The 63482-nt window shown below is 43.6% G+C and overlaps 1 protein-coding gene across 2 annotated transcripts; it reads right to left on the bottom strand.

Moving 5' to 3' along the window:
• Positions 1-8924: 8924 nt before the first annotated feature.
• Positions 8925-51008, bottom strand: crk (v-crk avian sarcoma virus CT10 oncogene homolog). Of its 2 annotated transcripts, none has more exons than XM_052035486.1 (2): positions 50097-51008; positions 8925-16734 (listed from the first exon to the last, which is right to left on the bottom strand). In XM_052035486.1, the coding sequence occupies exons 1-2, from the start codon at positions 50865-50867 to the stop codon at positions 16597-16599; spliced, it is 909 nt and encodes a 302-aa protein (XP_051891446.1). In that variant the 5' UTR covers positions 50868-51008; the 3' UTR covers positions 8925-16596. The 2 variants fall into 2 exon arrangements, with proteins under 2 accessions (XP_051891446.1, XP_051891447.1); XM_052035487.1 differs by lacking the exon at positions 8925-16734 and adding an exon at positions 18485-18682.
• Positions 51009-63482: the final 12474 nt, after the last annotated feature.

Genomic DNA, 63482 nt, shown 5'->3' with positions numbered 1-63482 from the left:
GGAAGTTGTGGGCATGCTGTGTTGGCGCAGGAAGTGTGGCGACACTTGTGGGCTGCCCCCAGAACACTCTATGCAAGAGATGCATCTCACTGTGTGTTTCCATGTACATGTGACTAATGAAGATCTTATCTAGGTACAGAGACTAGACTTGCACACACTATTCCAGATGCAGTCTTCTATAATCAGAGAAAGCATCTCTACTCTTGGACTCTTGTTTTAATGGCCAATGTACCGTTTTCCTTCCCAATCACTTGCTGGATCTGCATGTTAACATTCTGTGGGTTGTGTACAGGGACACCCTGGTCCCTCTGAACACCAACACCCTCCAGTCTCTCACTATGTAAAGGATATCCTGTCTGAATTTTTCTCTACCAAAGCAGATGACCCCTCTTTTTTCATGTTCTATTCCATCTTCATGTCCTCACCTGTTCACTCAGCCTGTCTGTATCCCTGAAGGCTCCCCGCAGCCTTCTCACAACCCACACTGCCACCAGTTTTGTTTCATCAACAAACTTGGATATATCACCCTCAATCCTTCATCTAAATCATTGATGTAGATTGTGAGCAGCTGGGGTCCTGGACCTGATACCTGAGGCACCCACAGGTCACAGCCCCCAACCTGAAGATGGCTGGTCTGTTCATTAACCAATCCTCAATTCACAACGGTTTATCAACCCTAACACTGTGCACTCCAATTTAAAAGTATCTGGTGTGGCATTTTATCAAAGGCCTTCTGAAAATCCAAATGCACCACATCAACTAATTTGTCCATATCTGTTCTGCTAGTTAAACTTCAGAAAGCTGAGATTTGTCAGACGTGATTTCCCATCCCTATTGTTAGTTCCCAGTCCCCTGTCACCCCTTCATTAATGGATTCCTTTTCCCCACTACCGATGTCAAGTTGACTGATCTGTTCTTCCCTGTTTACTCTCTCCCTTTCTTATACAGTGGCATTACATTTGCTACTTCCCAATCCGTGGAACCGTTCTAGAATCAAAGGAATTTTGGAAGATGACTACCACTGCATCTCCTTCAGACCCTGGGATGCAGGTATCTGGTCCTGGGGATTTATCACCTCTCAGTTTTTTTAACTAACCCTGATTTCTTTTGAGCTGCTCATTCACTCTAACCTTGTGATACTCCAACACCTCTGGGCCTTCCTCCAAGAATACACAAAAAAAATTCCCACCATTACCTCACTCCTCAATATAACTTCAGCAAGCATCAAACTTTAATTTTATAATATTGTACCTCTCAGCTGAGAACAGAGTTGGTAAGCAATGGACAGTCTGCACCAAGGCACCAAACTCATTAGAATCCTAGAGTGATTACAGCACAGAAGGTCATTCAGCCCATGTGTTCACGCCGCTGTTCCACAGCAACTCTCTGGTTCCACTCAGCAGCCCTTCTCCATGGCCTTGCAAATTGTTCTCCGCCATATATTTATCCAGTTCCCTCTTGAAGGCCACAGTGGAAGCTGCCTCCACCACATGTGCAGACAGTGCACTCCAGGATCTGACCACACACTACGTCAAAGAGTTTTTCCACATGTCACTCCTAATTCTCTTCCCCTTTATTGTATTCCCATGGTCTCTCGTCCGTGACCCCCCCACCAATGGGAACAACCTCCCACTACACACTCCCCATCTTTATTCAGAATTCTATCAAATCTCCCCTCAGCCTTCTCTAAAAGAAAACAGTCCCAAGAACATTCTTGTGAATCTCCTCTGGACTCTCTCCAATGCCTCAACATTTTTCCTATAATGGTGACCAGAATTGAACACAGTACACCGGCTGTGGCTGCAACCGTGCTTTGTGAAGGTCTAGCATAATTTCCCTGTTTTTATTCTCAATGCTTCTATTGATAAAGCCCTGTTGTGGTTGCCTTATTAAACATTAAACGTGATGATTTTGCTAATCCAATCGAGGGTAATACAACCCTCCCTGCTATTGCAGTCACCTCAGCTGGATAGGGAAGGTGGTCAAGTCTATGGACAGGCAAGAGACATGGACCACCGGAACAATTCAGTATCCCGTCAACAGTGCCCTGGAAAAGACTTGCACTTCTATGACGCCTTTCCCCACCTCAGGTCTTTCCAGAGCACTCCACAGCCCGAGATGCACGTCTGCAGTGTGGTCACTGTTAAGTAGGGAACAGAGCAGCCAATTTGTGCGTATCAACCCCCACAAACAGCTCTGTGATAACCACCAGATAGTGCTTTGGTGAGGATTATTGAGGAACCAGGAAAAATGGCTGCTTCTCGGTTGGTTACCCAAGAGGAACTTGATAATTTTTGTTGGGTAATGCCATTAGCTCCCAGACCATTTTCCTGATAAATGTAAATTCTTTATGGAAAACCCCAAATAGTTTCCTAGTGGTCTTCAGAGGAGGAATCCTGGCATGCTCAGCTTGCCTGAGCTCACGTGACTCCAATCCACACCAACGCAGATCTAACATCCCTCTGGAGTTACCTCAGACTACAACGAACCCACTGATATCTTCACAAAACAACAGGTGATGGGCCATAGTGTCAGCCATATCCACATGGAGAACAGGATAGTCACCGTGAAATGAGAACTGGTTCAAGGAAGGTCCATGGTATATTTTTATACCCAGCTGATGAAGAAAACGGCCTCATCTTTGCTTCTCTCCTTCCACAACCAACACCCCATATCGGAAACCCACAGAGCTCCACATGCAGCAATTCTGTCTCACTGACCCTCTCCCCCGGTGGGCATGTAATCCATTTAGTCTTCATGTCCTCTTCACACTTAAACCTATCCTCATGCCATCAGCAAATTTAGCAGCCTCTGCGTCTTATTCAAATCATCCATATAAATGGCACTGATCTCTGTGTCAAACTACTGGTTGTCCTGCTCTCTCGCTTCCTTTTTGAATTAAGGAATTACATTTACTGCTTTTCCAAATCCGCAGTGATCTGCAAAATTAAAACCAATTCATCAACTATTGCACAGGCCCATTTATTTTAAGACCCCAGAATGACATCCATCAGGACACAGAGACTTACCGGCCTACAGCTCCAAAAATTTCAGTCAAAGCCGAGTTTATTGTCACATGCACAAGTACAGGTGCAATGAAAAACTTGCAGCAGCATCACAGGCACATAGCATCAGATAAGCAGCACTCACAAGAAAAGCATAAATTAAACATAAATACTAAACAATTTTTACAAGAAAGACAAAATTAGAACAAAAAAAAAGTCAATTTCAGTGCAAAGTGATCAAAGTGGTCACAGTGTTGCCAAACTGTAGTGATTCAGGTTGTGCCGGTTGGTTCAAGAACTGTATGGTTGAAGGGAAGTAGCTGTTCCTGAACCTGGTGGTGTGGGGACTTCAGGCTTCTGTACCTCCTGCCTGATGGGAGCTGCGAGAAGATGGCATGGCCCGGATGGTGGGGATCTTTGATGGGTGTTGCCTTCTTGAGGCAGATACTCCCGATGGTGGGGAGGGATGTGCCCGTGATGTATTGAGAAGAGTCCACTGCTCTCTGCAGCTTCTTGCATCACTGAGCATTCGAATTGCCGTCCCGGGCCGTGATGCAACCAGTCAGGACACTTTCAACAGCACATCTGTAGAAGTTTGTTAGAGTGTTCAGTTTCAAGCCGAACTCACTCAACATCCTAAGATAGTAAAAATGCTGGTACGCCTTCCTTTGTTTTGTTCAACACCACTTCCCACTGACTGCAATGTCCCAGATTTCCTCCCTCCCCCCCCCTTCCAATTTCTAACTTAGTTATTAGAATGTTATTTGCTGCTCTATGGTGAGAATTGATACAATATACTTGTTTAATTCATCAGCCATCTCCTTATTAATTCCCCACACTTGTGTCTTAGAGGACTAATGCTCATCATTAACTTTAAGAAGTATATAAATACTTTCTTTTACTATGTAGCTTTATTTAACACAATTTTTAATATTCTGTCCATTCCCCTGTCGCATGTATCTGGATAACTATACGCTTTCTGTTTAAATTTAATAATATCATAAACTTTTTCAACAAACCACAGATGATGGGTACGCCACTTGGAATTTTCCTTTCTCATTGCCATCTACAGTATTTAGTGCTTTCTGAAGAGTTCCTTAAACATTTGCAACTGTGCCTTGGTTGACCAAACTCTTAACCCTGTTGGACACAAGGTGCTGGAATCTGGAGCTGCATTGGTTCTCGAGATGAAGCTTTTCACCCCAGGACATCTGAAATGTCCTACTTTTTCAGGAAACGTGGTTTCCTCTCTACTGTGGTTGATGGAGCCCTCACCCGCATCTCCTCCATTTCCCACACTTCTACTCACACCCTACCTCCCCCAGGCAGAACAGAGATAGTCCATGGTACTTACTATTCACCTACCAGTCTCCAGATCTAGCACATCATAATGTGTCAATTCTGCCAGCTGTTACGTGATCCCACCAGCCCTCTCTGCTTTCCACAGGGACCACTCTCTCCGTGACTGCCTGCCCCCTGGCATTTTCCCCTGCAACTGTAGGAGGTCCCTACACCTGCTCCCTCACCACCATCCAGGGACCTCAACAGCCCTTGCAGCTGAGGCAGAGATTCACCTGCACTTTCTCCATCCTTGTCTATTGCACTTGCCGCTCTCGACTTGGCCTCCTCTGCATCGGTGAGGCCAAGTGCGGTCTGGGCGACCGCTTTGCAGAGCACCTGCGTTCTGTCTACCACGGCCTTCTGGAGCTCCCAGGCGGCAGCCACTTTAATTCCCCTCCCCATTCCCACACTGAACCGTCTGTCCTCAGACTCCTCCACTGCCAGGGTGAGGCTAAATGCAAACTAGAGGAACAGCTCCTCATATTCTCTCTGGGTAGTCCATATGGCACGAATGTTGAATTCTCCAATTTCAGGTAACTTGATCCCGCTGTCCCTTTCTCTCGCCACCTGATCTACCCAGGTCCTCCCACACACCCCTTTCCCCTCTCCCTCCTGGTCCGTCTGCCATCACCCACACATTCAACCCATTGGGTCCCTTATCCCATCCCCTTCCCATCTGCCCACCATCTCTCCCTCATCAGCACCCAGCCTCTGTCACTATCTGCACCCTTCCCTCCCCACCTGGCTCCATTGACCCCTTCTCACCTGGATCCTCCTATCACTTGCCACCTCCTATTTCACTCCTCACCCTCACTCTATACTGGCCATCTGCCCTCTGCACTCCCAGTCCCGACGCGGACCCAAGACATTGACCAGCTCTCTGCCTGACCCGCTGAGTTGCTACAGGGACTTGTTTTTTGTCCTTGGCCTGATCTGCCAGTTCACTTTAGCTACCTTGACTTTTATGCCTTTCACTCCCTTTACTTAAGTTTAAAATATTAATCTTGGAACATCCTTCTCTTCTTCAAACTGAATAGAAAATTCAATCGTATTATGATTCCCACTACCTAGGGGTGCCTTCGCTACAGGATTAATTTGTGATCTTATCTCATTGCTTACCTTACCTTCTTTCTAATGTTGATGTAATCCCAGTCCTGGAACTGGATCAACTCATTCTTGAAGATGGAATATCAAGCTTGAGCACATTCCATACTACATACAAAGACCCTATCAGTTTCTCTCCACTAACACTCTCATCCACCTAGCAGAACATGTTCTTGCCCTCAACAACCTCTCTTTCAATTTCTCCCACTTTCTACAAGGTACAACCTTGGGCATTCACATGGGTCCCAGCTCGACCCATCTTTTCGTTGGCTACATGGAAGAAACCGACTCTGGCACCCCTCCCCAGCGTCAACGCCTACATTGGTCCTGCTTCCTGCACTTGCGTGGAACCCGCCAATTTTATCACCTTGTCCTCAGGTTCACTTGGACCATTTCTGACACTTTTCTAGATCTCTGTGTCTCCATCTCAGGACACAAACTATCCACCAATACCTGCTATAAACCCACTGACTGCCACAATGACTGACTACACCTCCTCCCACTCTTTCTCTCAGTTTCTCCACCTCTGCTGCATCTGTTTTCAAGATGAGGCTTTCCATTCCAGGATTCCTTTTGTCCTTTTTCAGTGACCTCCCCTCTACTGTAATTGATGGAGACCTCACTTGCATTTCCTCCATTTGCTGGACATCTGCTCTCACATTTCATCCCCCACCTTACTGTGGTTCCACTTATCAGCCCGTCTCACCTCTTTATACTGGCCATCTTCCCTCTACACCCTCAAACACTTGAATGTCCCTCTGCCTCCACAGATGCTGCTTTGACCCCAGAATTCCTTCAGCTGTGTTTTTTTCACCCCAGATTCCAGCATCTGCAGTCTCCCATTTATACATTTCATAACTCCTACTGTTTGGGAAAAGAACATTCATCCAACTTCCAGTCTATCCCTCCTCTCACTGGGAATTGCAATAGTCACATGCCATCTCGTTGCACCATTCAAACATGTCGGAATAGAGTTAGTTAGCTCTCTGGCTCCACTAATATCCTACAAATGGCAAAAGATAAGGTGTAAACTATGAATTCAGCTTGCATAAACTCCACTCATGCCCTTATTTCCTTGACTCTGAAGACTCAGTTGCAATCTAACGGATGTTTAAAACGATAGAAGGATTTATTAGCTGGATGGAAAGAAACCATTTCCCCTGGTGGAAGAATCCAAAGCAATTTTAACATTAGAGCCATGTTATTTTCAAGAGCAAAATTGTAAAGCACTTCTTTGCACCTTCCCCAAGACAACGCATGCTGGGGTTTGATTGGCACCCATCTCAAGATTTATCAAGGGACATGAGTCCAAGGAGACTAAATAGGGTTTGGGTAAATAAAGATTCTGTCACAAATTGGTGGAAGTGGCTTGAGGAGCAGATCTTTTATTTCATTTATGGCTTGTAGGTGTCACAGACAACTCATCCCCAATTGGCCTCAAGGTGGTAGTGGTAAGCTGCAGTCTGTATGAAGGTACAGGCTGCTGTTAGGAAGGGAGTTCCAGGATTTTAACCCAACAAAGGAGTATTTCTATTCATCGAGAGTGCAGCCTGGAGGGGAATTTGCAGGTTATGGTGCTCCAATAAGATGGCCCTGCTTAAGTTGTAGAGGTCACTGTTTTGGGAAGTGCTGCTGAAGAAGCCTTGATAAGTAACTGCAGTGTTTTATTAATATCACTCATGGTGCATCAGCAGAAGAGGGAGCTAATGGTTAGCATGGCAAATGGGGTGTCATCAGTTTGTCCTGGACAACGTCAAGCTTGTTGTTGTTGAAACCATTCTTCCAGACTAGTGCTCTTATGTTCTGGGTAATTGTTAAAACAAACAAGCTTTATTTAAATGGTCGTGAGTGGAACCAAAGTGCTTCCTAGCCAAATAAATGTATTTAATTGTGGTTTTACCCAACACATAGCAAGATCCCACAAGATGATTGAAGTAACAGGATATTAGATGAGAGATCAGCAGCAATTCAAGGATTTATTCAGAAAAGGCTATAAAGATAAGCAAGGAAACTACAGGTCAATGAGCCTTGCATCATTAGAAATTATTGGAAAAAACTATGGGACAGGATTTATTTTCACTTGGATAAACAGGGATTGATTAGGAGTCACAGTTTTGTGTAGGGCAAATTGTCTCACAAATCTGAATTTTTTTTATTAGAGGAGGTAGCTATGAAAATTGATGAAGACAGCACAGTAGATGTGGTTCACATGGACTTAAACAAGGCTTTTGACGTAGTCCAGCACAGTAGGCTGGTCTGGGTTAGGGCACATGGGATCCAAAATTAGCTTGGTGATGGGAGGCAGAAGATAGCGGTCAAGGGGTGTTTTTCCTGAGTAAAAGCCTGTAACCAGCGATGTACCACAGGGATCAATGCTGGGACCATTGTTCTTTGTCATATGACTTGGTTGAGAATGTCAGTTGACAGATTAGATAGTTTGCCAACAAAGTAGTAAATTGTGAAGGTGGTTGTGAAAGGATACAGAGGGATATAGATCAGTTGGAAAGTTGGGCAGAGCAGTGAAAGATGGCATTTAATCCAGACAGGTCTGAAGTAACACATTTTGGGTTAATGGCAACACAGATGGATAACCTGTTTGCCTTCATAGGCCAAGACATTGAATATGGGGGTTGGGATGTCATGTTGCAGCTGTACAAAACATTGGTCAGGCTGCACACATGTACAGTTATGATTACCACACTACACAAAGGGTATGGCAGCATTAGAAAGATTCCCCAGGAAGTTGCTGGAATGGAGGGCCGTAGTTACAAGGAGAGATTGGATAGGCTGGGTTTATTCTCACTGGGACATAGGAGGCTGAAGACTAACCTTATGGAGATTTATAAAATTATGAGGGGCATAGAATGAATAGTCACAGTCTTTTCCCCAGGGTTAGGGAATCTAATTTTAGAGGGAATAGATTTATGGTGAGGGGAGAGATTTAAATGAAATCAAGGGGCAAGTTTTTCCAGAGAAGCTGGTACTCATATGGAACGAGCTACCAGAGGAAGTGGTAGAGGCAGGTACAATTACAACTTTTAAAAGGCATTTGGACAGGTACATGGATAGGAAAAAAGGGATACGGGACTAATGAGTGCAGGTAGGCACCACAGTTGGTATGGAGGAATTGGGCTGAAGGGCACATTTGTTCCGTACAACTTTGACATTATAACTTATTTTTGTTCAAAAATGGAATCTTTATGTCTACCTGAGAGCAGACAGGACCTCAAAAAAGAGGAACACCAGAATGGATTTGGGAGTTGTCAAATGGGATGTTCTACAATTCCCTTGAAATGGCAGGTAGCAACTGTGGTTTAGGACAGTACCTCAGACAACGTAAAAGTTTCATACTTACAATGAAAGGTGAGCCGAGATGATGGGTTCAAATGTGGAGATTCAGAAGTGTGAGATCACACCATGCAAAGGATGGTGTTTTGTGGAGAGTTTCAACCCAGACTAAAGCAGACATCAAAGTCATTTCCAAAGTGATTTATTTGCTAGGTATAATAAACATACATTACAGTACATGCTACAGAAAATAAAGGTGTATTTTAATTGTCATGGAGAATATAGTGTTGTAGATGGTACATCTCTTCATATTAACAATGCAATAAGATTTCCACAGTATTAACCCAGAATTCCCCATCCCAACAGCTTGACAAGGTACAGTACAATTACAAAAATAAGAGCATCTGAAACATTGATTGACATTTACTGAGGGAAAACAGTGTTATAGTCCATATGGATAGTTCTTGTAGGAAAACAATGATGTAAAACCAGCCAGAACTCAAACCCTTTCACCATGGCAAGTAACCAGGGTCCCTCAATTTTGTTCTCTGTCAGTGGGTAGAAACATTAATTGGAAGATGGAAATGTGTTATTTTAAATAAAAAAAATTATGTCCTGTAATAACTGCAGGTCATGTTTGGAATGATGCAGGCTTGGTCCTCAACAGAACCCCAGAATAGGAGGTCTGAATGGAAAAACACATCAACGTTTAATGCTTGGACAATTCTCAAGTTAGTCCCATAGACAATGATCAAATTAGCAGCAGTGTGGTTACAGTGGTGCCCAACCCATCCTAACTCACCGGCTGCATCAAGTTAGTCTTACCCACTGGAAGTCTGTAAACAAATTACTGTGTCTAAGCCACCCTGAGTTTCTTCCCATAATAGCACCAGCTGGTGGACAGGGTACAATTGCACTTACACCAGCAGCTTTCTGCACTTTAGCCAAAATGCCAGCCAGCTGTTTTAACACAGGTTCCGGGTGGGGCAGCATAGACCCACAGTGAAGCCCCATCCAATTCCAACTAATGTCCAGCTCAACCTCCTGTTCATTTCCCAAACCAGTGACACTGAACAAGAATGTGGCACTAACCCCATCTCACCAAGATGTGCTGAAATCAGCTGATGCAGCAGCAATGCAAGGACTGGGAAGGGGATAGGAATCTGAGATTCCCACCTTGGTTCAAATGCCCAGGTAATGCAAGAAACAATTAACCTACACCCTTGGGCAGGCAGGCTTCACACCGAACATCCTGCCTATGGCACAGACAAGATAGAAAATTAATATGGCTGCAATTACAGATCATTAAAAATTGATGAATGGCAGGGAACAGAAGCCCCCATGCAACTCTGCACTCAGTGTTTTCACATGGGAGCCTGGGAAGTCTGGTGGAACGGGGATGGGGTGGAACAGCTAGTCTTGCCCTTTAAGGTGGTTTCTTCAGTGGTCCCTGCTGGGTAGGGCAGGAAGATGCACCTCCTTTCACCCCTTTTTCTCCATCTCAAGACTTGCACCGCAACCTGCATGTTTCTCAATACCTTAACAGGAAATGCTCTCACCCACTGAGCTCCAGGGAAATGCAGAGTTTATTTCTTAATTGGCAGGATGGGTGGGGTGAGGGCTAGTTTGCTCATCTCCCAGTCAAGGAAATGGGCTCATCAGGGAACATTAATCCAATAGGTCAGAGACAAAGCAGCGCTTGGATTAGTATGTCCATGTTTTACTTCTCTACATAAAGAGCTAAGTACATTCAAACTGTATAACTATTGGAGGGCCAGAAGTATTTGTGGTGCAAGTCATTGTGCCATTGGTCACTGCAGAGAGGTGTCAGGTATCAAAACATTTGGTCAGGAATCACATTCCCCTGAAAACTCAGGAGAATGGTCACTACCATATAAAGTGGAGGGGAATATATAAAATATTAGAAATACATAGTCCTACGCAGCACCACAATGCCATGATAACCCAAAAACAATAACCAAGATCTTTCCGCTGTGCAACCTCTCCATCAGCTGGAAAGCTCTCGTTCCAAAACTGCCTCCCCCGCCATACTGCTCGATTTGCTGCATAACTTTGGGGTGAAGGAAAATGCATACTGAGCACATTCAAATGCTTTGTGGGTTGTCCCTGCACTTGCCCTCTCTGTAGCAACTTCACATTTCCATTGTACAGCTCATGTTACGTCGATTTGGGTAGATCAAGCCTGTGTAGTGACAACTGATGCTGCTCAATGATTTTCTCAGCAAGTCCAGCATTAATGACAAAAAGTTACCAACCCTGCAGTCAAACAGTATCCTGCAAGTCAGACAATTTTTGTACTTTGTAATAGGGTGGAATATCAAGTGTTCAGGGACTGATTATTCACCATTTTATTTTTTTGACTGCCAGTCACAGTTATGCAGGACATACAACGCCCAGCAGGGAAGTGGTTAATGCTGTACTCAAACTCAAAGGAATCCTGAGAACTGCAGCTAAGACAGTCCAGAGTGTGGGTCTTTATTACCATTTGCCTCTGCCAGCAGCAAAACTATTTGTAAGTTACATTCAGTACCTCTCCACCTCAGATCAGTGGCAGGCCACACTGTAGAAATAGTAACTACTGGGCAGGACTTTGGTCCTCCTTACCAGTTAATAACACTAAACATTTGATTTCAATTCAATTATTAAACTATTAGAAAATAAAGTGTTAAAAAAATCTTTCAAAATAAGAGCGTTTTAGTTGTGTAATCAGCGGCCAAAAGAAAGTTAACAAAAAGATTTATCCGTGCATGTGGCTGTGAGCTCATTATCTTAGTCACTTTAATATTTAGTGATGGGCCCATGAGGCAAGACAAGCCCAGGCTGTTTGAGTATTTCTGAGTATTTGATGACCACAAAGAAATTCTTAAATACCACAATCAGAATGAGAATAAACTGAATTTATAGATTCATGGATGGCATAGACGGTTTAGCGAAGCAATGCATTAGGTGTAGGAAGTGTGGAGAAACACTACTTGGACAGCGACTGTAGAACTTCAAATGGAATTGTATTAAATACTTGAGAATTTTTTTTTAAAGGGATGGAGGAAGAAAATTATTTGAAGGCTATTATATCTGAGATACATGCCATCTGGACCAAATGGCTTCTTGCAATCCTGTAACATCTGGGACATCACATTGCTTTGATATCAAACTCTGCACATAAGCTGTACCTGTACCAGTTTAATTTGGGATAATTATCTTACAAAATAACAGACTTAAACTCCAATTCCATTAACTTTCATGCATCAAATACACAAGGGCAAGTAGGGAAAGGAAATCAAGTCCTCCCCCACCACCCCAAAACTTGAGACAACACACAATACTGTAAGTAAAAAAAAGGCCTGCAGCACTCTCAAATAATTTTTCTTCAGGTGCAGTAAATTAAAGGATCAATGGAGCAAAATACGATAGCAGTGGCTTTCCACTTTATCAGTACTTTTCTATGTTTGAAGCAGTTTAATCATCTTTTACCACAGGAACTGTAAGAGGGAGTTTAAGGTGTGAAGGTACTGGTTACCAGACCAAGAGCATTTGCACCATGAGGGTTCAAATACATTAATAAACAGATTACAATCATGGGTTTGAGTAACACTGGAATATCAGTAACACCTTAAATTCAACCACAAAGGTAAAACACACTGCAAATTTCCACTAGTCTCTAACCCAGGCAACCGGCTCACTTGCACAAGCAGATTTATTCTTGCCTGCCGAGAAAAAAATAAATTAAATCTGCAGTTGAAGATGCCACCACCAGGAGAGATTCGGGAAGTATTGGTTCCACAGGCTGCACATCAGTGCTGGTCAACTGACTGTGACAATGAAATTGTGCCCAGGTTTACTCCACCTTTTATCAGTAAAGACTATTGCCTCATTGTTCATCTAGCCTGCCTCAAAGCAAGAATGGTGAATCAATTCCACAGGCTCTTCATGTGAAGATTGGCAGGCTAATCACCTGCAGATGCTCTCACTACGTTCCAGTGACTAACAATTGGGTACGGTAACCCTGCCAAAGAGATCATGGGTGGAATGTGCATTTAACTGAGCTACCAGCAGTGCAATTGAAGGCAGTCCATGGAGAAAATGCACACAGCTACAAAATTGTAATAACAAGGACTTAGTATGAGCCGGATGTGAAATAAACCACATTTAAAACACTTAACCAATGAATCACTGCATTATTCAACCCATTCTAGAATGTGACCAAGAACACACCCATTTCTCTTAAGTGACATACTTTTTACAAGGGCTTACTACTAAGGTATTGGGAAAGCTCTATTAACTTGCTGACACAGTTGTGTCAGGAAGAATCAAATAGATCAATCACAGACTTGTGGTAATCTTTAGACTGGCTGGTAAATGGAAAGGTGAGCATCAGCCTGGGGGCTTTGAGTTCCAAGATGATCTACAGTGGAGCAATGCAAAAATGATCATGGGACAATAAAAATAAACAGAAGTCATGAGCCATGCCCAACAATGGCTTTACTCAAACATTGGCAGGGACGCACAGGAAGGGGAAGTTACCATTCTTTTGTGAAGAATGGATTATTGCAGATCATCCAATGGTTGGACAACTTCATTCAGTAAGCTTAGCTATAGAGAAGATTCCCAGAATTATAAAAACTTCAATATCTACAGGGTCCTCTTTGAATTATCAAACTTCATACTATTCATACAATTTCCATCAGTAATAGTGTTTACTGAAGGCAAGATGACTTGAAGATTCAAATACTGATAAGCACTGATGCATTACAAACCCAGGTTGTGCATTTTGCAGTTAGGGTGAGCAGAGTGACCAACAGGGAAACAAAGCCCACATCATTAATACTTACAAGTGACATTTTCCACCTTTGGCATATCTGTTTCAGTCTTTTACAAGGTGTAGTTAAGAAAAATAGAGACAACAAGCACTAGTGTATACAGCCTCCTGTCTCCAAGAGCTTATACCGACTATTCCTATTTTCCCCCAATCACCCCAACCCCCTGCCTTATCACCTCCTCGTTTCCTCCTGCCTTTATCAGATCGTTGCTGGCTGGTAGCAGCTATCTCCATAACTTATGCCAATTTTTTTTGGACAGGAAATATGTATCCTACTTTAGATGCTCTTTATAAATGAACAATTTAAGCATTGGAAGTCAATGCATACACTGAACATCTCAAGAAAGTCAAAGGCACCTACATTCACATTATTTCCACCCTAACCTGACAACACAGAGAAAGCGGTATCTGAAGATAAATATATGCCATCCACTCACTTCTCTCCACCCAATTTAATATCAGTCTGTCAAAGCAAAGTGTGTATGCAGACAATTCAAAAATTCCTCAAGCACATTTTCACACCATGATTATACACTACTCAGGTGAAACCCAAACTATCCTCATCATAATTCCTTAACTTGGGGAGAGGGGGGTGGAATTGGTGCAGGGGACGTTTAAAAACTCACTTATGCATCTGAGATATATTTGAAAAAATGGAGCCATGTCCTTACGTGACGTCTGCTGAATATCAATGGCAGTTGAGATACATGTTCAATCTCCATTTTCTAATGTCTCTCAAGAAAAGGGTTATCACAAATCCCAGTGTTGAATGAAAGCTCATTCTAATATCACATTGTTTGGGGGTGGAGAGGCCACAGGGGGTGGGTGAGCAGAGAAGAAATCCACTTACTGAAAGACTACCAGAAATCATAGGCCTATGACAATAAATTGCATAGAATCTTTGGCCACTAAATATTTAGATTTGATGCTCATTATCCTACTGAACCAAATTCTCCCTCCCATCCCCCTCATTTGGCATTTCCAGCCTTTACCAAGAATCAGTATACAAGCACTTCAGGAGCAGGTCCTGGTGCCATCAGATATCTGCTCAGCACACCATTTCCATGGTGTATACTGCAGCCTTTATAAACACTCATAGCCATTGGCTCTAAGGAAAAGTGGTCACAGCAACCCTAAAACAATAAATACATGTCTGGATTTTGTTACAGTTCTTAAACACAGCAATTTTTTTTACTTTTTACAGAATTTCAATACAATCTGAAATCAGAACAGAAATTGAAATAAGGTTATAAAAGTAAAATCATTTCAGAGAAAACATTTGTAAAATGTTAGTACAGCTGCTATGTTTAACTGCGCTATATGTCAAACGTAACATAAGAGATTAAGACACTCAGGTCAGTTCAGAAGATGAAGGACTTGTTCTTCCTTTACATCTTCCAGTACAATTCTTTAGATTTTTATTGTGCCATGCAACTTGCATTTGCTTCAGGTGAGCAATGGGGCTTCATGAAAAGTAACAACTGGAAGACTCGATATCCTGGGGTCCAGTAAGCAGTCTGCAAGGAGGAATAGTCTAAGGAATGTGCCAGGATATAGGTACTGTATGATAACAAGAGAGCATTTTCATTGACACCATTGAGAAACATGAATCTTTGGAATGCCAAAGTATAGATTAATAATTGGACATTAGGCACAAGTTCATCAGAAGACAAAACAAATGATTAATTCATTGCCCTTGTCCCCCACCACAAACTGGCTGCACATCATTAGCAAACAGAATCAAAACTTGCTTAAACCCTCCCAACCCTCCCATTGTTTAGCATTAGTTTTTGTAGTGTTTCCTATTTTATGTGGCAGCAAGTTAGAACACAAACTACACTTGCATTTCTTTTAAAATCTGAGAATTATTTAGGGTTTTTAATTGGCAAAACTATCTTGGAAGAGGGCTGCAAGAAGATTAAGTGGCATTTGATGTTTTTACATTTAGACAGCCAAATGTTCAAACTGTAGAACAACCATTATTAAGAGTTCACCAAAAAAAAAAGGTGATAGTGAGATGTTCACATGTTCAAACAGCCATTAAGTTCCACCTAGGTGGACATTATCAGTTGCCCAGACAAAAGTAGTGTCTCTTTAATGGTTACTCCAAAATAAAATCATTTACCATGATTGAAGTGATTCACATAAGTGATTTTGTACAATTATTTGCATATTACTTAGCTAAAAGTAGCGTGATACATCCCTATCCAGTAGTGTTTATTATTTGTAGCCATGAACTGTGAAGTTGTGTGAGATCATGTAAGAGAGGCTGTTGTCATTTTACCTGCTCTACTACTGATACTTCATACAAACAAGCACTCTTGTGCAGTTGAGCAGCCAGCTGCCAGTTTGATACAAGGCATAATTGCAGACCTTGATCACACCTTTATCCAAAGACCACAAATAGGGTGTTTCAGCAGGGGCACTGGATGACAACAGAAGCTGGGGATGGTTCTCTCTTTACTCCCTTTTCTGATTCAGGGGCACCAAAGATAATCGTGGTTCCTCTGCTAACTCAGCACAGAGCAGAACTGAGAGCAGATGCTCTGCATAGTTTAGTGTTGCACTAGAGCCATTATTGCTCACTTGACCATAAAGGGGAGTTCCATTTGCCTTTTTTTTAAAACAAATCTCACACATACATCCAGGTTAACAGCCACAATACTTGCAGGGATATCAATTAGTTAGGGAAGAAGCTCTGATTGTTCTTAACTCCAACAAAGCTGCTCATTATGTGCACGTTACACACCAATGAACAACATAACCCTCAAATCAAAAAGGTGAAGTGACAAAAGCATAGACCAGCACTGTCACTGCAAACTGCAACCTGCAAACAGTTTCATAGACAGGGTGTTCCATAGCCAAGTTAACTGCAATCTTACTGGGCTAATGTAAACATTAGAGGAACAAAGTCTTGGGGTGTGGATCTGGGTGGGGAGGAGTTTGTCGGAAAATGGAACCGTAGAAAGTCTGTTCCCAACTGCAATTCAAATCATTGTTTTTTTCCTAAAACAAATCCACTCAGCTTAGGTCCTCCTCAGGGTTCTGTTGGTCCAGAAGCCGGACATGGGTGAAAGGGAAGTGACCATGTTTGCCATTACATTCTCCTTCCCACTGGCCACTCACGTTGATCTTGGTTACCTTCACTAGGTCCCCAACCTACAAGAAAAATACAAATTCACAATCAGTTATAATAATCAAAATAAAACATTCAAAAGCTTTTAAAAGAGGAAAACATCAAAAGAATGCAATAGAGTGCTGGCACATGATTCACAGCATATTTCTCGCATTACGTTTCCTTATGACACAACAGGTGGTCATTTGGACCTCAGTCTATACCAGCTCTCAGTTTAATCCTATTCCCTCACTTATTTCCTTGTAACCTATTCTTTCTCACATGCCTATCAATTCCCCAGCCACACGAGGAGTAATTTACTTTTGTCCTAAGGAGTTCCAAGAATCCTGTCTATCGGTAATTAGTGAGAAGACATTACACAATGAAATTGGCTATTAATTTGGCAATCACATCTTCCACTGCTGAGCTGCTTACAACCACACATGGGTTAAAAAAAAAGCTGGTTGGGCATAAGCCCACATTCAAATGCTATTTGTACATTAAGTACATTCACAATTCTAAATTAGTGGGGGGGAATTCATTGACCAAAATTTGTACTTGACTCTTACGTCACAGGCTGCAAAATCCCAAGCAGCTGCACTTACCCACATTACTGAAACAATACTGGCCAAAAACCAACAGCAGGTTGAGGTTTACATCATACTGGAGAACACTACATGTTGATGAAAATTATTTTGCTTTGAGTATCTTGATTTAGTATGAAGTCCAAGATATTTCATTAGAATATTAGCAAATATGAGAAATGATTAAAAAAACTTAACCAGGAAGGTTAGGGGTGTGTCTTAAGGGGGAACTAAACATAACAGGACAGATTTATGAAGGGAATTCCAAAGCTTCAGATCTTTGTAAGAGAATGCATGAAAAGTAAATCATTCAACCCCTTGTTCTTTTTCTGCCATTCAACTGGAGCAAGGCTATTTTCTATGTCAGTGCCATGTTCCTGCACTAACATCTCTCAGTTCACTTAATATCTAAATAAAACCCATGATTTGAATATAACTGACCTTCCACAGCCCTACTGGATAGAAAATGCCAAAAGATTCACTACCCCCTGGGTGGAGAAATCTCTATCTGTGCTTCAAACGACCTACCTTTTATATTGCGACAGCAACCCCAGTTCTAGAACTCCAGCCAGAGGAAACATCAACTGTCAATTTCCTGTTTTAACACAATCAGCTCTCATTCTTTTAATTCCAAGAGTATTAGGTCCAGTCCACATGGTCTCTCCTCTTATGACATATCCCATGAATCTTCACTGCATGCCTTCCATTGCAAGTATATCCATTCCTGGGTAAGGAAACCAGGGGTGGTCCCATAATGTTTCAAATCTCATCTTGAAATTCTCTTTCAATAAATAAAGGACAAAGTACCATATACTTTTTGAATTGCTTGCTGTACCTTGCATGTTAACTTCCAGTGTTTATTGCACAAGGACACCCTGGTCCCTCCAAATAAAACCTTTCAATCTCTCACCATTTAAAAATATTTCCTTTCTATTTGTTCCTAATGAAGTTGGACTTTTTTTTAAAACATTATATTCCATCTGCCACATCCATGCCCATTTTCTTAGCCTGCCTATATCCTGCCGGAAGCTTCTCCAAAGGGCCTGTTTTGTGCTGTATAGTTCTATCCTTCCCAAGGTCCACACTACCACCTAGCTTTGCATCATGCAGCAATAGTTGGAGCTGTTAAAATCAGGAAGGCCAGAACTGGAAGAACTCACATCTTGAAGAGTTGTAGGAATGGGAAACAGATAAATGCAGTGTGAATAAGACTCCTACTATACTTTGGAACTATATGTTTAGGCAGGTAAACTTATACCATTTCATTGTGCTGACACCAAGTCTTGGTGAACCAGCACCCAACTTCACAGAGACCAAAAGCCCTTTGTTAAAGAAACACAGGACCACAGATGCTGGAATCCAGATGAAAATACAAGATGCTGGAGGAACTCAGCAGGCCAGGCAGCATCTGTGGAGAAAAGCAGACGGTCAATGTTTCGGATCAAGACCCTTCTTCTGGGCTGAAGATAGGAAAAGGGGAAGCCCAATATATAGGGGGGATAAAAAACAAGAGCAGTGATAGGTGGACAAAAGGGGGGAGGTGGGAGTGGGCACAGGGTGGTGATAGGTAGATATGGGGGAGGAGGGGAGAGCAGATCCACCAGGAGATGGGTCAAAGGTATGGAGGCAGGCACCCCATGGAAGGAAAGGATATGGTTTGGGGGGGGGGGGGGGCGGAGGGAGAGAGTTGGTTTACTTTAAAGTGGGAGAATTCAATGTTCAGGCCATTGGACTCTAAGGTCTGAAGACAGAACATGAGGTGCTGTTCCTCCAGTTTGCACTTGGACTTCTTGCAGTGGAGGAAGCGGGGACTGTCAAATCAGGGGGAGTTGAAGTGACTGGCAATGGGGAAATGCAGATCGCAGTTACAGATGGAGCGCAGGTGTTCTGCGAAACGGTCACCTAGTTGTGCCAATGTACAGCAGGCCACACTTGAAGCACCAAATGCAGTATATGATATTAGGGGAGGTGCAGGTAAATCTCTGCCTCATCTGAAAGGTAGTCTGTTTGGGTCCCTGAATGAAGGTGTAGGGGCAGGTGTTACATTTATGGTGGGGGCACTGGAAAGTCCCCAGGGTGGGAGCAGGATGAGTGTGAAGAACTAGGGAGTTGTGGAGAGCAGTCCCTTCAAAAGGCTGAAAGGGGTGAAGGAGGGAAGATATGCTTGGTGGTAGAGTATCGTTGGAGATGCAGAAGTGGCGGAGACCTGTGTGTTGGATACGTGGGCTGGTGGGATGAAATGTGAGGACAAGGGGAACCCTATCCCTTGATAAGCCGTGTAGGCAATCTGCTGATCTTGTCTTTACCTTCAAAGAAATTACAGCACAGGAGGTCAGGGCATTAGATCTGCCTGATTTACCTCTCCATACAAGACAGCTTTAAAGTAGTGTCTGTGAAAATTTTATAAGAGAGTGCAATTTATGCCTCAACTGACCTGGGACAAATTTGCAACTTGTCCACTGAACCCAATGAGGTACTGTTGGCCTTGATAAATGCTGGTCCATGTTAGATTGTGTCAACAGAATGACAGTCCACAAATTACCCCCTCCTCATTGCACCATACCTTCCTGAACAAACCCCAAACAATGGTGAGAGCCTTCTGTATTCTATTTACTTCTATAACCTCCTCCAGCCTCAACTCTCAAGATACGAGTCCTCCAGTTCTGGCCACCCATGATTCTAACTACTCCATAACTAACATAACAAAGGCCCAAAGCTCTGGAATTCCCTTCTGCAACTCCTTCCTGCTTTAAGGTTCTCCATAAAATCTTCCTCTTCAACCAGGCTTTTGATCATATGCCCTAATATCTCCTGCAAAAACCACAAAGAATGACCACTCAGGGGAAAAAAAACTACTGGAGGGCTCTTTATATACTAAGAAACATTAATGGTTTTCTGAGGAGAGAAAAAAAGTAGTCAAACCACAGGAAGTTACATTAGTTTAATTATCATGTTCAGCATCAAGACCAGGCTAGGGACAGCATGGGTTAGATGCAGAGTGCTGCTCCCTCTGCATTGCCCTAACATACACTTCCAGGGCAGGGACATCATGGGTTAGCTGCAGGGTAAAGCTCCTTCTATAAAAAAATCATGGCAATCTTAACATCTAACAGCCACATGAGTAAGCAAAGCCATCAATGATCTTAGCAAACAAATACTTATCTAACTACATTCTTTCAGGCAAAGGAGTCAGACGTTGGAAATTCAGCAGGCCCAGACTGATAGTAACAGCCAAGTGACTTATGTCCTTGCACAGAGTCGAATGAGGGCTGGCAGCCACAGCCGCATAGAGTGAGTCATTCCACAAACTGGGCAACACCCTGCCACTCTGAGGAAAACACAGAATGTAGCTAAAACGTTCTTTTATTCCAAATAAATTCTCCAATTGGCTTCGCTCTTGAACAGAATAAACAGATAGGTTGATTTATTCCTGGGGCAGGCAGAGAATATCATCCCTGCATTGTTCATCACAATTCTTTTCCACACTCTTATGTTGAGTTTAGAGTCAGTGACTTCTATAACTGAGCTTCCAATCTCTACTTCCCCCAAATGCCTCCACATTTCCAAAAATACTGGAGGTAACTCAATAGCTTGCTCAGGATTCAAAAGGTCAAACAATTTGTTCTGTGTCTAGCTTTAACCATTTATCTCCCTCATCATCAAATGGTGGCAGGAAAAATATTACATCAAAACATGACTGGGGTTTTACCTACCAAACAAATTTGAGCACAACTGTAATAACACAGAAATCCTTAATGAGCCAAACAGCCACAATGGTTTAATGTAAGCAGAGAAGTTAGCCATCAGGTTCTTTTTAAAAAGAGTGTTGAATCAAATCAGCTAAGCTGTGAAATACTGTTCTGAGAAACATCCAGAATCAAAAGTCCTCAATTCAAACTAGGGCTGTAAGATGCTTGCTCCTTAATCAAATAACCCAACCCCTCTTTTGGGCAGCCAGCCATGATAAAACACTGACGAATTAAAAGCAACCCAGGTGCGCCAAACATAGCCAACTGATTTTAACCAATTATGTACACCACAGGAATGAATAAAACAGTGCTAATTCATTTGTTTCCATTTCATGTGAAAAGTCTCACTGCACCCAAAAGTATAATAATTAAACTTGGAAGGTATTTACAGTAACACCTCATTGAGGGATTCCCCTTCCCCCTTGCCTCAATGAAGCCACAGAACAAGCTTCAAAACCTGGGCCTCTGTACCTCCCTCTGCAACTGGATCCTTGACTTCCTTATCAGGAGACCACAAAGGATCAGTAGTAACATCTCCTCACTGACAATCAACACAGGTGGTCCTCAAGGATGGGTACTTAAGACCGCTGCTCTACTGTCTCATGACTGTGTGGCTAGGCACAGCTCAAACGCCATTGACAAATTCGCCGATGACACCACTGTTGCTGGCAGAATATCAGATAGAAATGAGGAGGCATAAAGGAGTGAGATAGATCAGCTGGTTGAATGGTGTCACAACAACCTTGCACTCAATGGCAGCAAGACTAAGGAACTGATTGTGGACTTCAGGAAGGGGAAGTCAGGAGAACACACACCAGTCTTCATTGTGGGGTCAGCAGTGGAAAGGGTGAGCAGTTTCAAGGTCCTGGGCTTCAACATCTCAGATCTGTCTTGGGCCCAACACATTGATGCAATTGCGAAGAAGGCACACCAGCAGCTCTACTTCATTAGGCATCTGAGGAGATTTAGTACATCACCAAAGAGTATTGCAAATTTCTACAGATGCACAGTGGAGAGCATTCTGACTGGCTGCATCACCACCTGGTATGGAGTCTCCAATGTGCAGGATTGAAAGAGGCCGCAGAGGGTTGTAGACTCGGCCAGCTCCATCAAAGGCACAACCCTCTCCGCCATCAAGGACATCTTCAAGAGGTGGCGGCATCCATCATTAAGGACCCTCAACACCCGGGACATGCCCTCTTCACGTTACTACCATTGGGGTGGTGGTACAGGAGCCTGAAGACCCACACTCAATGATTCAGCAACAGCTTCTTCCCCTCCATCAGATTTCTGAACAGTCCATGAATCCATGGACACTACCTCGTCATTCCTCTTTTGCACTATTTTTGTAACTTATAGTAATTTTTATGTCTTTGTGTCTTGCACTGTACTGCTGCCACAAAACAACAAATTTCACGACATGTGTCAGCGATAATAAACCTGATTCTGAAGGTTTGGAGGGAAGAGGCAGAATAAAGTCAGAAAAATTCAAGCTAAAATTCTCCAACATCACTTGGTTTCTAAAAATAGAGTCCAGAGGGTAAAACATCTTCATTAAGTATAGATCTGCCATATCAAAATATTCTTTCTCCAAGGCAAGAACAGAAACAGCATGAAAATTTGAGTCTCTGGAATTCTTACAAGTGTATCTATTTATATTATTTTAAAATTCTGGCCCAGTAGTGTTTTTGGTACAGGTTAGAGATTTTACAATCATGAAAAAGATTACATCAGATGAGTTGGCCTTTGAACTTCCTCCATTATTCAATAAGATCATATCTTTGCTTTTCTAATACATCTGGATTCCTTTAGTATCCAAAAATCCAACTCCTACCCTGAATATACTCGATGACTTAGCATCAGTGAGAATCAACTGACTTAATCATAGACCTCAGAAGGGAATCTCTTCTGACACTTCTCAATTTTGCAATGAGGGAAACTGGCCTCTCCCCATCTCACCCTACGAAGCCTCTAAAAACATTATATGCATCAATAAGATCACCTCATTCTTCGAAATGCCTGAAAATAAACTTCATCTATTCTTTCTCTCATTGGGAATCAGGCTAACAAGTCTTTGTTGTACTCCTTGCCCAAGGTAAGTCTACGCTTCTTCAGGTAAGCAGACCTAAACTGTATACACACTGATGCAGTCTCCATTGGTCTCTGAAATTGTAAGAGAAAATGCTGGAAATACTCAAGCCAATCAGCGACTGAGAGGAAATCAGTTCTAACAATAGGTCATCAACAGGGTACAGAAGAGAGGCAGCAGTTAAATTACAGGTGACCCGTGTTATGCAGGGAGGAGGGGTTATGTTCCTGTAAAAGAGCCTGTATCACAAATTTCCATAATGCAAGGCTGTGTCATCTGCACATGCATCAAAAAACATGGAGTTTAAAAAAATTCTGTATTTACTTTTTTTCCCACCCATGTAAATTGTTAGAAATGAACTTTATTTCATATTGCAATTTCCAGGGTAGTGATTTGTGAATTCTAAGGCCATAACACAGGGGTCACCTGCACTGAACTAGCAATCTAGAAGCACAAGACTAAACAGAGCTAAGTTTAAATCCCACCAGGTTGGCTGCGGAATGAATTGAATTTAACAGTTAATAATCTGGAATTTTAAGAAGTCAGCAATAATGATTACCACAAAATTACGGGATTGTCACGGAAACTCATCTGGTTCACAAAAGGGGAGAGAATCTGCCATGCTAGCACAGTCTGGCCAATGTCCAATTCCAGGCCCATCTATTTGGTTAGCCCTTAAATTACCTCTGAAATGGCCTGGTGAATGATGCCCAAATACTCAAAATAAATGAAACTTGAAATAGTTGTTCTTCTCTCCATAGATGATGCCTACCTCCAGAATTTTCAGTCTTTTTTTTCAGATTTACAGCATCTGATGTTTTTGTTTTTGGCATATTGAAATTCAGTTGTTCTCTACTTATTTCAATCTGTTTGCAAAAAAGGTCAACATAAAGTTCACTGTACCTGTACACTACCTTTTTGAGACATTTACAAAGATAGCCAGGTCCCTATGACTACTTGTATTTCCTGCTTTCTGTTTAAAGAACAATGTTTTAATATTTTTCTTGCGAATTAGACACGCCACATTTCCCCAGTTAAATTCTATCTGCATCATACTCCAATTTAACTTGTCTACATTCAACATCTCACTCAAGCTTCCTTGACCCACTTTCACAATGCTCACAGCTCAAGGTCCTTGGGTCTGATCCTGACCTTGGGAGCTGTGTGTGGAGTTTGTAGTGTTCCAGTTTCCTCCCACACCCTAAAGATGTGCTGGTAGGTTAATTGAATAATGTGAATAACCCCTTCATATAGTTAAATGGCAAAAGGGTAACACTGGGGAATCGATAGGCATGATAGAAAGAATACATTTCAGGGATGCAGGGAAATAACAGGAGTCGGACTGATGGTACTACTCTGCTGGGAGTTAGCATGCACTGGATGGGCTGAATGCCTAAATTTCACAACACATGAGCAAAGCCAGTGCATAAGCAGCACATGCAACTTCTTGGATAATCATAAATGAAGTCAACTGCAAGGAAGCAGTAAGGACTAGAGCTGAGGTTAGACAAAACAGGCATCAGTAATGAAAAATTCCACATGTCTTATGTTGCAAGACCACCACCAAACTCTCAGGTTCTGACACAAAACTGCAGCAACAAAGTGAGCAAGCAGAAAAAAAAGCAGGGAATTACCTGTCTGAACCTTGAACAATTTGAGTTTGCTGTTTTTGTTTTGTCACTAGCAAGGCAATTAATTGAAATGATATACGAACAGCCCAACAGAACGAGGATGGTATGAAACCAAGCACAGATGAGAAGAGGAAAAACAAAAGAAAAATAGAAAGAGAAATGAAGGTTGCATGCAAATACTGCCACCTTACAGAATGGCATTCTCAAAAGGGCAACTAGAACTCCTAAAGATAATCAGCCCAGTACTTGACAGTATTAAAAAGCAAATCACATGGGAACACAAACCAAGTAAAAGACCAGAGATTGCTGGTGCAACAGTTCCAATTATGGATTAATTTTCAGAAGCATGGCTGCTCACTTTAAAGAACGGGATTAATCTCCTGGGAATTGACCAGCTTGGATCAGGATTTCCAACATTTCACAAAGCTGTATTTTTGCAAAGCTAATACATTAGTCTCACCTCCCAGATTTATATGCACAATTTCTCCCTGGCTTCCCATTCATGTCCCACACCATTCGCATAAGCTTTCCACCCCAAAGTGCATTAAGTTCAAAATTCCAGACTTTTTCGCAAAGCCAGTAATTTGTAGACAAGGCCTAGCATTTCATATTTCTCCATAAGACAATGGAGCAGAATTAGGTCATTCGGCCCATAGAGTCTGCTCTGCCTTTCCACCATGGCTGATTTTTCCCTCTTAACCCCATTCTCCTGCCTTCTCCCCATAACCTTTGATGCCCTTACTAATCAAGAAACTATCAACCTCCACTTTAAATATACCCAATGACTTGACCTCCACAGCCATCTGTGGCAACAAATTCCAGATTCACTACCTTGTGGATAAAAAGATTCCTCCTCATCTCAGTTCTAAAGCGACATCCTTTTATTCTGAGGCTGTGCCCTCTGGTCCTAGACTCTCCCACTACTAAAAACATCCTCTCCACGTCCACTTTGTCCAGGTCTATCAATATTCAGTAGGTTTCAATAAGATCCCCCCTCATTCTTCTAAACTCCAGCAAGTACAGTCCCAGAATCATCAAATGCTCCTCAAATTAACCCTTTCACCCCAAGGATCATTCTTATAAACCTCCTCTGGACCCTCTCTAATGCCAGCACATCCTTCCTTAGATATGGGGCCCAAAACTGCTCACAATTCTCCAAATGTGGTCTGACCAATGCCTTATAAATCCTCACCTTTACATCCTTGCTTTTATATTCCAGTCCTCTCGAAATGAATGCTAACATTGCATTTGCCTTCCTTACTACTGACTCAACCCGCAAGTTAACCTTTAGGGAATCCTGCACAAGGACTCAAGTCCCTTTGCACCTCCGATTTCTGAATTCTGTCTCCGTTTAGAAAATAGTCTTCCCCTTTATTCCTTCTACCAAAGTGCATGACCGTACACTTCCCTACGCTGTATTCCATCTGCCACTTCTTTGCCCATTCCCCCAACCTGTCCAAGTCCTTCTGCAGACTCCGCTTCCTTAACACTACCTGCACCCCCCCCCCCCCGCATCTTTGTATCGTCTGCAAACCTGGCCACGAAGCCATCATTTCAGTCATCCAGATCATTAACATGAAAAGTAGTGGGGCCAACACCGACCAAGGAAGACCACTAGTCACCAGCAGCCAACCAGAAACAGCCCCCTTTATTCCCACTCTTTGCCTTCTACCAGTCAGCCAATCTTCTACCCATGCTAGTACCTTTCCTGTAATACCGTGGGCTATCTTGTTTAGCAGCCTCATGTGCAGCACCTTGTCAAAAGCCTTCTGAAAATCATACTTGTAATGACAGAGGCTGCCATTTTACCCACTATACCCATTTATTGTAGTGAATTAACTTGATACAGCATGAGCTCCTACTGTTCCAGTTCTACCGAACTGGCTGGCTCAGTGTTGGAGTCCATCATCCCCCAAGTCAATGTTGTTAACTTATGGCTGCCTGATCAGAAAAACTAAAGAAACATGGGATCCAAGAGAGTGGGAATGTGGATCCAAAACTGACAGTGGTAGACAGCAGAGGATAATGGACATGTTTTTAATGACTGTAAAGCTGTTACCACTGGGGCTACACAGGGCTTGGTGCCAGATCCCTTGTTTTTTGCAATATATACTAATGATTTATACAAACGTAGGGGGCATGATAAAGATTGCTGATGGAATAAAATTTGGCAATGTGGTTGACTCAAAACCTACCCAGGTTGCTATATTATCTTATCCTAAAACCTCAAATAGTATTCTTCAACTTCACCTATGCTTAGCAGGAATTGACAAGCATGTCAAGAGGACTATGGTGAATTCCTTTTACGAAGCTGCATGGGAGATTTTGCTGATTGAAGGCATCATGGAAGTGCTAGATTTTATCTGCAGGCCAGTAAAGCATCATAGCTATTGCATTTATGACCTAGTTATTGCAATAGTTATGAGATCATAAAGCAACTGAGTGTAGGATCATTATTAAAGCTTTACACCCTCTCGGCATTTCATCACACTAAGGATTCTGCTTCGGCCAGGAATTCTATGACTGACTGGAATGCAACTTTAAAATTAAACTTTATGCATACATCAAATACTTCTGCATCTGGAATTCATCTGCCAGTTGGCCATGCATCTGGAATTCATTTACCAGAAGTTGGCCACAAAACCCTGAACATTCCAGGCCCCACATTTTCACTCTTTCAATTTTTGCTCAAATGCATTTGGCTTACCCATTTTCACCAGATCCTAGTTCCATCCCAAAAAAACATGCTAAAAATGATTAATTCAAGTACATTTTTTGCTTTCTGACATCCCAGACAAATCAGCTGAGCACAAGGATGAAAACGGACCTTCTTCCAAGAGGAATTATCTTGTTATCCTTGCTATGTTCAAAACATTTAATTCTCCTTTCCCAGGCTCAAAGCCTACAGAATCAGAAACATTACAGTACATGGGTTATGTTCTGCCTAGTCATTGAACAGAGTAGGATTTGATGGTAGACAGAAAATGTGGACAGTCATGCACCACACCCAAAGATGGTAACGCATTTAATGGAATTCACTAATCTAGTCACATATAGCATTTTTAACATACAACTGCAAATTCCAGTTTAAAAGCATATTTTTAGCTTTTCACTAATTGATAGAAAGTCTCACAATTGAATTGTACCCAGAAAAATTAAATGGACAATGTGTCATACCACCCAAAATCAACCACACAAGCTGCATCTGTGGACTACAACTTAATAAGGAGTCAACACCCTCATCAGAAGTGAGGGAAGGGAAGCAAATGGTGAAGAGATTTGAAAAATACTGATCAAGGCACAAGATTGTCCTTGGCTTTTAAGGTCAATGCAATAAACAAACACTATTACCAGAAAACATTCCAATCAGCAGACATCACATTCCAACACTGACCTGTTGACCTTACTGGCATTGGTCCGCTGGAGCACTTAAATACCAGATGTGAACAAAATAATAATAGCAAAACAGGATTCTGAAGTGGTAATCAAGATTTTTTGCAGCATACAAAACCTATCACTGGAGTGTATCCTCAGGATGGGCAGCACCACTGTTCTCATTCTCCAGGCCACCATTCTACAACAAACATGCTTGGGAATGTTAATCTGTGACCCAAAATTATACACCCTGGTGGGATTAAGGGCAGAGGACAGTAGGAGTGTCCCAACCAGCAACACAGTCAGAAGTACTTTATTCAAGTTGCTTCCTTTTAAGGAATGATTTCATTAAAAGAGAAAACACTCCAAGTGTTCAGAATTATTCCAGCAATCCTATTAAGCCAATTGCAATCTTGTTTATGGGCCTGATCAATAATGTTAGATTCTCAATTTTGTAAGTAGCATTGAACTCATGAGTCAGTAAATGAAAGATGCCCTTTGGGCTTTTAATTTGTCATACATTTCACATATTACTTTTGCATTTATCTGTCACATTTCCCACAATCTTTACTATTTTCAATTATAATCAGGTTGCCATAAACAGGTTGCAATGGAAGTGCCAAATTAGAAAAGTAGCTAAATTCTCAATCCAATCTGCAGAATTCCCAGTAAAAGCCTAAAATGAATGTTTAAGCAATTGCAATCCCTCACTAGTCATGCAGCCTGATTCCAGCTGCCCAAGTGAAACATATTTTCACTAGGGATATTTCCTAATCTTTAAGAACATCAGTTAAATATTTCAGCTGTGAACTTTTGGGACTCAATGTCTTCAGTTATGTTACTCACATTAAGCAGAAATAGTCAACAGATGTCAAGAAATAGGAAAAATGCTGTAGATGTTAATGTTGAGTCTTGGTAAACCTTTACATTTGCAGATAGCCCTAGATTTGCACATATATTAGTAACAGGAAAGAACATACCATTTAAATCGTGGACAGAGAATAAACCAGAAACACTCACATAAGAAAGATATCTTTATTAGTCACATGTACGTCAAAACACAGTGAAATGCATCTTTTGCATAGAGTGTTCTGGGGGGCAGCCCACAAGTGTCGCCACGCTTCCGGCGCCAAGAGGTGCAAGCAATTAAGCCCCTCAAATCTCTTCTGCCATTCATTCAAATCTTTGCTCTTTCTTGAACATGCCTCCACCTGCCTGATCATAAACCCAGAATCACCCACGTACATTTTTATCTTAAGAAAGCAAAAATTAAACAGGGTCAGTCTCCAATGGTTCAAGAGGATCACAGACAACTATTGTTAGATTTAGTTCTACTGGTGTAAAGCAGCTATATTCCAGTTTATACTGAATCAACTGCCATTGGATCATGGTTGGATGGGACAAATGTAATTTCAATTCATGATAAAGAACAGATGATATCTTAAATCATCAGCTTACATGTTCCAGCATTTTAAGACATTCTGTTCCCTCTATTACTAAAATCAAGAATAAGGTGACATGACTGCACTCAATAGTCTTAGCTTTCCTCCGACGTCTGCATTCTGCAATTCAATAAAACAAGCAACCCATGTGACTTGGGGGGGGGGGGGGGGCAGCAGCGGAGGGGAGCATTCTTAGAAAACTGACCATATGGTGATTTTCCATAACTCAAGGGCACGTCATCGGTGCATTATCAAGAAACAAGAGTTGGATTTGTGTTAATTTACATTTTTCCCCTCCTACACAAATACTGTAAGAGCAAATTTTATTTCATATCTCAAATTTTTTGGGTAGTGATTTGTGAATTGTGCAATGGCATAATACTAACAGCCATAACATTGGGGTTGGGGAGGGGGGGTGGCCCGTACCAGGAAAAATAATTTTAGAATTCAATTCAAAACTTTCACCACACCATGGAGACAAGAAAACCTATTTGGACGTCTCTGAATTTTATATATAGATTTAACTCTTTGGGCTGCATTGCATTCACTTTCATTGCCTCAAAGATAATCAATACAGGTAAATCCTCCATGATCAAGGCATTCACTTGCAGGATGAATTTGTTCCCTCTTCATCCACATCCACTTAACCAAAGTATGTTAGGACTGCCAGTGTCAGCAATGTCCAGAATCATTTGGGAGTGACAAACATGCTTCAACAAAAGCCAGGTAAAATGTGAGAAGGCTGCAGCGCAGCACTGCTAGCCAGGAAATTAAAACAGGGCAGCATGTTACATTTTTAGGCTGTGGATGAGAAGAGGGGAAGGGATTCACTGATATTTACTATTAGTTCCATTCCTTGTGGGCAGTAATAATAGAAAATCAATAATAAAGTATAGCTCAAAAAAGCTCTCAGATTTCTGTTAAAATAGCAATTTAATGCATGTAGCATTCTACTTTCATGCAGATATTAATTTTACAATCCACACAAATTAGAATTTAGCAGAGGTAGTAACTTACAGGTCCAGCCTCAACTCTGACCTCTGATGCTGTGTGGAGTTTACACATTCTTTTTGTGACCCCCTGGATTTCCTCCCACATCCCAAAAACACGGGTGTTGGTAGGTTAATTGGCACTGTAAATTACCTCCTGATGTGTAGGCAATTGGTAGAACCTTGGGGGGGGGGGGGGAGAAATGGGGGAGCGGGGAAGGAATTGATGGGAATGTTGGGAGGATAAAGTGGGATTCTGGTAGAATTTGCATAAATAGGTGCTCGGTCGGTGTGGATTTGGTGGGCTCAAGAACCCATTTCCATGCTGTACAACTCTGAACTACGTTTTTGACCCAAGAACTTGGTCAGCACTCTGATTTTGTCCTGCTTCCCGTCTTCTGACCTTCTGAATTACTTTCAGGCAGTTAAATGAAAAGTGAATATTAGGCTTGATATCTTAAAAGCAACAGAAATACAAAAGTTTACAGGCAGGTTAGGCAGCAAGACAGATTTCATTCAAGTCACAGTGGTACTTCTATGATTTATGGACAGTAAGAGGAAGGAAAATATTAAGGAAGCATCACTCATTAGAGCCTTGGTGAGACCACATCTGGAGTATCACGTACAGTTTTGATTTCCTTAACCATGGAAGGAATTCAATAGGTTCACTAGATGGATTCCTGTCATGTAGAAAAGGATGGAAGGTTGGGGAGAGAACAGAGTGAGTGCTATTTTCCCCATTAGGAAAGATTGAGGCCAATTCTTCCAGCTCCAGACTATCATGCTAAATTATGGAGCTGCAGGTTATCAATAGATTATTGGCAATACTTTCAAAATGCAAGTATTAGGATGTTGCACTGCACGTGGTAAAAATGTTCACACCATTCTTCATTGTGCTCCATATTATAAAAATTCTCCCACTTATCCATCCCTGAAGTTAAGCAGCAAGATGATTATCCCACCCCAGTGTTACCACAGGAGGCATGTGTTTACCATCACCTGACTGAAAATGCAATTCCAAACACAGAAAACAAATAGTGTAGTGGACATTGATACCCTATAATGCAATATACCAGGTTGACTTCCCAGACATGCTTGACAAAATCAGCACCTTTTTTTAATGTAAAAGTAGGCAGAATTATCCCCACGTTAATTCATTTGTGAGCATATTAAAAATTTGCTCAAGAAAGAGATACACAACCTTGTCTTGTCATCCGTTACACTCACACACCCAATGCAAGACCAAAATTTCAGCTGAACAATGCACCATCAGGCTACAAAAAGGGCAGTGTCAAAATCAATTTCAAATTTTCAAACAGCAAATTTTATTCAGTTAAAGGGGATCAACAGCACAGAAAAGTAATTGGACCTGAGGAAATGAGTCACCAAATGGACCAGACAGAATTGCAGGCATGCCTTGGTTACAAGATTGGCTTTGGCCAAGCTACAATATTACTTCCCATTTAGATTAATGTAGATATGAAATTTCTCTTCACAATCCAAGACACTAAATGGGATAACTGATATTTACAATTCAACTAATAAATTATTAAGCATTATGATACAATACTTTACATGACTTTGAAGCAGAAAATATTGGTAAGACTTGACAGGTCAGCCTTTCTCTAATGTCTTGCCATAGCTGACCTGGTAAAACTACTACTGTGATTCCTTGTATAATTCTAAAATTAGGAGAAGTGTTAAGATGTTAGAACAATCGTCCATCAAAATTCTAAATCATCTTATTCTTGAAATCACTACTAAATTATGAAGATTTTTCTTTCTGCCTAAATACATTTGACAACATAAATCACAAATAATTTTATTGTTCAAGGAAACAGGAAATGTGACATTGGAAACATCAAGATGCATACCAAGTTTCCTTCAGCTAAAGAGGGCAGTAGCTACACATTGCTGAAAGGCAGTTAATGGATATTGATCAGCAATTTGTCTCGAATGATCAAATGTGCACTACAACAGCTTCTTTAGAAAAGTGGTGTCAGTGAACCAAATTAGTGAGGGAAGCTCAGGTCAGTGCTAATGTACTTGGAAACAGTATCACTTGACTCTACATAATTATTAAATCTGCATCAAGAGGCAGACTGCTCATCTATATGCATTCTGGGACTTTGACAAAACTTGCCACCTTCACTTGCAGGTTCCAATTATCGCTTCTCCTCCAAATAATGCTTCAAAATTACCTACATTCTATTCCAATGATTACAGGCAAACTAAAAACTATGGTCATTTATTAAAATATAATGTTCCCTGACAAACTCCTGTAGCATTTCTCATGCACATTGGACTGACCAGTAAGCAATCCAGGTAGAACCTATGGAAGGCTATCATGCAAGCGGAAAGGCAAACCAGTGTGAAGTTGGAGATGATCACATGCGTGACAGCTGTGGCAGAGTTTCCATGCCATTACTTCCTATAAGGCAAAACCTAATAGTATAAATGGCAGTGATGCTTCACTCCCTGATGAGCTCAACACCTTTTACGCACACTTTGAAAGGGAGAACAACACTACACCTGTGCGAATCCCCAAAGCATCTGGCGACCCTGTGATTCCTGTCTTGGAGGACGATGTCAGAACATCCTTCAGGAGGGTGAACCCTCGCAAAGCGTCAGGCCCCGACAGTGTACCTGGCAGGCTACTGAAAACCTGTACCAATTAACTGGCTGGAATGTTCAAGGACATCTTCAACCCCTCACTGCTGCAGTCGGAGGTTCCCACCTGCTTCAATTGGGCATCAATCATACCGGTGCCCAAGAAGAGCAGGGTGAGCTGCCTCAACGACTATCGCCCAGTAGCATTCACATCTACTGTGATGAAGTGCTTTGAGACTTTGGTCATGGCTAGAAATATCTGCTGCCCGAGCAATGACCTCGACCTGCTGCAATTTGCTTACCGCCGCAATAGGTCTACAGCAGACGCAATCTCACTGGCTCTCTATTCTGCTTTGGAGCACCTAGACAACAGCAAAACATACCTCAGGCTGCTGTTTATCGATTACAGCTCGGCGTTCAACACCAACATCCCGTCAGTATTAATCAACAAGCTTCAAAACCTGGGCCTCTGTACCTCCCTCAGCAACTGGATCCTTGACTTCCTTATCAGGAGACCACATCTCCTCGTGGTTGACAATCAACACAGGCGCACCTCAAGGATGTGTGCTTAAACCACTGCTCTACTCTCATGACTGTGGCTAGGCACAGCTCAACCACCCATAAATTCGCCAATGACACCACTATTGTTGGCAGAATCTCAGATGGCGATGAGGCAGTGCACAGGAGTGAGATAGATCAGCTGCGTGAGTGGTGTCGCAACAACAACCTTGCACTCAATGTCAACGAGACCAAGGAATCGATTGTGGGCTTCAGGAAGGGGAAGTCAGGAGAACACACACCAGTTGCGATTGAGGGGTCAGTGGTGGAAAGGGTGAGCAGCTTCCTGGGTGTCAACATCTCAGAGGATCCATCTTGGGCCCAGCACATTGATGCAATCACGAACGTGGCACACCAGCAGCTCTACTTCATTAGGAGTTTGAAGAGATTTGGTACATCACCAAAGAATATTACAAACTTCTACAGATGTATGGTGGAGAGCATTCTGACTGCTTGCGTCACTGCCTGGCATGGAAGTTCCAATGCACAGGATCAGAAGAGGCTGCAGTGGGTTGTAGAGTCAGCCAGATCCATCACAGGCACAACCCTCCCCACCGAGGACATCTTCAAGAGGTGATGCCTCAAGGCGGCAGCATCCATCATTAAGGACGCTCATACCTAGGACACGATCTCTTCACGTTACTACCATCGGGGAGGTGGTACATGAGCCTGAAGACCCACACTCAACATTTCAAGAACAGCTTCTCCCTCCATCAGATTTCTTAATAGTCCACGAACACTACCTCATTATTCCCCTTTTGCACTATTTAACCACAGAACACTACAGCACAGAAAACAGGCCATTCGGCTCTTCTAGTCTGTGCCGAAACTTTATTCCGCTAGTCCCACTTACCTGCACCCAGTCCATAACTCTCCAGACCTCTCCCGTCCATGTATCTATCCAATTTATTCTTAAAACTTGAGAGTGAGCCCGCATTTACATCAGATGGCAGCTCGTTCCACACTCCCACACTGAGTGAAGTTCCCCCTAACATTCCCCCTAAATCTTTCCCCTTTCACCCTAAAGCTATGTCCTCTCATACTTATCTCTTCTAATCTAGGTGGAAAGAGCCTACTCGCATTTACTGTCTATACCCCTCATCATTTTGTAAACCTCTATCAAATCTCCCCTCATTCTTCTGCGCTCCAAGGAATAAAGTCCTAACCTGTTCAATCTTTCCCTGTAACTCAACTCCCGAAGACCTGGCAACATTCTAGTAAATCTCCTCTGCACTCTTTCAATCTTACTGACATCCTTCCTATAGTTAGGTGACCAGAACTGCACGCAATACTCCAACTTTGGCCTCACCAATGTCTTATACAATCTCACCATAACATCCGAACTCCTATACTCAATACTTTGATTGATGAAAGCCAGGATGCTAAAAGCCTTTTTTACAACCCTGTCTACCTGCGACGCCACTTTCAGGGAATTATGTATCTAAACTCCCAGATCCCTTTGTTCCTCCGCACTCCTCAGTGCCCTACCATTTACTGTGTGTGTCCTACCTTGATTTGTCCTTCCAAAATGCAACACCTCACTTGTGTGCATTAAATTCCATCTGCCATTTTCTGGCCCATTTCTCCAGTTGATCCAGATCCCTCTGCAAGCTTTGAAAGCCTTCCTCGCTGTCCACAACACCTCCAATCTTAGTGTCATCAGCAAATTTGTATCAGCAAGTTTATTTTTGTAACTTATAGTAATTTTCATGCTTGTCTTGCACAGTACTGCTGCCACAAAACAACAAATTTCATGACATGTCAGTGATAATAAACCTGATCCTAATTCTGAAGTAGTTTGCTCAGCTATCGGCCTTCAAGTCCATCTACCACCTGAACCTCCCCTCACATACGTTCTACATCCTAGTATCTGCATGTTTCCACTTTTTTTAAAAATCTGTCAGCAAGATAACCTCATTCTACATCTTTCACAATTCTCAATCCAACTTTTCACTTGAATGCCGCCTTTAATTTTTTTTTTCCAGACATTAGTATTTGATTCTTTTCATCATCCTTGGAGACTCCATAATATAATTTGGGACCCTAACCTTCCAATTGCTAGACAAACATACTCGGGCATGGGTTTGAGACTATGTCTCTACCACATCCCACCCCTTCCAAAGCCACTCAACAATTTCCTGAATCAGCCTGTGATACCTGAAGGCAAACACACAATTTGAAGGGGACAAAGAAAAACAAACCAACAGTTACTTTACCAGACCCTGGAAGCCTGAATGTATCCTGACACTACGATTTCATTTCCTTCAGACATCATTCCATATTGACTGGACTCTGCCTGTTCCACATCCAAGGGATCATGCGCTGGAGAGTTGAGCTCTGGCACAGCCCAAGCTGGAAAACATCAACAGTCCGGAGTTCGGCTGGGCACAGAAGGATTAGTCCTTGGTGAGCAGTAACATGCAGCCCTGCAGTTGGTATGAATGGCTCATACTAAGATTTATTGATCAAATGACTCACTAAAAATGTCCATACAGCAACCAAAACAAAAATCCCTGCTATTTTTTTTCACAATTGCATTAATCCCCTTGGGAGGATTCTTGAAATAGATGTTTAATTTTATTTTGATGTTAAGGTTTTAAAAAATACTTTCACAGCACAGTAACAGGCTCTTCCAGCCCAATGAGCCTGCGCCACCCATTTAAACCCATTAACCTACCCGTACATCTTTGGAATGTGGGAGGAAACCGGAGGACCGTGAGGAAACCCACGCAGACACGGGGAGAACATACAAACTCCTTACAGTGACAGGGACTGAACTCCAATCGCTGGCGCTGTAATAGCATCACACTAACTGCTACACTACCATGCCGCCCCAAATTAGTCCATTCATAGACTCCATTCACAGTATCAACATATCAAGAATATGATGCATTGGCTACGCATTATTAAGTGCACCTTTGGAATTCTATGGCATTCTGGCAGCATGGATTATATACATAGATTGTAAACAATGATATACTCCAGACCTGGATTTCATCAGGGACCACTGATAATTTTTGCCTGAGAGAAACACCCATTTATAGTTTTTGTCCTTCATTAATGTCCACATTAAATATTTTGAATTTTACTTCACACGTGACAAATACAGACATGCCCACTGACAATTTCAGATGACTAACCATTATAGGAATCAAACTCAGTAACTTAGCTGTTCATTGTCTTCCTGTGCGTTGGTATCGATGGACAAGAGCAAAGGAAACTTTGAATAAGAGGCCATTCACTAAGCCCATTTTTGTGCAGTTCAAAGAGGTCAATCACAGGCCTTTCACCTTAGCCCTCGATAATTTAAAGTGGTATTCAACAGGCAGAATTGAACACATTAATTCCACTAATTCTCAGATACCTTGCTTGACAGTTATACTAAATATTGAACAGGTTTTATACTCTAATTTCAATCTCATACAGGACAGCTCAATCTAAATCAGAAGGTTAAGACATTCCAATCCCACTGAAGATGTAAGCATAAAAATCTGGGATTGATGAAGCACAATATTAGGTGGTGCTTTTTTTGGTGAAACGTTAAATCAAAAACCTGTTTGCTCTCCCCAATAAGTTTATAGAACCATTTCTTAAGAGCAAGGGAGTTATCCCCAGTGCTCTGGGGCAATATTACTCACCTGGCATTTTAACAGATCTAGTCATTATCATTCTGCTCTATGAGAGATCTCACTGTGGACAATATTGACAAGCATATCTTTTACAGTAAATCAGTGAAATGACTGAACTTCCAAAAGTACCCCGTTGGTTGCAAGGTGTTTTGGAACATTCTGAAAAGGTACAAGATGTTATAGAAATTTAAATCTTTTATTTACCCTTTACGCTCTCATTCCTAACTCTAGCTCAGGATAATACAACCCAAATCACAATACACTAATCCTTTGAGGAAATTTGGTTATTTGACTAAATGATTAACTTTAGTGCAAATCCATTTTAATCTCAGGAGAATCTTGTGAATCTGTGGACAAAATTCAATTCTGAGCACAGATGTTAGAAGATACGGAAGAAAACTACAGATGCTGGAAATTTGAAACAGGAACAGAAAATACTTGAAAGCACTCAGGTCAAGCAGCATCCATGGGGAGAGAAATAGTTGGCATTTCAATCCAGGACTGTTCTCAACAAGAAACATTAACCTTTCCCACCCTCTCTCCCTCACCTTGATCTGTTGAGTGCTTCCAGCATTTTCCACTTTTGTTACAGATGTTAGGCATATCTCAAAACCACACATCATCTTATCAGGTGATACAGACTGCAACTTTAACCTACAGATACTCATCACTGAACTACACATCTGTTCACACCTGCATCTTTCAGGTGGCACACTAATTTAATAGAATATAGAACAGTATATCACAGGAACAAACCCTTCAACCCATGATGCTAACTTAAACTAATCCCATCCACCTGCACATGGTATATCCCTCCATCCCCTGTCTGTTCATGTGTCTGTCTAAATGCCTCTTAAAGTATTTGACATATTTGGTTATACCTAGAAATAAACTTTGGGCCCATTTCCCGTCAAGGAAAACAGACTCCAGAATTGAAGTTATGTCTGGTTTATCCATGTTAAAATTATAAACAAGATTGACACAAAGCTTCATTGAAAATGAAGAGCAAGATAGAACCTATTATTACACTTGGCTGCTAAAGCATTTTTGCAGTTTTTGCTTGTTCCACACTTGCTTCCCTGACTTTTTAAATTAAATAAAGGACTGTTTCAGCAAAACAACCAACTGTTCCAGAAAAATGTGATTCCATGGAAGTCAAATGAGTTGATTATTGATCCCACTGCTCATTACATAGCTCTTTAAAAATATTTAAATGTCTTTTTGAGTCATGCATGAAATATCTGTAAGCTTCAATGACAGACTTGTAAACATTATAAGAATCAAAAGGTGTGGAATCAAAGGGCAATTGCTGCTAGGAAGGATAAGAGGAAATGTAACCAACAGACATATCTACAGCCTTGCTGCTCTGTAATTTTCCCCTGAAACAATGATTTAATAGGTTCACATATTGAATTCAGCACCTCTCACAGGTTGCTATAGTCCACATAATGAACTTTTGGGCTTTTAACTTTTGGTTCATTATGGGAGCGATTTTTAGCATTTAGAAAACAGGTTCATTATTTAAAAAGTCAGTTAAACACATCAACTTTTAGTATCTATAACCTTGAGTAAATTATAACAACAGTAAGGTCATAGACTAACGTGAAACATCCTTGCACCAATTCTATAAATTGTGATGAAACTATTCCATGATTTTAGAAAAATGCACATGTAGATCCTCCATCACAAAGTTGTCAGCTAGTCTCAACTCTGCACCTGTTCAATGGATTTTGTCATTCAGGCTTGTGCTTTATTCAGCAAGCAGCAAGTTGAAGCAAGCCTCCATTGCGATTTAAAGGAAATGGGGAACTTTCAGTGGTAAATCCCATAAGTCACAATGTCTCACTGGATCTCTTTTACTACGACTGTTAGCCTCTTGATCAGATACTGTTCACAAAATTTTTTTGCAAGGCCATAACCTCTAGAGTAAACTTTCTCATCTTAAAAACAAAACTGACAAAGCCTTCGTTTTCCTTTTATAGAATTACCATGATTTTTGACTTCAGCTCTGTCCATTTACTTTAACCCCCACTTCAGTGACACAACTAGCTCATCCACAGACAAAAAAATACTGGAGGAACTCAGTCCTGATGCAGGATTATAGCACTTTACAACAATAGTAATACGAAAGCCACTCATGGCATTCCAAAGCCAAGTGCAAATTCTACAGGGTTGCCATTTATTGCCAGCAACAAGTTAGATCAGTGGGGTGAAAAACTGAGTAGGTCTTTGGGGCGTTGCTTTTCATCAATTAAAATGCAAGTTAAAAACTTAAACCTGACTCCTACATCAGAGTTGACAATGAGAGCTGCCAGATTACTCACCTGGCAGTCAATCATACAACACAGAAACAGACCTTTCAGCCTACAATGTTCATGCCGATCAAGTACCCATCTATACAAATTTCATTTACCATATTTGGTCCGATATTTTCAAAGTACTTTCTTGCACTCACTTGACAACCCATATTTCCATGGAAGCATCACTGAACTGAAATGCAGCAGAAAGACAACTCATTTCCCTCCACAATAGCCAAGTTACACAGCTCACAAATCTCCCAAGTGAGGTTCCAAAAGCCCATAGAATGCACATATTTTTTGAAAATACATCAATTCTTGAACAAGAACATTTCACAACATTACATTGAGGTGACTGCTTTTTCCTTGTACTACCTTGATGTAGTAATGTTGTGAAATGATGGCACACAAAACTAAGCTTTTCACTATACCTCAGTAATGTGACAATAGTAAACCAATTACTCTTCAATAGACAAGTAAATGCATTTCTCCAACCCTTAAACTCTCCCTAACACTGAGACAACAAAGGAAGCTATTGTGTCAGTAGTGCAAGTGAAGAAGAAATTCTGGTCAGCACACATGGAAGTGACACTGGCAAGCTCTGTTGAAATACCGTATAACTTGCGATTTCTTTCCTACTGGCAGTCAAGCCCTGGTTTCACATTGGATCCGAAGACAGCCTACGTAAATTGTTATGCGTTCAGCTGCATGGGATCATGCTGAGATTTGATTCCACTACATTACAATTGTGGACGTCTGCATTTGTAGAAGTGACGTATAGTAGTTTTGGCACCTCTTGCTGTCACCAACTTTCTTCAGCAGTCCCTCAGGAATGAAGATGACTTGCTTCCACTCCAGTCCTTCCACAGGTGCAGGAGGTACCTGACAGGGTGAGCAAATGGATAGCTTGCAAGATGCTGGGCATGATCTGCCATTTACACTAGGCTTCTGTATGTTGCTGATTAATGAACCAAAGGACCTCAATATCATCAATGTTCCCTCTCCACTTTAAGTAGTCACAAGCTGAAGATTCATGCGTCAGAAGGGATGCTGTATTTCCCAAAATAACTTTCACCACATCTTTGAATTTTTTCCTCTATCTGCCTTGGAATAGAATGCCTATTTCAGGACACATGAATCATGTGGCCTGCCTAACGGAACTAAATGAATGTAATTAGTGCCTTAATGCTGCGGATGTTAGCCTGAAATAGGACACTGATGTTGGTTCATTTATCCAGCCTGTGGATTCAAGAGATTTTACAGAGATAGCATTATATGAATTCTGGGGTTCTTCACCTCCTCCCGCTATGCTTCCTACAATCACTCCATTTTTCCAGTTTCTCTGTCTTAGTCACACCTGCTAATGATGACTTTCTAGAACATTTCCATCTACATATTTAACAAGGCTCTCAACCTAGTCTCCTACTTCCCACACTTATTCCCTCTCCTCTCACCCATTTTCCTCACCATCAACCCCACAAGTGTCCACATTCAATGGATCATCCTTAATTTCCTACCACCTTCAATGGGATTCCACCACTAGACATTTTCCCCTCCCAAAGGTGCAATTCCCTCTCAATCCATTCTTCCATCTACACAATCCACTGCATCTTGGAGCAGTTTCCCATGCAAGCTCAAGAGATGCAACACCTGTCCTTTTGCCGCTTCCCACTATACAGGAAGCCAAACCAGGTAAAGTAGCAATTCATCTGAGTTTCTTCCAATTTGGTGTATTGCATTCAGTGCTCATAAGACGACCCCTACAGTTTGCAGATCTGTAACAGGTGATTGCTTTGCACAACACTTCCATCCAGTATGCAAGGGCAACCCTGAGCTTCAACTGCTTGTCACATTGGTCCTCCATCCAAATTCCACACTGACCTTATAACCTTCAGCCTCCTACATTACTCCAACAATGGCCAATGCAAGTTGGAGGAACAGCATTTCATATTACAGCCCTTAGGACTTTAAATTTAACAGTTTCAGGTAACAACCCCCTTTTTCCTCACTCCACAGATGTTGCTCTCTTCATTTCAATTTGTTTCTTTTTAATTTTTCTGTTTAACTGCCAGTTAAAAAAAATTGTTACAAATGACAACTTTGGTCTATACCCTCCCAAACATTCCTTCTGTTCTTTCAACTTTTTCCTTCTCTGACTTTTAAACAAAACACTTCTCTTCACCACTCCCCCCCCCCCCCCCCCCCACTTTCCCCAGTCTGAAAGGTCCTGCTCAGTTTCTCTCCCCACATGCTGCCTGATGGAACAAATGCTTCCAGCGTTTTCAATTTCCATTTTGAATCTCCAGCATCTGCAGCTTTTCGCACTAAAAATTACATTGGGAGCTATTCTGTGTCAACCACAGCCACGAAGACCAACAAATTATTTGTGCTGATGTTGGCCGAGGAAGGAGTCCTCCCATGACCTTTATAAAATAAAACAGAAAATTTACAACACAGGAGGCCATTCAGCCTCTGTGCCAGTAGAGAAAGATATCTAATGTAATCCCACATTCCACCACAGGATTCTTACCCTGCAGGTCACATATTTCAAGTGCATTTCCAAGTACTTTTTAAAGCGCAAGTTCCATAGACCTACCAACTCTGGGTGGAAATAAAAATGTTACTTCCCACCAATCCTCTTGCCAATTACTTTAAATCTATGAAATATACACACTAAGATCTAGTCTATGATGTTAGATGTGAAAAAACTTTCAACACTCTCAATAGATTGAAATGTTTACCTTATAAAGGGAGGAACATAAAGGAAGTGGTCATGCATCTCATGGAATCCTAAAATCAACAAACATTTGATGCCACAGTACTGAAACAGCTCACACCCAATGATAGCCTAAGTAATTGTGGCAATGCTAGACCTATCCCTCATCCTCCTCAATCCATCTCCAGCCTTTGACACGATTGACCACACTAGCTTCCTTCAAGGTCTCCAAAGAATTTGTTTGTCAAATTTGCGGACAACACAAAAACAGGTAGCACGGTGAGTTGCAAAGAGGATACAAATAATTTAGAGAGATATTGATAGCTTGAGTGGCAAAAGGTTGGCAGACAGAGAATATGGGAAAATGTGAAGGTGTTTGTTTTGGAAGAACAAAAGAGGATTATTTTAACGAAAACTCCAGAACCTGCAAAGCAAAGAGATTTACCAATCTTTGTGCATGAAACACAGAGCTAGCACACTAGTACATCAAGTGGTAAGGAAGTCTAATGGAAGGTTGGCCCTTATTTCAATGGGGTTAGAGTATAAAAGTTGAGACGTCTTACTGCAACTATGCAGGCACTAGTGAGACTACATCTAGAATTACCACAAAAATCTTTCTCCTCTATTTAAGGAAAGATATTTCATTGGAGGCAGATCAGATTCAGGATTCAGATATGGAATCCTTCAAGGAAGGGTTAAACAGGTTGTGATTCTACTCAGAGCTTAGAAGAATGAAAGGTAATGTTATTGAAACATACAAGATCCTTCAGGGGCTTGACAGGGTAAATGCTGAGAGGATGTTCCTTTACATTGCAGGGTGCAGAACCAGATCCTATTGAATAGTGGAGCAGGCATGAAGGGCTCAATGCCTCACTCCTGTTCCAACTCTTTCTGGCCTTGCCACCCAAATGGGCAAGACAGTATTCACACATTTCCACCCTTATCTTGTAATTCACAGAAAATGGACAGCAATGGTAGTCTGCCTGAATCTAAACCACTTCAGGTTATCCCAAAGATATTTATTTATTCACATGTGAATGTGGTTGGCAAAGCCTGCATTTATTTCCATATCTAACTGCCTCAGAATGGAGTCATTTTAGAGTGAATCACATTACTATAGGACTGAAGTCACATGGTCCAGACTGGGCAAGAATGACTTCTGTGCTTCTCAAAGGGACATTTGTGAACTGGGGTTGAAATAGCTATCTGATAGTTTTATTATTGGGTCAAACTTTTTCTTCCAGATTTATTTAATCAATTGAATTTAGATTCCTAGATGTTTGAGTGGGAAACCCTCATCTCCGGATCAGCAATCCAGGTCTCTGGAAACTATCCCAGTAATTTTATTCTCTTGAACCTTTCCCATTTTTTTTTTACCTTGGTGCTATCTTTGAGCAACATTACCTGAAATAGTGCCAGCTTCCACACAAACGTCATCACATGTACATATATTTTTTACTTCCAGATAATGTTAACCCTGACCATCTCCAGCTGAAATCTTCACCTGTGCCTCATCACCTCTATACTTTACGCCAAAACTTCTGGCTGGCCTCCCTCCTTGTTTTCTATAAAGTATGAACTTACAAAACTGCTGCCATACACCAAATCCCATTCAACATTCTTGCTACACTGGCTCCTGGTTAAAGAACATCCCAACTTGAAAATGTTAATGTTTTAAAATCCTTTATGTCCTCAGCCCTCTCCAATAGCCCTACAATTCTCCAAATCTGACTTCTTGATCATATCTAAATTTAATTGCCAATGGGAACAGTCTCTTCAGCTGCTTAGGTGCTAAGCTCTGGAATTTTATTTTCAAACAATTCCATCTCTTTCCCTCCCTCATTTTAGAAGCTTGTGCTAATGTGCTCCCAATAAAGCTTAGATCACCTCCTTTTAAGCAACTCAATATCAATTTTAGTTTAACAATCCCACTGCATGCCTTGGAATTATTTTACTACATTAGACGTTCTGTACAAATGCTTGTGCAGATCTTTAACAGTTACCACACAAAATAATTTGCTGCCCACCATTCAATTTCATCAGGCAAACAGAAATTAGGCTTCCACTGCAACAGACAAGTGGTTGAGCAGGTTAATGCTACATTCAGAAGATATGATTCAACAGCCCCAAACATCGAGGAGTGAGGTTGAATACCAAAATAGCTTGGCAAACCAAATAGGATGGTTTCAAGGTAACGAAACCTCAAGTACAGCAAGCTACGCTCAGCACATTTCACAGAATCAGAACTGCTTAAAACCTCCAAATAATTCTGGCTACCCTAAAGGGAACAATCCCAGATTCTCTACTCCCTCCACATTACCCACATTGTGATAGGTAGCAATTCTGGTTTTAAATTTTCAAACCTGCTCTAATTTTTCCATACCTTAACTACTACCCAAAAAAAATCTTTTCTGGGTCTATAATCCTTCGTGAACTCAGATATGTGTGTATCCTCTACTTGTTTAGCCCACAACAGCTGCTCTCCATGTCCTCAAGCTCTAGAATTCAATAATTCTGTTCAGAGCACAATCAAACCTGGGCTGAAAAAGCATGCTGGTTGAATAACTGGACCAGCAGCCGGAGTTCTGGACAAGTGATGTAGAGACATTTCACCATGGCAACTGGGGAACTCATATTTTAAATATGGAATTAAAACAACCTTTAGAACTACGAAACTACTTCAATGTTTTTAAAAGCATGTCTGATTCACTGATATCCTTGCGGAAAGGAAATCTGCCATCCTTAGCTTGTCTGATCTATAGATGACTCCAGACTCACTAATGTGATCAACTCTTAAATGTTTCCTCAGTTCAAGGACAAGCCATGGATGTCCAGAAATGCCTGGCAAAAGTGATGTACTAATGTTCATCCTTCCCCAGTATGTATTTCTAGTAACATCCTTGTAAATCTCTTCTGCACCCTCCCTAGCATCTCTATATCCTTGGCCAGAACCATACAGAGTACTCCAAGTGTTGTCTCAGGTTCAGCACAGGCTAAGTGTAACCTTCCCAGGTTTCAATTCTCCTCCTACACAAAAGAGCCATAATGCTTGCATTGGTTTATGGCATTGCTAACCCTTGGCACAACTTTCAGTGATTGGCATATCTGTACTCCAATATTCTTGTCCCTCTACCCCTGTAAGACTTGCACTTTCTAACTGATCCCTTGATTCTTCCTACTAAAATGTGCTGCTTGCATTTAGATTTTCAACTTCATTTGCCTACAATTTGCTGCTGTCCTTCTCAGTATTGACTATGCTTCACCTCCTCATAACTTGGTATTGTCGCGCAAATTTAAATCTTGTTTTTGATTCCAATGCCCGATCATGGGAAATTATGAACAGCTATCAGTCCACTGATCTAGCATCTTCCAATATTAACAGATGCTCTTTACACTCACTCTGCATTCTGTCCTAAAGCCAGCTAGCAATCTATTGTGACTTGTCCCAAGACAATTATGGGATATCTTATTAAAGGCTTGTAAAATGCCTGTGATCTTTTACAATTAAGCACTCTTTACATGCTTCTGAGAGTTGGATACCTTACAGCGAGAGTCAACATGCTCTTACAAAAGGAAAATAGCGTTTGACAAATTTGAGGAAGTAACAGGTGTACCAACAGATGGATTCAAGGTGCCACATACAATGTTGCTTCACAAGATAAGGGTGCACAGGAGCCACAAGAGACTGCAGATGTTGGAATATGAAGCAACAAACAATCTAGAGGAACTCAGCAAGTCCAGCATCTCTGAGGCGCAAGATTTGTCCACGTTTCAGGCTGTAACCCTGCACAGGGTTGAGGGTGGTTTCTTGACATGGACAGGAGAGCAGCTAACTACAAAAGTTATGACATAATGGGTCACTTCCCAAATGGCAAACAGTAACTAGCAGAATGTCACATGCAGCAATGCTGGGGCCTCAACTATTTATAATATACATTGGTGACTTGGATGAAGGTGCTCAGTGTCCTGTAATCAGATTTGCTGATGATACAAAAATGAGTGAGTTAGCATGTTGCGAGGAGGACACTAAGCCTGCAAAAGGGATATTGATGGGCAACAAGTTGGCAGGTGAAGTATTGTGCAAATATCAGGTTACCCACTTTGGAAGGAAGAATGAATAATCAAATTAAATAGTGCAAGAGTACAAAATGTTGTGGTACAAAGGGATTCACTACTAGCCTTTATTGCAAGGAATATGGTGATTAAAAGTAGAGGAGTTTTGATGCAGATTTACAGGGGACTGATGTGGAAGCTGTGGTAAGGCAAGGGTTAAGATAGTGTGCAGGCAGAGATGGTTTGCAGAGAGTCTGCAGTCACCCATGCTGAGCAAAGTCCTTGACAGCATAGCTCCTCTTTGTACAGCATGGGGGCTGAGGTCAGCAGGCATACCAAGACAAGGATGCGAATGAAGGACTGCAAGGCACACACTAATTACTGGACAATTACTTTACTAACTCGAAGGTATTATTGGCCATTAACATGTAGTTTCTACTGGTCATTAACACCTATATTAATGGAACGTGATTGGTATTTTCTGTATGCAAATGAGGGATTCTAAGGTGCCCAAAGATTTTCATTGGTCAATATCCGTTTAAAAAAAGACAACTTTGTTGAAACTTTAGAATAGTTTGGTGACAGGGACTGGACTGTTCTCCTTGTGCACAAGTAAATAAAGTGTGATAGAGAAATAAGTGCAAGCTGTCAGAGTCCAGTTAATCGGCAACAACACTGACACCACTGCAGCTGGGATCCTGCGTATAGTTTTTAAAAGGAACAATGCACTTCATTAGGTTGACTCCTGGGACGAAGGAGTCAAGTTAAGCATAGAAATTTTTTATTGAAACATGCAAGATTCTGATAAGGTTGACAGGGTGGACGCGGATGGGATCTTTCCCCTTGTGGAATATCTTAAATGAGGCAGAATTTCCGCAAAAAGGGTTACAAATTTCATACAGAGAGGAGGAGGAGTTTCTTCTGAAGATCACAAATCTCTGGAATTTTCCACCTCAGCGACACGTCACTAGTAACCGTTTGCCATTTCGGAAATCACCAATATATCCTAACTGTTTTAGTTAGCTGCTCCCCTATCTCAATATACCAGGCTGGAATTGTTTTTGTTGGATCATTGAAGTCTTACGGGCTGGGGTGGGGGTGTACCTGATGGAAGTATCATGAAAAGCATTGGTAGAGAAGATCACCAGTCTTTTTTCCAGGGTGGAATGGTCAAACGTTAGAGGATATAGGTTTACAATGAGAGGAATGGGGAACTTTAAAAGTGTGCAAAGCAAGTTTTTTTTGAAAACGCAGGAATGGTAAAGCATGGAACTCCCTGCCAGAGGAGCTGGTGGAAGCAGATATTATAGCGACATTTAGGAGGCAATTTGACACACATGTGAACAGGCAGGGAACAGAGGGATACAGATCTTGGGATTATCCCATGGCAGATGGGATTAGTTTGTACTGACATTATGGTTGGTGCAGACATGATTGGCCAAAGTTCCTGTGCTGTACTGTTCTATTTTCTATGACAGCTGTAGAGCCAGGATCATTGAGCATATTCAAGGCAGAGACTGACAATGAAGCTACAAGAAGGTCAAGGGAATGGGAAAGAGCAGGCAATTTAAGCCAAGACTGGATCACTCGATCTTATTGAATGTCAGGGCAGGCTTGAAGGGTTGACTGGCCCACTTGCATAAAAACAAAAAGTACTGGAAATGGGTGTTTTTCAATTGCTACTTCAGTTTTTATGAGCAATGTAATGGAAAGATACTACCAACACCCTCTCTGCAAATGCTCCAAATCAACAGAATGACAGCAACCAACATCAGTGTCCTTTCCCAGATCAACATCCCCAGCAATGCGGTCTTAATTACATTCTGTCAGCTCTGATAAGCAGGCCACTAAGATACTGAAATAGACGCTCTATTTGAAGCTCTACACAGGAAATGATTAACCAAACAGATGGGAAAAGATTCCGGATGGAAAAAAGCAACATTCCCACAAACTCCTAGGAATCCCAAGTCCAAGACTGCACAAAGTGGAAGAGAAACATTCACGATGGCACCAAGAACCTCGTCCACGTGTCAGGAGCACAATGAAAGTAGTGTGTAAACAGCAGAAAGGGTGCAAAACCTCAAACTACCCACCTCCTGCCCCACCTGAGGGAGACTCTACAGGTCCCACATTGGCCTCATCCATCATCTGACCTGACAGAGAAGCAAGCCATCCTCTATCTACTACACAAAGGTATAAAACTCCTCTATACTTTCACCAAGGCATTAACCTGTTATCAACACTGACTTGTCAGTTACGGACTCAAGCCCTGCTCCAGAGAATTGAGCCTACAAGTTAGGTTGTGCTTTTAGAGATGCCATTTACAAAACCAACTTACTCTCTCGACTGAGTTATAAAAGAACATACATGAGTATTACAAAGCAGACCAGCTCTCTCTCGTTTCCTCTGGGTAATATTTAGCCCTAGGTATTTAGCATTTTGCTGTTCATGGATCTTGATTTGTGCAAATTGGCTGCCCCAAGGTTTCAAAACTCAGAAATATTTGTGAACCATTTTGTGGCATTACGGTGCTGTAGAGAGGCAAGTTCTGATTCTACCATTCTTTCTGCCAATTTATTCCAATACTTGTGAACCATAGTACACTACAGCACAGAAAAACAGGCCATTCAGCCCTTCTAGTCTGTGCCGAAACGTTATTCAGCTAGTCCCACTTACCTGCACCCAGTCCATAACCCTCCAGACCTCTCCCGTCCATGTATTTATCCTGCATTTACTACATCAGATGGCAGCCAGTTCCATACTCCCACCACTGAGTGAAGAAGTTCCCCCTAATGTTCTACCTGAACCTTTCCCCTTTCACCCTAAAGCATTGACCTCTCGTACTTATCTCTCCTAATCTCAGTGGAAAGAGCCTAATCTCGGTGAAAAGAGCCTACTCGCATTTACTCTGTCTACCAATTACATACCATTTCTGTACGCACACTCAAATACCCTACCTTTAACATCTTGGTTTAATTACTACTTAACACTACCATGTCCAAGAACAGCAACCCCAGCATCTCTACTCTTTCCACATTACTAAAACTCCTCATATAGGATATACATTGACTCTTTGGTAAAACTATTCAATCTATACAAATTAAAAGCATGAAATGACTGCCCACTGTGCTGCCGTTCAATAAACCGATGGTTAATTTGATTGGAACTCCACTTATATCCTTTCACCACCTTGTTTATGAAGAATCCACTGCTGCTTTAAAGATATTCAAAGAATTTGATTCCACCACCATTTGAGGAAGAGACTTTCAAGACTCTTAACTCTCAGGAAAAAAAATTGCCTTATTCAAACTTTTGTTCTCAAGCACCACCCACGTGTTAAATGGGAAATAATTTATCCAACAGACAATTCCATATTTCCACCAGATCTTTGCAACCTCGTGAAAAAAACTCCATGTTTCCCCTTCTCCAACTACAATAAATCTGTGCATGTGATTATTTCTACCGTTGCAAACACTTTATTCATTTATTAAAAAAAATACTCGATTTGAACATCTTTGATAATCTCATTCTGTTTTAGGGAGAGCGACTCCTACTTCTACAGACTCTCAACCCCTCCACCATTCTAGTAGCCAAAACCACGACTGGGGTGTGCGCGAAAGGGTAGTGGGTGAAGGCTGTAACTGGGAGGGAGGCGAACAAGGAGAGGACGAGAAGTGCACCTACCTCCAGGGCCAGCGCCGTCTTGTCGTACGCATTAGGCACCCGTTTCTGGAAGGCGCGGGCGTAGACCGGCCCGTTCTGCAGGTTGGGCAGCGGGGTGCTGACACTGGGCTGGGCGTAGGGCCCGAACTCCTGCTGCCCGCCGCCCGGCTGCTGCTGCGGGGACGCAGCCTGCGAGCTGTCCGGGCTGCCGGCCGGCCCGAGCACCGAGCTGGGTCGACACCGCTCCACGTAAGGCACGGGGATCATGCCGCAGCGGCCGTCGGCGCTCTGCGCGTTCCACCACTGGTCCTCGGGCTTGTCGATAACGCGCAGCAGGTCGCCCTTATGGAAGGGCAGGTCCTCCTCGTCGTTGCCCGGGAAGTCGAAGAGGGCGCGGACGAATTCGGCGTCCGAGTGCTGCCGAGGGCCGCCGGGGCCGAGCCCGAGGTGCGGGGGCCTGGCCACCGGCTCCTGCAGGGTGGTGGTGTCCAGGTAGTGGATCTTGTAGAACTCCAGCAGGCCGGGCAGGTGCTCGAACTCCTGGTCGCCGATGCGGAAGCGGGCCGAGCCGGAGCCGGGGCCGGGGCCGGTCTGCGGCCGGCTGTTGATGATATAGTGCGACACCTTGGAGTTCTCGCTCACACTCAGCACGTAGTCGCCGGGGATGGTGCGGCTGTCCCTCACCAGGAAAGTGCCGTGCCTCTGGCCCTGCAGCAGCGACACCGCCTCGTCCCGCCTCATGCTCCCGAAGTACCAGCTGGCCCGGTCCTGCACGTCGAAGTTAGACGCCATCTCGGCGCCCGCTCCCGGCGCAGGCCGCTGCCCGGCGGCGCCGGCCGCCACCACCCCACCGCCTGGGCCGCAGGCCTCGGGCTCGCCTGCTCCTCCCTCGCACGGCGGCTGAATGCAACTCAGGCCTCCTGCGGGCGCGGGTTTACCTCATAAACCGCACCCGGCACCGACCCGCACCCGTCCACGCGGGGCTTACCCAGGGTCTCGGTGTTAAATATGACCGGGAAAATTCGTGCTCCCGCTTCTCCGGCCTGCTGCCTCCCCCCGACCCCGTCTCGGGGTGTCCGACCGCCAACGAACGTTCCAGGAACGGGGAGCGGACGCCTGGTGCCCGACAGGAGCCGCCGCCCCCCCTCCTCCCGCTCTCCCCAGCGCCGGACTAAAATGGCGGCGGCTGAGGGGGAGACGGCAAGAAGGTCTGACCTCACCCGCCGGAAATTCAGACGGCAAGCAACCGTCTGCCATGTTGGTGAGGTCAGGTGGCGTCCTGGCGTAGTTGCGTCACCGGCGGCTCTGGGTATGAAACGTTCCAGGCTTGCATTGCTGGAGCGCCGTCCGCCTCCTCAGGTTGTCCCAGAACGGAATGCAACCAATAAAGTGCGAAAGAAAGTTTTGAAAGTGCCGGTGGGTGATGGAAGGGCACACGATAATCCGGCATCCTCGGGACACTGGTGATAATAAAAGTAGAAAATGCTGGAAGAACTCAGTAGGTCGGGCAACATCTTATGGAGTTAAAACATGTAAACAAAATGAAAAAAAAAGTAGGGTTGCGGACTAGAAAAGTTAAGGAAAGTCAAAGAGCAGAAATTGGCCCTTCGGTCCGCCGAGACTGTGCTGACCATTTACACCAATCCTACACTAATCCCATTTTATTCTCCCCACGTTCCTATCACCTCCCCCCAGATTTTACCATTCACCTAACCTCGGGGCGATTTACGGCCGCCAGTTAACCCACCGACCTGTATGTCTTTGGGGAGCGGCAGGGAACGAGAGCATTCGAACGAAACCCACACGGTCACACAGAAGAGCATGCAGGACCTGCATAGACAGGACCCAAGGTCAGCATTGAACCATGGTCACTGAAGCTATGAGGCAGCAGCTCGACTAGCTTGTTTTCTTACCACAGATGCTGCCTGCCCTCCTTGTTTTTGCAGATTTCCAGCATCTGCAGTTTTTTTAAAATTTTCATTTACAGTCAGAATTTAATGCCATTAGTCTGGCAGCTTTTCCAGACTTTGGGGTGTTACTCAAGTTGCAGCTCCAAAATACTTTCAACGCAGTTTACCTCTAGCAAACCCCATGAGTTTCAAGGGAACTGGCGCCCCCTGAGCTGGATGCCAAACCACTGGGATTTCTGAATAATGCAATAACAAATTATCAGAGTTTTACAGTGCATGAACATCCAAATGGTATAAGATAAGGAGTTAAATTACATTCTTGTCATCAGGAACGAAGACCATAAAATTAGCTAATGAACAGGAAGGACTGGTTGTGAAAGATTGTTTTGGGACTGAGAGGAAGTGTACAGTGGAGTTCTCCGCGGATCACTGCTTGGACAACTGCCTTTCTGAAAATACGTTGATGACTTGGACCTGACTGCACAAGGCACAAGTTCCACATAGGACAGCACAGAACAGGCCTTTTGTCAATCCAAACTAATCCCACCTGCCTGCACGTGGTCCATATCCCTCCATTCCCTGCCCGTTCACGGGCCTGTCTAAATGCCTCTTAAACATTGCCATCATACCTGCTTCCACCATTTTCCCCTCTGCAGCGCATTCCAGGCACCTACCACCCCCTGTGCTTCATATCCTTTTAAACTTTCCCCTCCCACCTTAAACCTATGTCTTCCACAATGTGACATTTCCACCTTGGGATAAAGACTATTGACTCTATCTCATGATTTTTATAAGCTTCTATCAGGTCACCCCTCAGCCTCCGACACTCCAGAGAAAGCAGTCCAAGTTTGTCCAACCTCTCCTTACAGCTAATACTCTCTAATCCAAGCAGCATCCTGGTGAACCTCTTCTGACCCTCTCCAAAGCCTCCACATCCTTCCTGTAATGTGGCAACTAGAACTGCACACAATACTCCAAATGCAGCCAAACCAAAGTTTTATACAGCTGCAACATGACTTCCCAACTTTTATACTCAGCACCCCAACCAATGAAGCAGGAATGCCGTACGCCTTCTTTACCACCCTATCTACTTGTGTTGCCACTTTCAGGGAGTTATGGATCTGCACCATAAGATCTCTCTGTGCATCAATCTCCTACGGGTCCTGCCATTTACTGTATACTTTCCTCTTACGTTCAACCTTCCAAAGTGCAACACCTCGCACTTGTCTGGATTAAACTTCACCTGCCATTTCTCTGCCCACATTACCAACTGGTCTACATCCCACTGAATCCTGTAACAACCTTCCCCACTTATCCACAACTCTACCAATTTCTGTGCCATCTGCAAACTTATTAATCAGCCCATCACAAACAGAGGTCCCGCACCGATCCCTGTGGAACACCACTGGTCACAGGCCTCCAGTCAGAGTAACATCCCTCCACCACTCCTCTGGCTTCTAAGGCCAAGCCAATTTTGAATCCAATCTACCAAGTCTCCAGGAATCCTATGTGCCTTAAATCTTCTGGATCAGCCTATCCTGATGGACCCTGTTGAAAGACTGACTAATTCCATAGATACAACATCCACTGCCCTGCCCTCAATCAATCAAGTTTGTACAACGCGACCTCCCCTGCACATAGCCATGTTGACTATCCCTAATAAGTCTATGCTTTTCCAGATCAAGTAGATAATGATGGCTCTGATAATGATGATCTGCTGATGACTCAAAACCTGGGAAAATAGTGAACGGAAGGGAGGATAGAACAGATTTCAAGGTGATTATAGAAAGCCCAGTGTCAAGCCCATTTATTGCCTATTCCTAATAGTCCTTGAGAAAGTGGTGGTGAGCTGCCTTCTGGAACCACTGCCATCTTCTGGTGAAATGACTCCAAGAGCAGAGAGTTCCCGGATTTAGACTCAGTAGGGATGAAGGATCAGCAATATCATTTCAGCCCAGGGTGGCATGCAGCGAGGGGAAGCTGCAGGTGGCCGTGCTCCCATGCATCTGCTACATTTGTCCAATTCCAGGCTATGGCTGTGGCAGTAAATGTCCTCATGCAAATCACTCAGAGCTGCGCTGGATCCACTGCCGCAACGCGCCAGTTGCAGTGCCACAGAGTGATGCAGTGCAGCATGGTGGCAGGGAGCTTCTCCCGGGGCCTACCCCACACTGCAGCCTCAGCCACTCCCGCACTCCTCCCCAGTGCTCCAGCTCCCACTCTGGCCACCATTCTGACCAGTTCTGGGCACCACACTTCAGGACAGATGTGACAGCATTGGAAAGGGGGTGGGAAAGATTTTTCATAGTGTTATAGAATCATAGAGTAATACAGCACAGAAACAGGCCCTTCGGCCCAACTGGTCCATGCTCCATGTCCCAGTTGCCTGCATTCGGCCCATATCCCTCCAAGCCCCTCCCCTCCATGTACCTATCCAAATGCCCCTTAATGTCACAAATATACCCACCTCGACCACTTCCTCTGGCAGCTCATTCCAGGTACTCACTACCCTCTGTGTAACGAAGTTACCTCTCAGCTCTTTTTTAAATCTCTCCCATTTACCACAACATAAATCTTATTTACCAAAATGATTCTAGGGATGAGGGGGTTTGGTTCCGTGGAGAGTCTGGAGCAGCTGTGGTTGTTCCTCTCGGAGGAGAGGAGCAAAGGGATCTGATAGCGGATTTAACATCATGAATGGTAGATAGAGAGAAACGTTCCCATCAGCGAACAAGTCAAGAACAAGGGGGCACTGAATGAAGGTAGTTAACTTACTTTTTACTACATATGAGAAAAGAACAACAACTAACACAATGAAAAAACTCACATAGCATGTGGTTGGAGTCTGGGATTCTCTGCCAGAAATGGAGGTAGATCCTTACGTTGCGGTTCAGATGGATGTGATTTTTTAAATTCAGTTCCAGCATCTGGGTGTCACTGACAGGGACAGTGTTGATTGGTCATCCTTAATTACCCCCGAATCTGGGGGGGTGGGGGTCAGGCGGGGGCACTGAGCTGCCTACCTGAACACCTGCAGTCCGTCTGGTGAAGGTGATTCCACAATGATGTGGAAGAGGAGGTTCCAGCATTTGAGTTTTAAGGAGAGACTGACAGGCTGGGACTGTTTTCCTTGGAGTGAAGGAGGCTGAGGGGTGACGTCATTGAGGTTTATAAAATCATGAGGTGCATAGATAAGATGGATGGTCACACTCTTTTCCCCAGGGTAGGGGAGTCTAAAACTAGAGCACATAAGTTTAAGGTGAGAGGGAAAGATTTAAAGAGGAGCTGAGGGGCAACTTTTTCACACAGAGGGTGGTGTGTATATGGAACAAGGTGAGAGAGGCCAATACAATTACAATGTTTAAAAGACATTTGGACAGCTACATGGATAGGAGAGGTTTAGAGGGATATGGGGCAAACACAGGCAAGCAGTACTAGCTCAGGTAGACAACTTGGTTGGCATGGACTAGTTGGGGCGAAGGGTCTTTTCTGTGCTGTAGAACTCTTTGACTATTTAAACACTTTGACAATGAAGACAGCAGTATATTTCTAGGTAGGAATGACATGCGACTTGGTGGGGAACCTGCAGGCGGTGGTGTTCCCCTGCAGTATTTGAAAAGAATGAATTTGCAAGATTATGGGGCGAGGGACAAGCTGTATTGTTCTCGCCTTAAACCAGCATGAACAGAACAGACTGAATGGCCACCTGCTGTGCTGTAACTATTCCACGACTGCAGGAAGAGTAGTCAGTATTGTCAGAACCAGGGTAGGCAGTCTGTGCACAGCAAGATCCCAAGAAACTGGCCAGACCATCAGTATAGTTTGAATGAAGTTAGCTAATGAGCCAGTTGTTAAGCAACTGAACAAGCAGCTTGATTCCTGGACCATTGGTGGGAGTTCAAAACCCACCGTAGCAACTTGGGAATCTGAATTCAAGTAATTAAATTAAAACCAGGATAATGTTAAATTGAAAAGTAGGACATATACAGTGGCAAGTGCTGGTGGAAGGCCAGAGGACTGGGAGATTTTTAGGATCAGGCAGCGAAATGCTAAAAAGTTCATAAAAGGGAGAAAATTGATTTTGAGAGAAAGTATGTGTGTATAATATCAAAACAGTCAGAGTTTCCATGGATGCATCAATAGGAAGAAGGAGGCAACGGTAGGTGGATAAATATCTACATGGGGAGAGACTGCAGATGTGTGAGGCTCGGAGGGATCGAGGTGTTCCGCTGCACGAATCACAAGATGTTAGCTGGCAGGTCCAACAGGTGGTTAAGAAGGCAAACGGCATGTTGTCCTTTATTGTGAAGGGGTTGGAGTTTACGACCAGGGAAGTTGTGTTCCAGGTGTACAGGGTGTAGGTGAGACTGTGCAGTTTTGAACCCCTTGCCTAAAAAAGGATTCAGTAACATTGGAGGCAGTCTGAAGAAAATTCACCGGGGTAGTTCCTGGGTTGAGAGGGTTGTCCTGTCAAGAAATGCTAAATAGTTTGGGTCTGCATTCATTAAAGTTTAGAAGAATGAGAGGTGACCTTTTTCAAACATATAGGATCCTAAGGGGGCTTGACAGTGTTGCTGTTCAATGTTCACCTGGAATCAGCACAGATCAATGATACAGCACAGAGACAAGCCCTCTGGTCCACTGTCCACACTGACCATTCACCATCATTTACACTAATCCTACATCCCCTTTTTATCCTCTCATTCTCATCAACTCCCCAGATTCTACGGCTCACACAGGGGGCAATTCACCATGGTGAGTTAACCTACCAACCCACATGTCATTGGGATGTGGGAGGAAACTGGATCACCCGGGGGAAACCCACACAGTCACAGAGAGAGTGTGCAAACTCCACACAGACAGCACCCGAGGTCAGGATTGAACCTGGGTCTGGTGTTGTGAGGCAGTGCCTCTCCTAGCTGTGCCATTGTGGGAGAGTCACAAAAAAGGGGCCAACTATTTAAAACTGAGGTTGTAGAACTTTCTTCCATCATAGAGGGATGAATCTCTGGAATTCTCTGCCCCAAGGGCGGTGGAGCCCAGATCATTGGATATATTTAAGGTGGAGATTGATAAATATTTTAAAAATGAGGAATTAAGGGCTATGGGGGAACTGGCACAGAAGAGGAATTGAGGTCAGCATAGATCAGCCATGATCATATTGAATGACCACACAGGCTTGAGAGGTCAAGTGGTCTATTCCTGTTCCTATTTTGTTAAACCAAGAGACATGTTAGGATCGTATAGTATTATCAAGGAGATGGGTTTGAAAGATTGAGCTGGAAAAAGTGGCAAAGACGAGGCTGAAGGTTTGCAACTATCTTCAGCCAGAAGTGCCAAAAGGATGAACAGTCTCTGCTTTCTCCTGAGGGCCCTGTCATTGGCCATTTTGATTCTCTACATGTGAAAAACTGCCTCAAGTACACTCCATACCACAAAAGGTTTAGGACCCAACAACATTGGGACCCATCAACAACCTGAAATCGTGAGCTCAAGAACAGCCACTGAGCTGTTCCAGCATTTCTCGAACACAGGCAACCAACCAACATTGCAGAAGATCCTCCTGGTACATCCTATCTGCAGACAGCTGGCCAATTCAATCCTTACTACTTCTTATATCTCTCTATTCCAATTCTGATGAAGGGTTCCAGATGTTTCAAGGTGATACAGTGGTGCAGCAAGTGGAGCTGCTGCTTCACAGGGCAATCCTGACCTCCAATGCTGACTGTGTAGAGTTTGCATGTTCTCCCTGTGGCCTTGTGGGTTTACTCCGGTACCTCAGTTAGATATATTTAAAGTGGAGATGGATAAATATTTAAAAGATCAAGGAACTGAGGGCTATGAGGAACTGGCACAGTTGAGGAATTGAGGCCAGCATAGATCACCCATGATCATAACCCAAGGACATACAGGTTGTCTTTGTAAACAGTCCCTAGTGTGTAGGTCAGTGATGGAATCTGATTGGACGATGGGAATGTGGGGAGAATGAAAATGGGGTTAATGTCGGATTAGTGTAAATCGGTTGTTAATGGTCGGCATGGCCTTGGTGGGACAAGGGACCTGTTTTCATGCTGTTTCTACCTCTGGCTGTGTCCTGAAATATTTCTCTCTCCACAGATACTGCCTGACCTGCTGAGTGTTTCCAGTATTTTCTGTTTTTATTTTAGCTTTCCGGCATCCTGCAGATTTTTGATTTTCATTTAGAGTCTTGCTTTAACATCTGAGCCAAAAGTTGAAGTGATCACAGAATTAGGTTTCAACAAGGACACTGGTTAGTGTTTCATTTTTCCTTCAACCTTTGTTGATGAGGAACGTGGCCCAGGCTGGTAGATGTGCCGGTGTGTGGATGCAGTCGAATCCACAGCCAGCTGATGGTGCTGTACATCTGTCCTTCAAACAACCTGTTCTGCTCACTACAGCTCCCTCACCTCGGTAAACATCACAGGACACTTATCGATCAAAGTTAACATTGACCATCGAAGGAGAGAACAGAATGGGTAAATGAACGGTCAATAAAAAGGATGCTTCTGAGAGGCAGAGGTTTCAGGAACCAGTTCCAACAGCTGGATCTTCACAGCTGAAGGTATGGCTGCCAGTGGGGGGGTGATATGAATTGATCAAAAGCCAGAATTGTGGGAGTGGAGGGATCTCGTGTTCTAGGGTTTGGAGGAGGCTTCAGATGTCGGGAAGGGTAAGAGCACAAAGGGAGAGGAAAAGGTGGGTGAGAATTTGAAGATCAAGGCATTGTTTAACAAGGAGCCAGTGGATCCCAGTGACAAGGTGTTACCACTATTTAGGCAGCAGAGATTTGGATATGCTGAAGATTACACAGATGGACTGAGAGAGGCTTCAAGAATGTGCTGGAACAGTCTGAAGGAAACAAAGGCATGGATGAGGGTTTCAGCTGCAGATGAGCTGAGGTATTGAGGAGACAGACAACGCCTGCCAAGGTGGAGGTAGACACTGCACTGATGGAGAATGTAAATGGTCAGTTGAGTTTCTGGTTAATGGTGATCCCCAGGGTGCTGATGGTGTGGGGCTGAGCAGTGGTAATGCCATTGAATGTTTAGAGTAGGTCATTGCCCGGAACTTTCAGAGCATGAATGTTACTTGCCAGTTATCAGCCCATGCTGCGAGGTAATGATGCAGCTCTACAAAAATCTGGTTAGACCACACTTGGAGTACTGTGTCCAGTTCTGGTCACCTCATTATGGGAAGGGTGTGGAAATGTTGGAAAGGGTGCAGAGGAGATTTACCAGGATGCTGCCTGGTTTGGAGAGTATGGATTATGAGGAGAGACTAAGGGAGCTAGGGCTTTACTCTTTGGAGAGAAGGACGATGAGGGGAGACATGATAGAGGTGTACAAAATGTTAAGAGGCCACCAATGCTCAATATAAGAGGGCATGGCTTTAAAGTTATGGGTGGGAAGTTCAAGGGAGATATCAGAGGGAGGTTTTTACCCAGAGTGGTTTGGGCATGGAATGCGCTGCCTGGGGTAGTGGTGGAGGCAGGTACGTTGGTCGAGTTCAAGAGATTGTTAGATAAGCATATGGAGGAATTTAAGATATGTGGGAGGAAGGGGTTAGATAGTCTTAGGCGTGGTTTAAAGGTCGGCACAACATGGTGGGCCGAAGGGCCTGTATTGTGCTGTATTGTTCTATGGTTCTATGACTGAATGTTGTCCAGATCTTGCTGCACAGAGTCATGGGCTGCTTCATTTGCTCAGGAATTGTGAATGGAATTGAGGATTGTGCAATCATCAGTAAACATCCCAGTTCTGACGTTATGATGTATGGAAGGTCAGCGATGAGGCAGCTGAAGATAGTTGGATCCAGGACACTGCCCTGAGGAACTCCTGCAGTGTTGTCCTGGGGCTGGGATGATTGACTTCCAACACCCACACCCACCTTCCTCTGTGTCTAGTCTGACTCCAGCCACTGGAGTGTTTCCCCTTGATGCCCATGGTCTTCATTTTTAGCGGGTCTCCTTGATGCCACACTTGGTCAAATGCTGCCTTGGTGTCGAGGGTAGTCATTCTCACCTCACCTCTGGAGTTCAGCTCTTTGTTTGTACCCAGGCTATGATGCGAGTGGAGCCATGGTGCTGACAAAACCCAAACTGGGCATCACCAGAACCATTCATATATTCATTTGTTTATCTGGCCATCACTGGCATTGGACATTTACTGTCTGTCCCTGATTGCCCTTGAACTGACTGACTTATTCCACCAGTCAGACAGTACTTACAGTAAGAGTCAGTCACATTGGTGTGTCTAAATCACATCTGGGCAAGGAGACCAGACTTCCTTTCTGAACCAGATGGGCTTTTCAACATTCCAGTAGTTTAGTAATCATCGTTCCCAAGACTAACTTTTTAAAATGTTAATATTTATTAAGTGGATTTAAATTGCACAGGTGCTGAAGTAGGATTTGAACTCAGTCCAGTCCCTGTGTCAGTATTGTAACTGTACGAGAAGCGTGGCTAGAGGTGAAGTAGCCCCTCACGTCTGCTCCACCATTCAGTAAGACCAGGGCTGATCTTTTACCCAGGGCCACATTCCTGCACTAACCCCACATCCCTTGATCCCCTCAACATTTAAAAGTCTCTTGATCTCTTGAACACATTCAGTTTTTGAGCCTCCACTGCAGCCAGGGGAGAACACTCCTGAGATTCACCACCATCAGGGTGAAGAAATTTCTTTGCATTTCTGTCCTGAATGGCACCTTTAATTTGTGACTGTGACCAGTTTAGGGAAACGTTCTCCATGCACATACCTCGTCAAGTTCTGTAAGGATTTTGTATTTTCAATGAGATCACATCTCATTGTTCTAAACTCTAGAGACTCCAGGCCCAGTCTGCTTAATCCTGCTTCATAGATCATAGAGTTGTACAGCACAGAAACAGGCCCTTCGGCCCACCACATCCATGCTGACCTTTTTGCCCAACTACAGTCATCCCATTTGCCTGCATTAGGACTGTATCCTCTGTGCCTTGCCTATTTAAATGTCTGTCTAAACGTTTCTTAAACATAGTGACTGTATCTGATTCCACTACCTCCTCTGGCGGCAAGTTCCAGATATCAACCCCTCTTATGTGTAAAAAAACTTCCCCCTCAAATCCCCATTAAAACTCCTTCCTCTCACCTTAAACCTGTACCTTCTTGTCTTTGATACCCCTCCATTATAGGAAACTCACCATTCGAGGAATCAATCTGGTGAACCTTTGGTGCACTCACTCTCCCCTTCCTTATGTAGGGAGACCAGACTTGTGCACAATAATCCAGAAGTGGGGTCTCACGAGGACCATATATAATTGGAGCAAGAAGTCTCTGCTGGTACTGAATTCCTGTTAAAAGAATTTTATGAGAACTGACTTGGAGAAGATGTTCCCACTTGGAGGAGACCTAAACTGGTGGTCACATGATAAAACAGAGTTACTAATAAACTGGATGTGTTTTCTGGGGTAACTTTACCCAGAGAGGGGTGATGTCGAACACCCTCTCAAGGAAAGGTTGAGGCAACTCCATATTTAAGGGGAAGCTGGATAAAAGTGATGGGGAAAGGAATCAGGTGATGGGAGGAGATACAGAAAGTTTGAAGGGAAGGGGAGGGATGGAGAAAAGGGGGAGAAAGGTGAAGAAAGTGGGAAGAGTTGGAGAAGGGGGGAGACAGAGGAAGGGGGAGGGAGATGGAGGAAGGGGGAGACAGAGGAAGGGGGAGACAGAGGAAGGGGGAGATGGAGGAAGGGGGGGAGAGGGAGGAAGGGGGGAGAGGGAGGAAGGGGAGATGGAGAAAGGGGGGAGAGGGAGGAAGGGGAGATGGAGGAAGGGTGAGATGGAGGAAGGGGGAGACGGAGGAAAGGGGGAGGGAGATGGAGGAAGGGGAGATGGAGGAAGGGGGAGACGGAGGAAGGGGGAGACGGAGGAAGGGGGAGGGAGATGGAGGAAGAGGGGAGACGGAGGAAGGGGGGAGACGGAGGAAGGAGAGACGGAGGAAGGGGGAGAAGGAGGAAAGGGGAGGGAGATGGAGGAAGGGGGGAGGGAGGAAGGGGGAGGGAGATGGAGGAAGGGGATATGGAGGAAGGGGGAGGGAGGAAGGGGGAGATGGAGGAGGGGGAGACGGAGGAAGGGGAGACGGAGGAAGGGGGAGACGGAGGAAGGGGGAGGGAGACGAAGGGGGGAGATGGAGGAAGGGGGGAGATGGAGGAAGGGGGAGACGGAGGAAGGGGGAGGGAGACGGAGGAAGGGGGAGGGAGACGGAGGAAGGGGAGACGGAGGAAGGGGGAGACGGAGGAAGGGGGAGACGGAGGAAGGGGGGAGACGGAGGAAGGGGAGACGGAGGAAGGGGGAGACGGAGGAAGGGGGAGACGGAGGAAGGGGGAGGGAGACGGAGGAAGGGGGAGACGGAGGAAGGGGGAGGGAGACGGAAGGGGGGAGATGGAGGAAGGGGGAGACGGAGGAAGGGGGAGACGGAGGAAGGGGGAGACGGAGGAAGGGGGAGACGGAGGGGGGGGGAGACGGAGGAAGGGGGGAGACGGAGGAAGGGGGAGGGAGACGGAGGAAGGGGGAGACGGAGGAAGGGGGAGGGAGATGGAGGAAGGGGAGATGGAGGAAGGGGAGATGGAGATGGAGGAAGGGGGGAGATGGAGGAAGGGGGAGACAGAGGAAGGGGGAGACGGAGGAAGGGGGAGGGAGACGGAGGAAGGGGGGAGATGGAGGAAGGGGGAGGGAGATGGAGGAAGGGGAGATGGAGGAAGGGGGGAGACGGAGGAAGGGGGAGATGGAGGAAGGGGGAGACGGAGGAAGGGGGGGAGACGGAGGAAGGGGGAGGGAGACGGAGGAAGGGGGGAGACGGAGGAAGGGGGAGGGAGACGGAGGAGGGGGAGATGGAGGAAGGGGGAGACGGAGGAAGGGGGAGGGAGACGGAGGAAGGGGGAGACGGAGGAAGGGGGAGGGAGATGGAGGAAGGGGGAGATGGAGGAAGGGGGGAGATGGAGGAGGGGGGGAGACAGAGAATGGGGGGGAGACGGAGAATGGGGGGGAGACGGAGAAGGAATGTGGGAAATTGAGGACCGAGATGGGGATTAGGGGAAAACAGTAAATGCAGGAGAAAGAGGTGGGGAAGGGGAGGAGGAAGGTATTTGGTGTTAGGAGGCTGGTGTGGAGCAGAAACACTGTCACTGAGCCAAATGTCGTGATTCCGAGTTGGAGGTTGTTGGTGACCCTCTGTAATGAGCGCAGATGTTTCTGAGAGCCTGTTTATATCTTAGGGGCTGGGAGTGAAGCACTGTTTGGGACCACTGCCAACTGAATCTTGGCTGAATCAACCTCCCCTTTAATTTCACTGACATGATTTCCAACATCTGGAAATGTTTTTACATCAGACAAGCTCTCCTGCCCCACCAATCAGCAATGTCTCCAACAAACATGGGGGATGGGGGCTGCACTCCAAGCAGTCCCAATGGGAATGGTGCAATGGATGTGGTCCCCAGCTCAAA

Source organism: Pristis pectinata, chromosome 21 (genome assembly GCF_009764475.1).
Source record: "Pristis pectinata isolate sPriPec2 chromosome 21, sPriPec2.1.pri, whole genome shotgun sequence".
NCBI lineage: Eukaryota > Metazoa > Chordata > Chondrichthyes > Rhinopristiformes > Pristidae > Pristis > Pristis pectinata.
Note: the sequence above shows the minus strand (reverse complement) of the source record. Positions and strands in the feature narration are given on the sequence as shown.

Coding starts and splice junctions, on each gene's coding strand:
- crk (XM_052035486.1), bottom strand. CDS start 50,867: ATGGCGTCTAACTTCGACGTGCAGGACCGGGCCAGCTGGTACTTCGGG. Junction 16,735..50,096: donor AGACGGCGCTGGCCCTGGAG/GTAGGTGCACTT, acceptor TTTTTCTTGTAG/GTTGGGGACCTAGTGAAGGT.